At 40.9% G+C, this 72,089-nt stretch overlaps 1 protein-coding gene across 3 annotated transcripts; it reads left to right on the top strand.

The window, feature by feature from the left end:
* The first annotated feature begins 14,882 nt into the window (after window positions 1-14,882).
* Window positions 14,883-44,942, top strand: Hs3st1 (heparan sulfate-glucosamine 3-sulfotransferase 1). 3 transcript variants are annotated; one of them, XM_031341974.1, is made up of 2 exons: window positions 14,883-15,128; window positions 43,482-44,942. In XM_031341974.1, exon 2 carries the CDS (start codon window positions 43,588-43,590, stop codon window positions 44,521-44,523), a length of 936 nt encoding a protein of 311 aa, XP_031197834.1. In that variant the 5' UTR covers window positions 14,883-15,128; window positions 43,482-43,587; the 3' UTR covers window positions 44,524-44,942. The 3 variants fall into 3 exon arrangements, with proteins under 3 accessions (XP_031197834.1, XP_031197833.1, XP_031197835.1); XM_031341973.1 differs by having other exon boundaries at window positions 14,884-15,141; XM_031341975.1 differs by lacking the exon at window positions 14,883-15,128 and adding an exon at window positions 27,692-27,886.
* The last annotated feature ends 27,147 nt before the right edge of the window (window positions 44,943-72,089 follow it).

The raw sequence follows: 72,089 nt of genomic DNA, 5'->3' as shown, positions 1-72,089 counted from the left end.
TTTCTTTTACCCCTAGGTGAATTTCTCCCTCAGAAATCAAAGCCTTTCTTTTCCCAAGTAGATAGAAACCACAAACAAGATGAAACTCGGTGAGTAATCTAGCAGGGACAAGTGTAAGGATCAAGATTTTGGTGTCTAAATTGACTTCACAAGTTGAGGCAAGGCTAGGTAATAACGGCTTGTGAATAAGGCTTAAGGGATTTGGCTGAGTCAGTGAGTTAGCAGCATGAGGTGGTTGCCAAGAATAGCAAAGCAATTGTGGGCAGTGTTAGACAAGTATAACTCATTCATCCAGAGGGATGGACGAGATGCCCCTTCCTCACTATGCTACTGTGAAGACACATGGAGGATGGGTCACTTTGTAGGTTCTCCAATCTAAGAGCAACATGGGTCAATTAAATCACCTGCAAAGGATCAGGAAACTGAACAGACAGGGATAACGGCATGGCTACAGACTGATCATAGTCAGTCTGCAAACTAAAAATCCTTCAGAGGCTATTCCCTATTTTTGTCCAACCCTGGAGAGCTTTGTTCAAGGAGAACAATTAGATTGCATAGTAGCAATTTGTCTACTTGTTGTGGCCCAAATACCTAAGAAGCAATCGAAGAAAGGAGAGGGTTTGTTTTGGCTCGTGTTTTAAGAAGGAATAAAGGCTATCATGACACAAAAGACATAGCAGCAGGAGTGGAGGTGGTTGCATTCGTGCATTAGGCCCATAGTAGGGAAGGAGAGAGAGATGGATGTTGGTACTCAGCTTGCTTCTTTCCTTTTTATCCATTTAGGGCTTCATCTCATGGGATGCTGCAACCTTTAGGGTAATCCTTCCCTGCTGAGCTATGTCTTTCTGTAAATAACCCCATAAACAAATCCACAGGTATGTTTTCGTGGCAATTCCAGATCCTATGAAGTTGGCAATGAGGACGAACCATCACAGATAATTTTATCTAGGCAGTGATATTCAAAGGCATAGATCAAAATAAGTCCTGCAGGGTCAGCTTTTGCTCAGGGTGGAATCTGTTCCAGTAGACACTGGTGTCCTAACAAGAAATTTGTGCTTCTCATTGGAAGCTCTCCGTGACTTATGCCACTGACTGCCAAACATAAAGTATGTCTGACAAAGAGGACACATTCCCTGTCTCTAGGTGTGTCTCTTGACTAAGACAAGCAAATAAACACTGAATAAAAAAAAACTGAAAGAATAAAAAAAAATAGAATAAAAAAAAACTGAAAGTTTTAAGTGTTGAAGTAACAAGCACACCTCAAATCTTAGTTGCTTTATTTCATGTCCATGTCAAATTCAGGGGGCTAAGGATCAACAGCTGTTGCTTCATGAGCCTTCTTCTCATTTGTGGGACAGAGCTGAATAAACTGAAAACACAAGAGCAATGGAGCTGGTGGCAGTTTATTAAGCCTTTGGACTTTTCCTCGGGAATGTTGTTAATCAGATTGTTCCACTGGATGTAGAAGGTCACATGGCCAAGGGCAGCATGGAGGACAGAGAAGTATACTCTTGACATAGGTGGAAAGGATAGATCACACCAATTTCATAGATCACACATCAGTGGGCAAGTGAGTCCAACTCTCTACATAGAAGTGTGCTTGGTAGGACAAATTACTCCTCTCCCTCATAAGTCAGATGTTTCGGAGGGAGCAATAGCTCTTTCAAATAACTATCTAAGAATGCCATTCTTTCCAGTCTAGGGCTAATCATCCAGTTTTGGAAATCTCCATTCTTATACACAAAGAACAACAATATGCTTCCCTGTGAACATCTATAAACTGGTTAGCTCTGGTCTATGTGGAACAGTTTCCTTGCCTGGGTGAGCAATGGAAGATATAAACTACTTGGGAAGGGAAATCTACAGAAATTCAAATCTTGTAAATGAAATCCAACAGCTGAGAAAGCACCACTCTGAAGAGCTGAATTAATCTGGGAGTGGGGGGAGGGAGTGGATGAAAAGAAAAATAGGAGAAGCTGAATTTAATTAAGGGACCTTAAAAGAAAGTATTAGTAGCTAGTCTCCATAAAGAATAATAAATGAAAACAGCCGAGCTGGGCAGCACAAGCATAAATTGTGGTACCTCTTATGTTTCTTTCCACCAAATTGAACTTATTTATCTGTGAAAAATTCCATAGATGGGAGAAGACAAATCAGGCTGATTAAAGTTTATTTATCTGCTTTTAAGAAATTCTTATTGTCTGGCCACCAGAAGTAAAAGAGTCCCAGTGGTCTGGAGAAGAAGAACTACTTCTCTTTCTTCCCTGTACCCACCATGCCAGAAAAAGCCAGGAGAGACAAAAGAAACACTTGTATCAAAATACTCCACTGCTCTTCGGAACATCCTCTCATTTTTAAGAGATTTAATTTTGGTATTCAGAGTGTAGTCTTGTTTGATTGTTTGTTTTTCGGTTTGGTTTGGTTTTCTTCTGTTGTCCCTCTTTCTCATCTCCTGTAATAAAGGGTAAGGATATAACACAGCTGGTGGAGCATTTGCCTAACATACATGAAGATCTGGGTTCAGTTTCCAGAACCATATAAATCAAGGACTGTTCTGCACACTTGCAATCCCAACACACTTCACGCCAGAAGGGTCAGAAGTTCAAAGCCATCCTCAGCTACACAGTTTGAGCTACATGAGACCTTGTCTCAAGGAAAAGAAACCAAAAACTCTTGAAATGAACAAGTCCAAAGCTACCTACACTACACATTACAGACTAGCAAGAAGTTGTGTTTCAAAATCAACTTTCTATCCCACGAGAAAAATGTGTCTTAAAAATTGTCATCTGCTGGGCAGCTTAGCAGGATTCTCCTCTAAAACTAGCATTAAGGCCCAGTTTAACATGAAGGTGGTGAATGAACCCAACTGCTGAAGGTCAAGTCTTGATCAGGCCAATGGAAACTGGAAGGCCTGGATGAGTGCCCTGGTGGGAGCCCTCTAATCTTGGCTAATGCTAAAAGGCATTAAGTACTTATTTTATAATAATATGGCTTTCATATTTTGCCTGTATTGTTTCATAATGGTATCACATGCATACACATTATTTCTATGCCCAGCTGACAGATATGAGCACAGAGCCAGAATGGTAGTCTCACATGTACAAAAATTTATAGAAATTAATTATTAAAAAAAAAAAAGTCAGCATTGTCCGGGCTGTGATGGCGCACACTTTTAAACCCAGCACTTGGGAGGCAGAGACAGGCAGATTTCTGAGTTCGAGGCCAGCCTGGTCTACAAAGTGAGTTCTAGTATAGCCAGGGCTAAACAAAGAAACCTTGTCTCAAAAAACCAAATTAAAAAAAGAAAAAAAAATCAGCATGCCGGATATGCATGGACAGTTAACCCTAGCATTCAAGAAGCAGGGGTAAGCTCTAGGAATCCAAGGCCAACCTGGTCTAGAAAACACAGTCAACAGAGTATCCAAACCTGAAGGGATTGATGGTGCCAGTCCTGAAGAAGGAATGGGGCAACACAATTAATGAGGCATGAGTATATCCTGCTTGTTTTGAAGACTGATCAGTCTTATCCATCAGGCTGGGGTTTATCCTGGAAGAGAGAAGCCTCACTTGGAGGTCTCACCAACAAAAATGTTTGCCACTATGCACCAAAGATTACATAAGAGTGCTCTAAGAGGCGGACTTTGTCATCATGCTAGCTAACCAGAAATCACAGAAATGCCATCCACAGAAGGGCAGCTAAGAATACCACTCACATTCAGCCCACGGCATTCAGCATTCAAAAGGAACTATAGCCATGTGCGAGAACAGGTGAATTCTGTAAAAAGTGGTGAGCAGGACTGAGAGACAGAAAGTAAATATATGGTGGCATTTAAAGCAAGGAGCTGTTTGCAAAACTCAGGCTAACTGAAAACTTTAGGGGAACAAGGAGAGATATTGGTGAGGATGAGGCCTTCCAGGCCTCTTGGCATGACATCAGTGATCCACATTTCACCTGAGTGAGAACAGAAAAGCTGTATAAACCTCTAAACATGTTTCCTTCATTCTGCTTTAAAAACAGGAGTGAGTATAGGGATTTAGCTCAATGGTAGAGCATTAGCCAAGCATACATAACAGCCTGGGTTCAATTGCCAAAACCAAACTAAGTAACAATGATATACAAACAATAATGGCTGGAAGTTGATCAATTTCTTACACTTCATTAGATCTCCTTGTACAAGCGTGCAGGGTTTTGAATTTATTGTCTTCTATAGTAAGTGTTGAACTAATTGATTTTTAAATGAAAATTTCTACTCTAATTGTACCCCTGTCTAAGAAATCAGGAAACTAAATAAACAATCAACATTATGTATACTAAAGCTAGACATAAACCGCTTTAAGTGTTAAAGAATCAACAATGCCGAGGTATGACAGACAGACCAAAGGCTGAATTGCCCTCTCAGCTGAGCCTTGCTGCTTCCCCAGTCTTTGTCTATGAGTTGCCTTTGGATAGTAGAATTACTGCTGCCTTCTTTTTAATTATTTCTAATTTCCCAATCATCTTTAATGTTTTAACAGGAGTGCATTGTAATGAACCAAATACAAAAGCAAACCAACCATTGTGTTTAATTATGTCTCAGAAGCAAAGATTTTGGGTTAGAAGGAAGGCACAGTGCTGGGTATTACTCCAATGGCTCCTGCTTCTGTCTCCCTGTTAGCTTGCAGTATACTCAGTAGAGAATGGTGCCGTTTGAATATCCTCCCAGGACAGTAAGGCCATACTGCATGGGCACCTTTCTCTCATCTCTGTTGTGAGGAGTACATTCTCTGACCAGATGGGGAGAAGCAGTACCCTATAAGCCTTACTGGTAAAGGTAGAAGGATCAGGAGTTCATGGGTATTGTTACCTAAATGGAGAAATTTCAGGCAGCTTAGCTTGCATTCAACCCTGTTTAAAAAAAAGAAATCTTTTAATTTTTAAGCTATGACCGGCTTTTACAGTACTGATACACTTAGGATGCTTAGGATGTACTAATACTCATATCTTGACTGATTAGCTGATTTACTAGTACTCAATTTTTGATGCAGTATGTTACTTATTATTTTACATTCCATTATAATATTATTATCTATTATTCAATGTGAAAGTCTTGAGAAAAACATCTAAAATATGACTTCAAAGATTTTAAGAAATAATATATTGTAATTTATTGACCTTAAGGGTTTTGCTTTTTAACATTGTAATACTAGAGAAAATGGAAATGCCTAATGACTGATGGCAACTTACTCCTGATGCTGGCCAAGTGGTCACTTGGTGCTGGTACCACCATTGCTGCTGGTCCATAGCTGCTCTTCTGTGGAAGGATGCTGTCCCATAGAAGGATGCTTCCATGTAGAAAGATGCTCTCTTATGGACGAATGTTCCCCTATAGAAGGATACACCCTTGTGGGAGGATGCTACATCCCAGAAGGATTCTCCCTCATGGATAGATGCTTCTCCATAAAAGGATGCTCCCATGTGGATGGCTCCTACCTTGGGAAAGACAGCCTCTTCATTGCCTTACAGTATTTGTGGTGCTAAGTAACACCATCAGCATGGATTGGATCTGGTTATTTATTTCCTAAAACTGAAAATGGTAAATGCCAAAAGATGACACTCAACAGATTTCAGTTACAAAGACACTATGGCATCTACCTTCTATGTGCTTGCTCTTTAGTGTCACCTGCTCAGTCACAAGGAACTAACTACCTTCTATCTATTGCCCTATAAAGAGAACACATAGCAAGAAACTAAAGGGAGCCTCTGCAATAGCCATCAAAGAACTCAGCTCTCATACTAACAACCTGTCAAAACTCAACCAAGTGAATGAACTTGGGCATAAGTCCTCACCCGCAGAGCCTCTGTAGCCACAGTCATATCTCATCAAAAGACCCACCTGTGCCACCCAAGACTGTACCCACAGAAACCATGAGATAATAAACACTTCTAATTTTAGGATAAGAACATAGGAGGTAAGTTGTCATGAAGCAGTAACTAACCAGTATGGGTGTAATAACATTAACTCAATTGAGATACTGGCACAGTTTGAAGTATAATTGTGGAATATAATCACTAGAATATCTTTAAAAATACATGCTAAGAATTTACTTAAGAACACAAAAAGTTTCAGCCTGAATGCAGAAATAAAAAGAAAAGCAGAGATAAAAAATGAAGTACTTCATGTCTCATGTCCTCAGATATGAAAGTGACCATGAATTCTGTGTTACTTTGCCAAGCCAAAACCAAATGCTTTATGTGACTAGATTGCAAAGGTTGCCTGCCCTAACACAGGGACATAGACAAAATGACCTACACAAGAGACATTTGTTTTCTTACAATTCTAGACTATAGCAAGGGCTACTAAGATCAAGGTCTGAGCAGGTTGGCTCCTTCTGAAGGCCGAGGAGAAGGCTCCATGCCTCTGCCTCTGACTTGCTGACAGTTCAGATCTGCCTGTGTCATTAAAGTCTCTTCTACTTCTAACTCCTATTTGCTCTTTGCAAGGTTACCATTTTATATTGCATAGGGGCCATGACTGCATGAATGATGGAACTGCATGGTGCAGAAAATGGAACCTGGCATCTTTGGTGGGGCTCATGACATCTTCTTAAAATACATTTTGGGGAAGTTCACTTCCCACCCGTTTTTTAAATAAAAACAGATACTAAAATACATGGACTCTGAACACACTGGAATTATAATAACTTCAGCAAAGCCATGAGTGATGAAAACAATTAACCCGGTAGGGTTTAAGAGCTGAAAAATGTAGGTGGTAGAAAGTGGCATCAGGATCCAGAAATGAATTGGTTCAAGGAGTTGTGTAAGGGCTTTAGGAGAGCAGAAGAGGGTATAAACACCCTCAGCCATAGCACCACTCTCCTGTGCTGATGCAGCAAAAACTAAAACAGGTGAGAGCTAAGCACAATCCTTTCCATTGATGGAGATTAAGTTGGAGAGTACCACAGGGCAGGTGAGAAGCCTGCTAGGTGACCACATACCAGCCTTATTTTGCAGGAAGAAAGGGCTAGGCTACATTAGGCAGACCTTCTTCCTACAGGAAAATGTCCCTGAGAAGCAGCCAGGAGCTCTTGCTAGCTGGCCACTCCCTGAAGTCAGTTTGCTCCCTAAAGGAGGAAGGATTGAACCAATAGGAGGTCTGTAATGATTCATTCCACATCTGTCAATAAATGCATCCCTCCCTCCCCTCTGGCAGGCAGTACCCCTGCCAACTCCAAGTGGCTTCCAGGAAAAGGTGAACCCTGAGGCAGGCCCTATTTAAAGACTGAACAGGAGCTGGAGAAGGGGATTAAATCCTGCAAACAGTGGGCCAACACCTCTCTGTTATCTCCATGGGGACAGGGTACTGATGTTCATTCCCCTATGCTATGTACCTCATGGTCTATCAGTCTCCATTCCTAACTAAGAAAGAATGGCCTTGACACAGATGCTCACAGAGCATCACATGAAATCAAGAGCCTGGGAACTTTAAGACCATAACAGCTTTTCTGGTTAAAGGCTGATTATATGTGGGAAGAGGAGCCCAATTACACAGAGAACTGAGCTCTTAAGCCTAGCATTTTCTTTTGTCAATTAGTTTATGCAATGCAATTACAACAATATCATGAATATTGCATTTAAATACTTTATGGATAGTTACATTCCTGGAATGTAAGTACATTTTGAAGGCATGAAGAACTCAGGTCTCTTCATTTGAGGAAATAGGGTAGAATATAGTACAGTCCTCTCTGGGTCCATGAAGTACTCTCACAAGGGAGACAGAATGGTAGATTTGACTTGGACCAGCTTCTCTAGCCAACATGGTTGTTGCAGCTGGGACATTCAACATTAAACACTAACTTCTCAGTGTCTCCGTGTGAAATTGAGAAATGTACAAAATATATACAAATCCCCAACATGGAGTTACATAAATGATTTGTATTTTACTTACATGTTTTTTTTGCTTTGTTTTATATTGTCTAATTGATTGTTTAAATTTCATATGAAATATTTATTTTTAATTTAAAAACTTAGTTTATGATGTTATGACATATTTTGTAAGAAGTTTTTATTTTGAATGTAAAATGACATATATATATACATATTAATATAGTAACTAACTAAACTACAAAACATGATGTGAAGTATTTATTAATATCATGAAAGGATAGGTGATAGTCAAACAGATAAACATATATAGACAAGAAAATTTATTGATAATAGATAGAGAGCTAAATAAAGGGATGTACAAATGTTAGATCAATAGGTGGATGATAGAAAGATAATAGGTGGATGATAATAGGTGGTATCCCCTTCTGCACAGAGCCAATCTGGTCATTCGCTGTCATCAGTTCAGAGATAGATAGATGACAGATAAATAGATTGAAAATAGAAAGGTAGATAGATTTGTAGATGATGAGCAGGTAGATTGATGAAATGGAGATGATAAATAGGTATATAGGTGAGTGAGTAGTAGACAGATGTATAGATAGATGATAGGTAGACAGATGTATAGATAGATGACAGGTAGATGATAGACTGATGATAGATGATCGATATACAGGTGTATTGACTCTAGAGAGATGATTAACAGTAGTACTTTCAAGTGTCACTACAAATTATTGTGTAAGAAATTTGTTCCCAAAGAAGACAGATAGAAGCCTTATCAGTTTGAGGTAACTGACGACCATATGGAGAGAGAGAACTTTGACGTGAACCCCAGAGAGAAAGAGTTGTTGCGGTTTGGGGCTGAGAGTTGAAGGTGAGATGAGAGGGCAGAGGGTTCAGTGTTCCTTCTATTATTTGGGTACACAAAGTGTCAGGAGCTTGGGATGCTCATCTGATTAAACTATAGTTTTCTGTTCATACCATGCACATCTATGAGTTCCTTTAGAAATGGAATTGGATTTCATCTTCTCCATAAATCTCTGCCCACATGCCCAGCACAGAGCTGCTGCAGAGGAGGGAGCCTGTAAAAGTTGGTTTGGCTGAATGAATGGACTTATTGGGAGTGGGAAAGCTTTTTTATTTTTATTTTTATTTTTTTTTCCTTATTTTCTGAATGCAAGGAAGTTCCCAGTGCCTTTGAATAAAGTTCAAAGAAGAAACAGCATCGAGACCATTGGAAGGGCTGCTAACTTTGGTCCCAGAGAATTGAAAATCAAAAGAAGTAGCTTGCTTTTCTATTAGAATGAGAGTATTTCAGTGAAAGCAGAATCGAGCAGTGAGCAAGGAGACCACTTAGATCCTGCCATGTGGCAATTTCTGTGGCACTAATATGTGTGGTCTGGGGCAAAGATTGACAGGAGATGACAAATCAAAGCAGTATGTTGCTTATAGCTGTTTATCCAACCCAGCAAAGGGACTCTTAGTCACTTGTGTGAAATCCCCTTCAGCAGTGACCCTCATCTTCATCAGTTAAGCCCCCAGGCTCTGTGGTATCCCCTTCTGCACAGAGCCAATCTGGTCCTTCGCTGTCATCAGTTCAGTGTTTATAGCCCAGAGTGATTTCAGAGTCTCTAAGAAATTTTACAATTTAATTTAAAGTTAGAAGAAAAACACATGTAAAGTTTAAAAATACAATTAAATAAGCAAAAATAATATAGTTATCCTAATACAATATCATCTTACAAGGTCTCCCCGTAGACTATATACCACCAATGCTGGATGGCAAAGCAAGGGTAGGGCACTCTAGGCTAGTTTAAACTATCAAGGGATTGGAAAGACTTGCTGCTTTTTTGCCTTTTCTTTCTTTTTCTCTTCTTTCCTTTCTTTTTCTTCAGTGTGTGTGTGTGTGTGTGTGTGTGTGTGTGTGTGTGTGTGTATGCGTGTATGTGCTGCATGTGTGCGCCTATGTATGTGTGTGGTGTGTGCATGTGTGTGTGTGCAGATCTGTTCGCCTATACCTGTGTCTGTTTATTTGGAAGCCAGGAAAAGACATCAGGTATCCTATTCCATTGTCTCCACCTTATGATTTGGGACAAGGACTCTCACTGCACCTGGAGCTTGCCATTTCTGCTAGATTGGCTGATCTCTGTGTGAGTCTATCTCTGCCATTTTCCCTGAGTTCCTCAAGCTTGTGTGGGCTTACTGCCTTTATAACCACTCTCAGGGAGAATTACTGAGGTGTCTCCAGAGAACCACCTTAACCCCTTGGCTCAATCTCAGAGACTCAAAGACCTTCCCCTAGGCCTCCCTTATTAAAAACAACTTCCCCCTGCCCCACATGAAGCCCCCTTTGGGACTAAGCCTTTAACAATGGACCATTGGCACTGGTGGTGGTGGTGGTGGTGGTGGTGATGGTGGTAATTCCAGCCATTTTTAAAAATCCTAGCAGATGAGAATGAAGAAAATTATAAGAGTCTCAAGTCCAAACTTAGCCCTGTGATCAAACAAGACAAGAAGAAATCAGGTTATGTTTTCAGAGGAAAGAAAAACCATCAAAACTTCTTAATTACAGAAGGGTGGGTTGTTTGCACATGAGTGTCAAGTTTGGGATTTGGGATGGGCTACTGAGTAGGAATGTGATGGCCAGCTGAGTTGGAAGGACTCTCCGATTTCATGTTTGTGTACATGACCCTCACTTCTTTTTACCCAAGCAGACAACTCTGGCTAATTAGCAAATCAAAGGAAACAGAAACAGCCTTAGACCCCAGCACAATCAAATTAGTGGAGAAATTTGAGGATGCCATTTCACACAGTGTAATCATGCTCCCTTGTTTGTGGCCAAAGGGAAGGAAAATTATCTTACAACCCCAAAGCCTTCTTTGTAACCAACGAGCTCAAAGGATGGCTGCATTTCCTATCAGCTCACTTCAATTTTAGATAATCTTTTTTGATGAAGACAGGAATGCACAATGCACAATTAAGCGATATCCATCAAGCCTCCCATACAAGGAGAACCTTTTAAAAATACATTTGACTTTTAAGGTGATTCAGCACAGAGAGCCATTAGCACACCATCTAAATCAGGACCTGGAAAGTTTATTAAAATTGGATTTTTAACCTGATCCCAATTTCTACTGCTTGTAAAGAATCCCACCGGACTCCTTAAAATTCATGCTATTAACCTGAAAGACTCAAACATCCATTATGAGGAGAGAGGATATAGGGCAGCCCTTTAGGCAGGGATCTAGGTATGATTCCTCTGAGTCACGTTAGACAGTGAGTGTGAACCCTCAGAGTCCTCAGAAGTGGGCTCACTGGACTCACTCTGTTCCTCATTCCCTGCATCCTCTCCTCCTGACCTACTCCTTACTCATCATTCATCTGAAAGAAAGGACAAGCAAACCAACACAAGAAACATAAGCAAACCATTCAGTTATGGAGAGCACTACACTAGGAGCCCAGTTGTAACTGGAAGGGGAACTGTCTAAATGAACCATTTTGCCTAGTACACTAATGAACTCACTTAGTTTCTAAATAGAGAAGAGTTAATGATCTCTGGGAAGGGTTAAGAGAAACTTCTTATTAGTATGTCACCTTAAACAAGTTATCCTACTTGTAAACTGGTGTGTGTGTGTGTGTGTGTGTGTGTGTGTGTGTGTGTGTGTGTTTAATAAGGTTGCTATGAAAGCAGAAGAGGTATGCTGGGAAGATGACTTGGGAAGTAAAGGGCTTGCCTTCCTGAGCTTGGATCCCCAATGCATCTCTGACTCCAGTGCTGGCATAGGTAAAGAAAGGCAGATCTTTTGTGAATTGTGGGAGGGTAGACTCTGGCCAGTCAGTCTAGGGAAACAGTAATTTCCAGCTTTAGTGAAAGATCTTGTCTCAAAAAATAAGATGGCAAGATATGGAAGACATCCAATCAAATCAACCTTTGACCTCCACATATACTACAAGTATATATGCACATCACACACACACACACACACACACACACACACACACACAGCAGATACAGGGTATATAATTGGTTTTACCCAATGTCTGATTCAAGTCTTGCCTCTGTCTTAGATTATTGACCAAAGTCATAGGTTGCCAGCTTTTGTTTCCTTTGCATGGTTTCAGCTTTGACCTTCTGTGAACACAGTTTACAGACTAGCCAGAATGAATGAGTCTCCATAAAGGTGGCTAGTGCATGTAAGGCTTCCTGCTCCTTGAGGCAAGAGTGTCTGCTAGCAGCAGTGACATCTTAATGTTTCATTTATCTCTCATACCAAGTCTCCAGCAATGGCTCTAATAGCTTGCATACTAGTGGTGCAGAAGACATCTGTAACACACTCATTTTCTAGTTGATGCCACTGGCTTGGGTCATAGAACTGAGTGACAGCTGTTTTCTTCTTCATTGCTAGCACGTCTCTTATGAGCCTCAATTCTCACCCTGAACCAAATCAAACCATCCTTAAAATATCAAATGGGTAAACTTATTAAAACTATTTTACTTTAGGTGTAGGTGTATGAGCACAAGCACTCTCTCTTTCTCTCTCTCTCTCTCTCTCTTTCTCTCTCTCTCTCTCTTTCTCTCTTTCTCTCTCCCTGTCACACACACACACACACACACACACACACACACACACACACACACAGTCACATGTACACTTGTGTATAAGATAACTACTTGCCAAGATAGAGGAGGGTATTACATGCACAGGAGTTGAACTGACAGGTGATGTGAGCCTTTTCTTCTAGGAAGAGAACTTTGGTCCTCTGTTGGAGCAATGCTGGCACTTCACTGGTAAACTTTCTCTATAGCCCCTACAGATTGTTTTGATGTTTTTCTTTGTGTGTTTGTTGTGAGTTTTGTTGTTGTTATTTGGGTTTTATGTTTGTTAGTTTGGGATTTTTTTTCTTTCTTTCTTAAATTATGCTGTCCTACAAAAGGTTGTATGGTTGCTCAAACCCAAGGTTCTTCTAATGTACTGCCAAAGACAGATGCAAAAACAGCTCTGTTTAACATAGCATTAGGGCTGATACAGCAGACCAGGTGACCAGTGAGCAGAAGGAAGTTCCAGAAAACATCTAGGAGAGAGGTCAATGTCTAAGCAGACATATACAGCCAGAGAACAGCCAGAGAGCCCATGGGCATTTTTATTTACCTGAATCTAAGAACATTGATTATTGATCAATAAATATTTGATGATATTGGGGTGGGTAGGCAACTGTAAGGCCAGTGTTCCAATTCCTTTCATGTGCTGGACAAGCCTGGAGTAGCGTCTGCCAAAGAAGATGACTAACAGAGACTCTGAGCTGGGGCTGGGATTTTAGTTTCTTTTGAGGTTTGTAGCAGGTCATTAAGAAAGCTGGTTAATTGGCCTCTGACTTCCAGGGTATGAATAGAAGAATTCTTGCGAACCTCCTTTTGTATCTCAGGGATGGCTTGTGTTGTGGGATGTATTGGGCAGTGAAACACTTTGGACCCTTTATGAAGGAAAAATAACCTCAATCAACTTAGGGAATCAACACCCCTCCCTGGGTTGAAGGATTCCTGATCTGCACCAAGCTTGGCATCTGGTAGAAGTTTAAGGTGGCCATAACTGATAGTTGGCAGCTCTTTAATCTGAACTTTCCATTTGACCTCAATAGACGTTTGCAGGATTTTACTCAACTTCAGTGAATGAGAGAAAAAGTATATATCTAAATCTAAAGTAAATTTTAAATTTACTTTTCAAGATTCGGATTTAAAATGGCTTCTGTAAATGCACATTTTTTTCTTTTTCTTTTTTACTTGAAATGGGCATATCAACTTTACATTTATTCAAAGATTAAGAAGCCAGAGTCATTAAATTTTCTAATAACTTATCATTGAAAGCAAAGACTTGGTCTAAGCTATCTAAGATGTTGCTTGCTTTATAAGCCACAATATACCGTACTGGGCATCCATTTGCCTTCTCAGAGCACTGGGACTAATCTTTGCACCAGCTACAAGGTCAATTTCCCAGAGGAACTTTCCCCCTTAGATGGGAGAATATTGATTCTAGAAATGCAAATGATAAATATTTATATTCTGATTTTTAAGATATGGAAGCTATTAAAATAGCTTAAGTAAGTCCTTTTTATTTTTATTTGGCTACTTCTTTCTCCTTCATTTCACCCCCCTCCCTTGCCTCTTTTCTTTCGGTAACCTGCTTTGGAAGGCGATTGCTCTGGCTGAAGCAGTCCAGCATCTCCAAGGAGATTTCAGCTTCTCCGCCCTCCAAATCTTAAACTGAGTCACAATATGCAGGCTGACTCTCACACAAAACCTCTCAGCTTTAGAAAGCAGGAAAAACTTGATTAGTTTCAGAGGTGAAATTTGCTAACCTAGTTACTTTTGCTAAAGGGAAACTGACTTCTTAGGGCTCGTCTTAAGTCGATCTTTTTGAGGCGAAACCGAAGGAGGGAGGGTGTTTCATGGCGACACTGCACACTCTGAAACCACCTCTTCAAGTGGCTCCTGTCCCTTCTGCAGCGCAAGATGGAGCTACTGGCTCCAGAGACCTCCGGGGCTGCGCACCAAGCACGGGCGCCTAAAGCGAGTCACCTGCTGGTAAGGAACGCTGGGTACGAACACACGTAGGTACTGCGAAAGTCTTGGGGACCACGCGAAATTTAAGAAAGGGCTAATAGACATATGGGCCCAATGTTCGGACCCAGAAGGACCAGCGGACTAGGAGTCCAGGGTTTGCAAGGTAGATAAAGTCACCGAATCCACATTCCCCACCCTCTAGACTGAGCTGATCTCTCCCCTTAGATTAAAATCCGGGGACCCGAGGTTCTGGGTGAGCGGAGCCGGCTCCTTCCGGACCCAGAAGCGCTGAAATCGGGTGCGTGGCTGGTTTGCTGGAAGTCGGCGCTCAGGGACTCGCTGGGAGGCGGGACTCGGGGCAGCACCGGAGCCAACACGGCAGCAGTGGGCGCTCGAGATCCTCTTCTGCCCTCCGCGCTCTTCCCCAGCTCCGGCCTCCACTGTCCCCTCCTCCGGCTCCTGCTCCTCCTCCTGCTCCTCCCATCCTCGGAACCGGCATCAAAACGCCTGTCTGCAAGGTCCTCAGCGCTCTGCAGCCCGGAGCTGCGGCCACCGCCGGGTCTCTCTCGGTGAATTCCTGTGTCCCTTCACGGCTCGCCCGTCCCGGGGTGAGAGGGAATTTGCTCCAAGGGGCTCAGGTGCTTGGCGGTGTTGCAAGTCCATGGCCGGGCCAGAGAGAGGATTGAGGGCGCCGGACCGGCTAGACGGGTACGCGACTCAGGTGAGCGCTGCGCTTGAGGGGTGAGGGCTGCCTAGGCACCTTCTTCTGGTATTCTGACTTAGGGCAAGTGCAGAGCCCAAGGTGAAATGAGGCTAAAGCAGGTAGAATACATTGCACAGGAGAGAAGACTCCGGGTTATCTGATCCTCCTGTCTCTTGCCCCGGAACCTCACCTTTAGAATTTGCCAGATGGACTTATAAGATACCAGACTTTGTGACTCTTAAAAGACTGGACTTATGTTCCTAGCTGACTCGAGAGGGTCGTCGCTGCCCGTTGCTCGGCGCCACAGCTTCTCTCTAGGACCTTGGGCAACTGCAGCCAGAGCGGAGCGCTAGCCTAGCCCGGGTACCACCTGGGGCGGAGAACTGGGCTAGGGGACAGCTAACAGAAGTCACTCCGGAATGGGGCATCTGGGGTGCGAAAGTCTTGGTCTAGTTTGCCATTGCTTTCGGTAGCAATAGTGGGGAGACAGAGCATCGCCCGGGGTACTAGAAGAAGAAGGTGACAGGCAGGACCATAAGTATTAAGAAAGCCAGTTACATACGGCTGTTATTTTTTTTTTCATGTTACTTTTTACTTTTTTTCCTACCTCGGCTTCTATTTCGAGTACCACCGATAAAGGAGGCGAATGGGGGAGGGTGGTGGGTAAGGGATGTCCGTACACGAACCTGGAAAGCCTGTATTTAAAATGAGCACAGCTCACCCGGAGCCTGACCTCTTCAGGTGCGCCATACACACCCGCTTTTATAGCAGTGGACTCGGCTGCTTTCCTCTGGACCCTGCCTTGCCTGGAACTGGAGAGGCAGCTCTCCGAACGTGGGGTTCAAGCCAGTAGTAGGATGGAGAAGCCAGTGCTGGAGCCAGCCAGATGCCTACCAGGGATTGGTGGGCTGTGCCAGACTTAGCAATTATTTGTGGATGCCTCCGATTCTTTATGGCATAACCTAAGCTAAGGAGGCACCTTATTTTATTTGCATACATGGGGGTTCTCCTCTGGACCAGGAGTAGCACCCTTTCTCGCCAACCTCCACAACACAATGCAGAAACTGTGGTATTCTTGCTTTGCCTTGAGCGAGAGACTCACTCCTCCTCTTCCCTCCGCGCGTTATCCCGGGTTATTTTTATCCGTAACTATGCTAAGATGCTTTTGGAGGGATCCCGAGGAGACAACTCTGGATCCACAGTCTTGAAGCTGCTCTTCGAGAAGAGGTCTCTTGGTAGCCAGGAGCTGGAGTGAGTAGAGGAGAGCAGAGAGGAGAGTTCGCCCTTGCTTCAGTCTGAGCTCAGCATTCTCAGGAAAGTGCCTCCAGCACCCTGGCTACCCCACCTTCCATCCATTCCTCCCATCCTGATGGGAGCAGGTCTCCAGCACAGTCCTCAAGCGCCCAGCCCTGGGTATTTGACCAGCTGCTGGAGGGAAAACGAGGTCCTGTGGTTTCAGCTTTACTCCCAAATCTCACTGTATTTGTTGAAATTCAATTACCAGCTTCCACCCAGGAGTTTATTCCAGGAATTCTATATTTAACTTTAGCTTTTAATAAAAGGAGATAGAGATAGCTCAACTTCTGAACCCCCAACTCCCACATTTTTGAAGTGCTAATTCCTTTTGATACCAAGAAGTAGTCTTGCTTTCTACTTTCCCAGCAAGGGTGGGTGAGTAGTTAGAATGAACCCGACCTTCTAAAATTCCAAATGAATGCTTAAGCTACAATGCATTGGGCTGCCCTTCCTTATTTTCAACGTGGTTAGATTTTTACATTCATTGGACCGGGAATATTAACATTGATATGGACTGTTGTATTATGTAAGGTAACCCCCAACACACACACACACACACACACACACACACACACACACACACAACCCTCCACAGCCATGCCTGAGAAGGTGAACTTTAAAAAGAGCCTCTTTGGCATCCGTTACCCATCTAAGTCTTGTTCGACAGGGATGGACAAGTTCCTGACTAAGCACTCTTAAGTCTCTGCAGTTAATTAGCCAGAAGCCAGAGATGTCTTAGTGAGCAAGACTGAGCTATGCTCCTGGGCTTCACATCCTCCGCCAAGCTGCTGTGCATGTAATACACCACATCTTAAGACACAAAGTTTTGGACAGGGGATCTGGTGAGAAAGTAGCGCATTGATCTTACAAAGGGAATTTTGGACATGTGGAGGGCCCTTGCTGCTAGTAGGGGAGCATAAGCTTTATCCCTCCAGTAGATTATTGCCTTCCTACACCTTGTTAAGCAGAATGAGCTTTGCCTTACTCAAACTCCTTTATATAGCTGGGACTTGTGTTTTTATCCTCAAAAGAAGAAATTCTCAGTCTTGAAAAAATCCCAGGGATTCTCTGAAGAGAAAAGATTCATGGGAGCTTTTCTTGTCCTAAGTTAAAATTCAGTGGTGATTCCAAAGCAGCTGGGCTGGGGGCAGGGTGGGGAGTGGGGAGCTAAGCTGGCTGGTATGTGCTGCTCAACTTTGTGCTCTGCCTCTTTGAGCCCCAACACACAGGCTGGGTGGCACACAGCCACCAGCTGGACTGAGCCATGCTTTCTCCTGGGTGGTTAGATTTGGAGGCAAAGACAGACAAACATGTGGCTGCTTTAATGGGTCATAACCTATGTCTGTCATGACTATCTAGACCCCAGTTCCAGAGCCTGAGCCAAGAAATATAGCACTTTCTTGGGTGCTCTGTGGCAAATGTACTATCTTCCTAGATGTTACAGAAGGACAGACAGGACTTTACAGCTGAGGTTAGAAAATACGAACACTGCAGTTCCCCAGGCCCAACTTAGTCATGGCACCTCTGCTTTCTATCCAGGCTTCCCTTCAGGAATAAGGAAAACAAGAGACTGTAGGCTGGGATGGGGGCAACCTCTGGCCCCATGACCTTAGGCCCACTGTTTTCTCTCTCTATGTCTCAGTCTTTCCTGTAGATTAGTGACTGGAGAGTGATTAAGAGGAAATGATAAAATACACATAAAAGACATTTTGCTGACTATAAAACACTTGTGAAATTTTGACTATTTAATTTGCCTTTCTGGCATTTATGTTTTATATCTACTTAACGTTCATGTTAATTGTAATTGGGGTGGGCCTGCTTCTGAGTTCATCACAGTCACTAAACATAAAATGAGGGCAGATTTAAGTTTCATCTTATGTACACTCTACATGAATCACATCAGCACTGAGCCTCACTGTTTCTAAGAATTATAATTTTCAGGATCAACATTAAGTTTTAGAGTTGTTTTTCTTTGTCTGTTTTCAGACAGGGTCAAATATCCTGGGCTGACCTCCAAGTTGGTATGTAGCTAAAGATGACCTTGGACATCATCTGGCCCTCCTGCTCCTAATGTCAAGGGCTGGGGCTATAGACATAAACTATAGCACCCAGTTGTTTTAGTGCTATGGTTCAAACCAGTGTGCTAGGCAAGTACTCTACTAACTGACCTACATCCCTTGCCTTTTAAAGGTTTTTACTGTAGTTTTACTTTTAAGTTCAGTATGTACCTATGTCTTAACAAGATATATTTGGTAGGGAAGGACTTAATATTGCTTAATCAAAAAAGCAGAGAAAAGTTAAAAGACAATGACTCAGCAGAGGGAGAGCGAAGCATGACCAGCTTTGTGGATTCCTCTTGTCTAAGCTGGTCATCTACACAAAGTGTTTGCCTTTCTGTCTTTCTTGCTCTCTTTTTTTTCAGAATTTGTCCCCAGGGCCTAGTTCAGTATCAAACACTTAATGTGTTTTCCAAAACGGGTTTGGGAAAGTGAATGAATGATTGAACGGAATCTTCACAGCTATTCAAGAGAGCAGATGGCATCATTTCTATTTTAACAATTGAGAATCTGCAGATTAGGAAACGTTGTCAGTTTTCTGAAGGTACAGAGGATTCCAGATTGAAATTCAGATCTATGTGTTCTCATTGCAGACTTCAGTACTGCTTTGAGGGGGCCTCTCCATCACCCCTCCAAGTCCCACTAAGTGTCTGGAAGGTACCCAGCTTTCAAATATCATTCTTCTATATAGAATCTCCACTGTCTTGGTCAGAGAGATGCTCCTAGTTGGAGGTAGAGTTTCCTTTCCTAGTTTTGTATCTTGCAGCCCTGAACTCAGTTAAATTATCCCACCAGGGGATTGGAATCTGGAGGGAGCAGTGTAAGGACACAGAAACTGTATAGTGTTTATCACCAACTTGGGTCATGGATCAAGTGGCTGGCGTCAGCAGCAGCATCCAAGTCTCAAGATGTGCTCCCAGCGGAGCCATTCCTTGGGCACCATCTTGATATGATCCCTGGAGTGTGGTCCCCTTCATTCCTTCTCATTTTCCAAGTCTGGATTTCCGGCATCTCACGAGTTCCTAGAGGCATCACATAGTCTTCAGACAGATTCTTTTTTTGTGTCTGAGTTAGGCTGCATCTTAAGCAGCTGAAGCCTTCACAATTCATCTTCAGGACTGCCTCTGGCATGAAGCCTTCTCAGCTCCCTCCACCCACAGGGAATTAAGTCCATAGCTTTTTGCAGGCCGTTAGAATAATATTTACTGGGCCATAGTTTGTCAATAGTTATGTGCTACCAAGAGAGGACTAGAAAAATGAATACATTATTCTTCTAAGGAAAGGCTTAAACATAACAGAAATAGATCCCAAAGGACATCTTTCCTAATTTTTTTTTTCTCCCGCATAGCTGCCTGCTTTTTGGTAACTTTCCAGCAGGGGTCGCAAATGCCAATGCCTTCAGCTGCCAGACAAGCCTGCATAGGACAGAAACATAGGCCTAGAGCTCAGGTTCAACACTTTGTTGCCAGTGAAACCTATGGCCTAACCTTGCCAGGGTTTATTTACTGTTTAATATAAATTACAGGTTAGCAGTTTTATGTAAAATTTATGGACATCAGCTTCTAGCAGCCAGTACAACATGTCTAAAAAATACAAGTGAGTGTGCAGAGCATTTTTCTATAAAGGGGCCTCGGAGCTCTCCCATAGGCCTGCAGAGTATGTGGCTTCTGCATGCTTGGGATAGAAGAAGCTTTGGTTGGAATGTGACACTCACGGAAGATCTTACCTGTAAGGTCACAACAGGAATGTAGGGAAAAGAGTATAGACTGCTATAGTCACTTCCTTCCTCATGACCTGCTTCAGCCAGTTCTGGATGCTTATCTCAGTAAGCAGTTTTAGAATCCCATTTACACCTTTAACTCATTTGCTGAATTCCAACCCTGCTCTACTGACTGTTCTCCCTGCCAGTGACACAGCAGGGAATAAAACAGATGGAAGCCCTCACCACTGTGCACATCTTCTAGTGGAAGACACAAAGCAGGAGAATTAATGAAAATCCCTCCTACTTAGGCTGGTATATGCTAAGGATGGAAACAAAAAATCAGGGAAGTGTGCTATGAAAAGTCAGGGTAGCAGAGAAGCTGGAAAGTCTAAGGCACTTAGCCTAGGCTCGAGTTCAGTGTGACCAATGTAAAGTTTCATGATCTGACACAAAACAGTTTTCAGTGTGGGAGTACGAAGTCTTGATTGGATTCTGCAATTTCAAATTAATCTTCGATATTTCTGTGTGCCAAACTTAAATGATGACTGGGCACGTTGAGCACAAGCCTTGCACCAGACATTGTATTAAGTACAGTGATGGATCACCAAACCAAGCAATGATATTACAGACCAACATGGAAGGCGTCAATACAGTATCACAAGGGATTGGATCACCAGAGCTTTGGAGGGGCATAGGGAAGATGTCCTTGCAGAGAACCCCTGCACAGAACACTGGTAGTCAGTGCCTTTTTAACTGAACAGTGAATGTGCATATATATGTGCCAGAAATAGCTTACCTGTGTACTTTCCAACTTGCTTTCCATGCCTGGACTCCCTCCTTAGTGACAATTCCTTTGACTGATACTGACTTTTGAAAATTATTATTGCATTGTCTCTTGAGAGAAAAGTATTTAGTTTTTTTCTTTCAAAGTATGAAGGGTGATTATACTCTTAGAGGCCATCTTCCAAATCTACCCAGCTTTTCTTGATAGACAGTTGTCCAGGAGATGAGGAAATATTTCGCATTCCTCGTGAACTTCCAGTCAGTCAGATAAACTACCAAGGCTGTTTGTCAAAGGTGGGAAGTGTACCTCTGCTACCTTCAGTGGGCTTATCTCAGGGATGAGCCTCGTTCGTCACTGTTCCCTTTGATCAAATCTCTCCTTCTTTCTTAAGACAATTGTGTGGTCCCTGAATGTGCTTAGCTGTCGTCATCCTGCTACTTGACTGAGTCACTTGCTTACTATGCTGAACTCCCCCACAAAGAGATAGGTTCCATGAGAACAAAGACCTATATGTGTATGTTTGCTTCAGTTTCTAGAACACCGTGTCTGCTCCCAAGTACTAGCTCAAAAGAGAAACCTTGAGAGTCTTCATCAGGGGAAATGTGGAAGGGGGGGGGTTCTCCATGACGGGAAGAAATATTTAAAGAGAGAGGGAGGTATTAGAAAGAAAGAAAAGGATAAGAATAAAGCATAGTCAGAATTGGTGTGGGTCCAATTATTGAGACCCCAATAAATTATTTTGGGGTCTACAAAGTATACGTTCAGCTGAGTAACTGATTCTTTGGCAGGAACCCATTGCTGAGCTTATCTTAGCCACACAAACCATCTGACTCAGAAAGAATGTGGCAACGATAAGGTCTTGCATTGGCAGCTGGTGATAATACCAGTTGTCTCCCCCAACCCATCCACCCTCCTCAGTCCTACAAAGGTGGGAGAGCTTGGCTTCTTGGCTTTATATTTCAGGGAAACTGAGGCCTCGAAATAAATCACTTTTTTCCCTCCCATTCCCTGTGTGAAGCTGGTAGATCCTCTCTACCTGTGCTGAGCAGATAGCTTGAGATTATTCAATCCACCTGCAGGACTGAATGAGTAACCCACAGTCTGTTAAATGTTAGACTGGAAACTGTTCACGTCTTCTTTTATCCATCAAGAACTCCCACTTCAGCATTTTACGTCTTGTCGCCTTTCCCCAAGAATTCCTGCAGATTCAGGGCTTGTAAGCCCTGCAGTAGGTTGTTTTATGTAAATGGCTTCATTCTTTCATTTAGGAGAGTCAATCAAAGTCCTATATCAGCAGTTAGAATACAGTGAGAGAAAGGTGATTGCAGATGAAGCTGAAATGAAAAGGCATGCTTGCCTTGCTTAGAAAAATAACTGCACCAGAAACAGGGACCAGAACAAGCTGAAAGTCTCCTAGGGAAAACTAGTTTGCCCTTGACTCCCACCCCTTCTCCAAACAGACCCTTTCCAGCATAGAGAGGAAGGACAGACAGATATCTGAGATTCTATTTTCGAATTATTTTTTCTTTGCTGGTACTACGTGTTTGTGTTGGGTTTCGATGATCAGTGACTTTTCTGGGCCTTACTTTTCTCAACATTATTCTGAAACTATAAAGACATAAAAGTGCCTAGGTCCAGGCTTGCGACGTTGCCTTGGGTAAAGTTGATAGGTTTCACAGATGCAAATATAAGGCTGCCAATTACATTTAAATTTCAGGAAAACAATTGAATTTCAGAAAAACAATAAGCAACAGCTTAAGTGTATCCCAGATACATAAAAATTCATTTACTGTGGACTGAGAATATAGGTCAGTGGGCTGAGAATATAGGTCAGTGGGAGGGTGTATCCTTAATATCCCTGAGTACTGGGGTCCATCTGTGATGTTAGCCTGCTATCCTAGACTTACAAAGTCCCACTAGTTTCCTACATCTTGTGAGAAGTTACTTTTATGAAAACTCCCAACCATGTGAAGGTTAAGGAAAGGGTTACACTGTAATCTCAGAGGTGAAATGGTTTAGCCTGTGGGAATGGTCCAAGACGAAAAAGTAGTGTTGTTTTCCCCAGTGAGCTAAGCAAGGAGCAACCTAGCCTAAGAGTTCTTATTTGCTTGCTAAAAAGAGGGAAGCAGAACCTGATATGTATTTAGCAACAGAGACTCACATTATCTCTTTAAGACCATGATATCATGAGCCAGGTCTTTCTCAGCCATCTGTGGAAACAAGGAATTTTGACCTGTGAGGCTACCAGAGGAGTACTGGGCTTGCTAAGGCAGGGGCTTATTAAGTGCAAATATCGCTCCAAGCTCATCTCTATAGACCTAGTATTAGAATCTCTAATTCTGTGTGTTTAACTTGCAGTACCTGGAAAAGCTAGGAAACTAAGAAGAGGCCATTGGGAGGATTATGGCATAAAGAAGAGAAGGATCATAGTACATAGGCAGTGTGAAATTAGAGACGAGGATATAGGGCGGATAAGCAAAAAAGGGTTGGAGGATAGGAGAGAAAAGGCAGTAGGAGGGAGAGGTAACCAGATGTAGGGATATTTAAAAAAATGCATAATGGAACCCAATGAAAATATATCACTTATTCTTTAATAAACTGTTTGAAGGGAGATGCCCAGCATGGCTGGAGAAAGATGCCTCTAAAGGTCATGGGTTATTAAGACAACAACTCCATGGCAAGGATGGGCTGCGCTCTTATGAGTGGTTGGTCAGCGATCTCCAAAACAGTATAAGCTCCTATCATTTTCTTGGTTGCCAGTCAGATGGTAAGGCCATGTTGCTTGCTAAAGACACCATATCCCTTGAATGCAGAGCACAGACAAAGCAAGCTGGGATGGAAGAGGAAGCTTCCACTCTGCAGGCTAGCTTTCAGAGTCCTAGATGGTGCTTCTGGGGAAGCATGAAGAGACGGTGTCAATCCATGGTCTCATACAGCCATGAATCCTACTATGAAACTTGGCTGCCGGGCAAGCTATATCAGCTCATTGTGACGGTGGCCCTACTGTAAAGTAATCAGCTGTTTTCTGGTTGGATTTGAGACTTGACCCACAGATAAAATCCATGCCTGGTATGGCAAACCTGCAAAAACCCACAGCACAGGTGATAATGGGCTAGTGGGAACTGAACACTGTTGCTTAGCTTAACTGACACTGTCAAACCTCCTTTTAAATATGGATGTTTATAAACACAGATGTTAACCAGTGGATCCTGTCTAGTAAACAGCACTGAATGCAGAGGCTCATAGCTGCATCAGGTGCTGAGAATAAGTATTAGATGAATGCTCGGCTCTCAAACACAATTCCTATCAACCCCCCCCCCCCCAGAGGCAACAGGAACATCGTGGAAGAAAGGGAGGAATGAATCTAAAAGCCGTAGGGAATGGGGCCGTGAAATGTTATTTATTACCAAGACATAGCCATTGCAGTGATGCCCTAAAAGTGGCTGAAGATAAGAGCGCTGGGTCTACACAAGTCAAGCATGGCTAGAGGAGGGAAGTCAGATGGCCCTGTCCCTCACTGCTGAGATTTTTTTGATACTGATAGATTTAGGGAGTGGAGGGAATCATTGTATTTGCACTCCCACTGGTGACCCACCAGGTTCTACTGCATGGTTCCAATCCAGTGGCCACAGTGATGGCTCTGATTAAAACCACATAATGCACAACATCAACCCAATAGTCACAAGCCTGGGAAAGAGGCTGATAGGGATGGTGGATAATGTGCTATAGATACGAGCAAGAGATTAAGGATAGTGAGAAATTCCAATACTTTATATACATGTATGAAATCATCAAGTAGCAAAATTACTAATGAAAGAAAGGTTGGGTCTCCACACAGCTCCACTGGGATCTGATGTCAAATGCTTTGCAAGCTCCCCCCAACATAACTGCTCTTCCATCAGATGGCTGTCAGCCCATTAGAGAGCCTTTCACATGCACCATGCCTGGTTGGCTTGACTGGAACTAGGAACGTGAGTGGAGATCTCCCAAAGATTGTTAGAACGTGCTGTAAGGTTAGATGTGAGATGTCTGATCAGGCAGCCACTCGATAGGGCATCAAATTAGCAAGGAATTTGTTGCATGTATAGTTTCCAGGGCAGATTTTAATAGTTTCTCTATAAGATATTGTTTAAAATAAAATAATCCATTTCTGTTGCTATAGTATTAGTTCCTTGTATAACATGAACAGCATACTAGTAGTGGGTTTCTATAGACTATTGTCTAGAAAAATATGAGCAGAATTACTTTCAGTTATCCAGCCAGTTGGATCTGGTTGGAATTTACTATGTATGAACCATACCATAGAAGGTAAGTTGTTTCACATAGTTAAACGTCAGTCTTCACATCTGGGAAATGAGCATGCTTAAACTTGTAACACGTGGTTGTTTAATGTTCCGTTAACCAAATAAACTATGTCAAGAGATAGATGATGTCTGACAGATACTGCCACATGAAGCTGACAACTGAAAATGACAACTGCACTGGATAGGAAATTGAATAATATATCTCAGAGGCCAAGAACTACAGCTCATATGTTATATTAATAGGGTAATGTGTCAGTCATTAGTTTTAGCAGCCTTAATTTAGCTTACCTGTGAGAAATGCCAGTGAAGAAATTCTATAGGATGAGGACAGAAGACCAAGAGTGCATGTTGTGGGAGACAAGAATGGAGACAGGAAGGATGACATAAAAGAAAAACCAATAGGAGCAGACAAACTGAAGCCAAGGGCAGGGATTCCAGTAACATGTGTCAGGACGGTCCTCAGCAAGCCCTTAGGCCCTTGCATCCTCATGCAGGCACTTAGGATAATGATGCCTGCATCCTGTGTCCCACTGCTCAGCATCCCAAAGTAAGGCTCCTGATATGAACGGAAAAGGATGAAAACCTGTAACTGTCAAGCTAGAGAGAAGCTGGGAGATCCTGGTGCAGTGCAAAGTTGCAGATGAAAGACAGACAAGGACACCAAGTGCCACCTTGTACGACTGCCCACTGTGCTCTTGCTGGTTCTCTGATGAGGTTGGGCTTTGGATTTTCATTGTTTAAACTCACTCTTGGGGAATCCTTTCAGAGTGACATCCTGCTTGCTCTGTACTTCCTGGGAACAGGTACTCAGGGAGAATTCTCTCCCTCACCCCCACCCCCCGCCACTCTGAGCTCCATCTGAACACATTGTATGGAGGATCCCTTTAAGGGGATGCTAGATTCATCCTCTACCCATTCTCCAGGAATATGAGACCACACACAGGAACAGAGCACTGTTCTGAGAGTAGTTTGCAGTTCACAGTGACTGCAAACACAAGAAAATATCCCCTAACAGGAAAGAAGTGGTTTTCTGTTTTATTTCATATTTGGGAAATGATTTTAGTTTTGAAAACCTTCATTGTCTTATCTGTAAAATGTGTTTTACTAATTGATGGGCAATCTTATTTGTAATATACGTAGAACATCCATTAGGGAGCCTGGCACATTGATAGTATCAACATGGTGGCACCTAATACTCATTGTTAGTGTCTCTTGTTAGAAAAGCAGATTTTCATTGAAAACCAGATCAAGAATACCTTCGTGCATATAGCTCATTGCCCCTTTCATGTGTTGGTGCCCCACACTAGTGTAATGAAATCCCTTAGTGTCTCTCAAACAAGTGATCTCATTACATGGCTCTAAAGTAGGAGGACATTGACCTTTAAGCAGGAAGAGAAATCTCAAAACCCTTTAGATTTTCCCCAATAGTTCTTACCCATCAAAAATTAGCCCAAAAGTAAGTAGGTGTGTGTGTGTGTGCGCGTGCATGTGTGTGTATGTGCATGCATGTGTGTGTGTGTGTGTGTGTGTGTGTAAATATAATAGGGAACTGAGGCACAGAGGCATTCAAAACAATGAAAGCAGAAAATTAATTGACAGTGGGAAGTTCAAATCGATCTCTCTTATTTTGAGCAACTATTATAGCTGTGTTTGTACAGGGAAGGCAGTGATTGATCAGGCTGAACTTCATAACTTCTTTTTTATTGCTATCTTCAGCTAAAACACAGATCTTTTATCTGTCTGCTTTCTTCCCTTTTCCCTCAGCTGGCTCTATAACATTTGCAACCGTTTGCAGTCTGCGATATTTCTCCTTGTTAGTCTTTCCTGATGTCCTGGGCAATCTTTACAAAGCTCAGAGGTAAACAGAAACTCCCCTGTCCCCCAGTGCAATGAGGAATCCCAGGAATTGCAGTGTTATGCTCTTAGACATAGATGTGATCTCACACCACAACACAAGGTTTGGGTGCACATATCACCTTGGGAAAGTAAATCATTTCTCTCTTCCTTCAGTACTCACTCAGAGTTTTATACAATTCTCTTTGCTCATTTATTTAATATTAAATCTATTTCAGGAGCTGAAGTTATAGAGAGTGGGGAATTTGCCAAAAGACGCCCCTATAGCCCATCAGACTATTGTTGGCACAGAATAACTGTTGAATGAAAACACCAGAGACCCTGCCACCCTCCTTTTCAGTCTTCAAGATTAAGTGCAACGATGCATTTAATGATGATTTTAATGACAGTCCATTTAATTAGTTGGAGCATTTAATGCATATAGTAGGTGTGTAAATGCTCTCTCTTCTTGTTCTGTTTTGCCTTTAAAAAGTGAAAGTATTAATGAGCTTCCAAGTTGGGCAGCTGGTGTGTTCACTGAAATCCCTCCCCACTTTATTCTCTGTTATCTAATAAAGGGAGCCCTGTGATTTCCCCAACACAGATCAGAGGCATGACTATCCCCACATCTGGGGCACACTAGCTCTTGTTCTAGAGCTTCTTTGCCATTTTGTTTTCAGCTTCACACTGGGTTATTCTTACATTCTTTCTAGATGATCTCCTGATGCATCCTTATCCTGTGGCAAATCATGTCCTGGTTGGAGACCAACACAGATCTCTTTTCCAGGTACATGATGGTCCTATGCTTTGCTTCTCAGGCAAGGAAGGCCTGTGAATTTAGGAGCTATCTCCTGTTTGCCACATTGGAGTGTGTTTGCTTTCCCTTTAGGCTGGCAATCTGCTCTGCTTGAAACAGTAGTTGCTGCTCTCTTTCAGGATACTTGAAAGACTTGTGTGTGCAGGGGTTTGTCATCAGCCTCCATGAAATAAGCAACTCAAGGAGGACATTGTGAGAAGTAAGCCTTTACCTCATGCTTATGGAGCTTGAATAAGTAAGGCACATCTCCTGTACTGAGAGCACTAGTCTTCCAGGGGATGTGGTTATGACCACTGTTGACTTGACTCTGTCCCTGAGGACTTGGGTCCCAGACAACAGAACAACTAATTCTGCATGTCGCTTGATGCCTTGCCCTAAGTACAGGTGCAACAGTGCATCGAGGATGAAGTGTACTTAGATGTATTTGCTGAGCAAGGTTCAAGGGAAGGATGTGGTCCTTGTAGTTGGGAAGTGAAAGTACTATTATTATGAATTCAAAGTTTACTTATTATAAATAGGAACGTCAGCTTTGAGAGCAAGCTCATGTGTGAGTTCAGATGCACAGCTGCCCTTTGTTGCCTAAAGAAGTTAATGTAACCTGTGCAGGTGTTCCTTTTATAGTCAAGGTCGTTGGGCCCCATTCTCTCTCTTTGGCTGGGCTCCCTCACCAGAGCCTTTCTGAGAAAGAGCTCTCCCAGGGCTCAAGGATCCTGCTTCTAGCACGCCTTTATTTTTGAGTCTTGCAATTTGAGCCTGTTCACATTGATCTCCATTGTCAGTCTCAGCTTTATCACATACATCCCAAATGAAGCGGTGGAAGAATCTTGGGTTGACATCAGGCCACATGGTAGAAAGCTGATTGCATGGCTTAAACAAACCAGTTTGTGAGATTATTATCACCTGCCCTCTTTCCTTACCTGGATAGTTTTTAAGGTCCATCATAAAGACCAGGCCAGGAAACTCTGTGTCCTGTAGTCTGCCTTTCTGTTATTGTTTCCTCTGTAAGGAACAATATGCAACATTTTTATATTGAGGGAGGACCTTTTCCCTCAAGTGTTACTGTTTGGAATGTTACAATTTCCTATCATTCTTAGGACAGTTATTTAAGGAGACAAATACAGATCTTTTAAAACCCAAATTATTATTATCATTTTTGTCCAGGTTATGATAGAGTATGTGTCATCAAGTTCCTGTATACTGAAAGTCTTCCTTGTATCAGGAAAATTAGAGTGGATTTTATAATAGTGCACTTAATTCTTATGTTCACTCAAGTAGGACAGAGGAGTGCCCTTTCTCCCTTTCTAAGTGGAATTGATACCCTGAAGTATAGCCTCCAAGGAGACAGACCTGAGGCAGGATTTGTTCTCTTTACCCATTTCCCTATCCCTGTACTATATCCTGGACTTCACTCAAATGTGTTGATCTTTGTTCTTGTTCTCCTAGGCCTCCAAGTCGTCTTCAGTGTCTTCTGCAAGAAGCACACTTCAGACTTCTTTCAGTTGCTCAATTCATATCAACTCCACTCTTTTGCCTCTTGTGAAAGTGATTGCTTCTCTGTCCACAGTTCCCTTGCACAGTGGGCCCTTGGGGAGAGACGTTCAAGTGCAACATGTCCATAACAGCATACTGCAGTCTTATCTTATTTCATTCTTGTAATGATTAAACATCTTTTTATAGATGGTTCTTTAGTCTATTTCATATACTCCATAACAGATCATTAGTTCAATTAATATTCATTGAACAAGTGTTAGCTGTGATCTGAAGACAGTAGATTTCCCTATTAATTGTGATTTCCCTATTAAAAACAGTTCTATTCCTCCACTGCTCTTTATCAAGAATACCTTAGCAGCTTGGGAATTTGATATGTGTGTCTGCATTTAACATGTGTGTGTTAGACTGATAGTGAATTATAAGGGTTTATGGCTAAACCCTTGTCCTGTTTGGAATCTGAGGTAACTACTATAACACGAAAGGACATGTCTTAATTTTCTGAATGTTTCTCTTTTAAGATATGTATTAAATAGTTAGAATCTCTGTCCTAATTACTTCCCTGTTCAAGTGAGATCTAGAATATTCCCAAGTCTTGAACAAGGTCACAAAAAACTCAGAGCACAAAGGTGAACTGGGCCCCAGCTTCTTACAGTAGCTTGACATGGATCCATTTCTGTGCACCGGCCCTTTCAAGCAAGGGAGACTTTGTAGGGACCTGTTGTATGTGCCTGAGATTATCTAGGTTAGTTACTTAGACCACCTGAATAGAGCTTTTATCTGCTACAATGGGAAGCAGAAGTCAGAGAGTGACAATAGCTGACATTTCGTGAGGGTTTTCTCTATACCAGTTCGCCTCTTAAGCCCTTTCTATACTAACACTTCCTTTGGTTTTCAGACAATCCTACAAAGTCTGTACTGGTGCAATCTTCACATCTCAGATAAGACAACAAGGCACACAGATCACAGGATTTGATCTGGGCTACACAGAAGGTCTGTGGAGCTGGGGTTCAAAGCCAAACTCTTAACTCCTCAAACCTTCCCATTGTGAGTGCTGGGATTCATCTAGCGGATGCTAGAGAGCTTCCTGTTGATGCCAAGAGATTCAAATGCTTTATCTAAGTAAAAATAAATAGTACTTTAAAGGTACAAAGCACAAGTCAATCATTTTGTATTCACATTCTGAAAGGAGGCAAGATGAGAATCCTAATGATCTTTCTTGACAGGTGCCATCAGATTTGATCTGAAGATAGTGAAGTTATAGTAAGAAATAATAAAAGACCGCCAACACGGTTATATCAAGGGCAACCTATCCGGATAGATGACATAGCTTTTAGATGAGAAAGATAACAAAACAGGTGTCCCTTGTTTATAGTAGAATCATTATGGATAAATTGAAGTTCAAGTCAGAGAAAATTGAAGCACTAATTAATTTTGTAGCACCCAGGCTGATAATCATAACAAAGGCATGTTGAACTTAAATGGCATTTAAATGATGTTTCAGTTTGTTTGGTTTTTGTTTTTAAGTATAATTCCTCATAGTTTGTATGTGTTTATGGATATGTGTGTGTGTAGCAGCAGAGGGCAAAGAATGTTGTTCTGTTAAGTGTCATAGATTTATTCAGGAAAAGATATGGTCACTATGATATCAGTGCCTGCTGTGGTGCCAGGCCTTACTTGTTGTCATTCCAGCTTTGCTCCATGGGCATGGATGTGTCTTAAAACCCCTCCCTCTCCCTCTCCACCATTTTCTTCCTCTCCCTCTCTTTTTGTGTGTGTGTGTGTGTGTGTGTGTGTGTGTGTGTGTGCATGTGGTGTGTGTATGTTTGTGAAGTTTTACACATGCCACCACATGAATGTTGAGGTCAGGGTGGCGCCACCCAAGGTGCAAAACCTCACCTTCCACCTTGTTTGAGACAGGGTATCTCTGTTTTTTAGATCGTAGTTCTGCATGTCTGGTCAGCTGGCCTCTGAGCTTCTGGGAAGTCTCCTATCTCTTCTTCTTATCTCACAGTTGGAGGACGAGTATGCAGTCCACTCAAGTCCACTTGCATGCCAAGTGTTTCGTGCACAGAGCAATGTCTCCAGCCTGTGGTTGGGTTGTGGCTTTGGTGTTGTTCTTTCTGTAGTTTATTCACAGCGCTTGGCAGTACAGATAAATTGTGCTGTTAACATAGGACTTTTCAGTTTTACTATGTCAAGAAAACAGTGTGCATTCAACAGAAAATGTACTTTAAATTTAAATTTGGAGTAGCTCCTGATCCAACAATGTTTGGCATCATTTTCTCTTGGGGTGATGCTCTTGCTGCACCTCCAAGTCAGGTGAGGTCACCAGGGAAACCATCAACACACTGGTGACCTCACTGTTCAGTGGGGACGTTCCATAGGCTGTACATGTTAAATGCACTTTCGATTTGCAGGGATTTTGTCAGGACAGCTCCACTGTCAGTGATGAAACATGTTTCCAAAACCTGCTTTTAGTTTCTTTTATGATTTTTAGACAGGCTCTCACTATGTAGCCCAGTCCTTCTGCCTTTGTTTCCTAAGCATTTGGATTTAGGATGTATCACCATGCCTGTCCAAAAAAAAAAAATGTGTTTTTATAAGTCTGTGATAAATAAACAACCCATGTATACCAAATCTCTGAGCAGAAATTTCCAAAAATTTTCAGTAGTTTTCCCCACGTGGGGATCTATTTGGATGAAGTGGCCTTTCAGGAATTCAAACTCAGGACACTGCTGTGTTTGCTCTCCTATTGGGGACACCATGGAGTAACCATGCTCCTGAAAGTTCATTTCTGGCAACTCTCACCAACACCATGTGATCCCCACAGTGAATTCTACTGGGTTAGAGGTTATACATGCCTGCCCCAGTTTCTGCTACAAACAACCTAGAATGAATGCCCTGATGAGGGTTCTGTAGAGCAAGCCCTGTCTCCCCCATGACAGGTGCCCAGGTATCACTTGTCCCATGGTCTCCGAGGCACTCCCTGCTTCTTCTCAACTGTCTCCTATCTGAACCCTTATTTTCATGGCTGTCTTCACATTTACTAGGAAATTCTGTTATTAGCTCCTTTATGCGTGTCTTCTACTTTAGCAGGGGACTCTTTAAAGATGATGAGTGGATTGTTTACATATCTCTAGAATTCTAAACAGTTTTGAAACCTTACAGAAGCCACTGTGTAAAGGTGAATGCTCACCTCTAGGCAAAGTGCATATCTTAGGCATCAGAACTTACAGGTTTGATTTACTCTCCAACTCATTTTTTCTTACCTTGTCTTTTTCTGGCAACAAATATTCATGTACTAATTAACAAAATCTAATATTCCTGATGTAGATATTCATAGTGAGATCTGGAAAACCCTGAGTCTTAGATCATTCCAATCCCTGGACTTAAAGGCCATCTGCCACAGTTGTCAGCAGCTACCTTTTTAGGCGGACCATGCACACAGCTTGCTTGCCACAGCTCCTACCAGTCAACTGACTTCCTGTGTGATGTCATCTGCCTCGACCCAGCAGACAGTCCTGTGCTTATGCAGCGGAAGGGCTTCCAGCAAAAAAAAAAAAAAAAAAAAAAAAAAAAAAACTTAGCTCTGCTGCTGCTTCCCTGAGGACTGTGTGCTAGTGGGGCTGCTCTAAGCAACTGCCAGGGATAGGTGCTTACTTACTCATTGCTCACTATCCTGGAGGATGAGATCTCGAAATCCAGTGGTAAGGACTCAGTTCTTTATATGGTTTGTTTCCTGGTCTTTGGGCAGCTTCCTTCTTCCTTGTCTTTACACATGTTGGACACATTAAAAAAAAAAATTCTCTTTATTTCCTTTCCTTTCGAAGGACACCTGTCCTTTCAGATTAGGACCCGACTGCATCCCCTCACCTAAACCAAATGGCTTCTCAAAGATGCTGACCTTCAACTGCAATCATATTGGGTATCAGTGCTTAAAAGTATAAGTACTGACCAGACATTCCTTTAAAGCTGGCCTAAGAAATAAAACAAATCCTCTCTTGAGCTTTGTCTAAGTGGACAAAGAATTTGCTTTGCATTACACATATATTTTTACACCTGTAAACTCTTCTATTCTCCATTGCCTAACACAGATCCAAAGGGATTTGTGTTCATAGGCATTTGTGTTCATAGGGGTTTGTGTTTATAGGCATTGGTTTAAGGTGTCACGCTACCCTACTCTGTGTAACATCTCTGTGCGTGACTTTGAGGTTCTTGCTCTCTTTGTCTATCTCAGTTTCTCTTTCTGTGAGTAGGTACCATGACATGTCAGTAAGTGGATTTTGTCCCTATCATACCACTTGTATCTTGGCATCTCTGTGAAAATATACAGAACCCATGAGTGTTCGCCACATGCGGCATGAGGGATGACCCTCTGCCCTATGCAGGAACTTTCCCGCAGCTAAGAAAACACCTGCCAGAGGTTGAGTCCCAGCTGGAGCACTCTTGCTGCAGTACCCAGTCTCCAATCTGCTGACAGGTTCTATTTCCACTCAGCTACATGGTAATATGAGAGGCCCTGTCCGCTCTCCTGTCACACGGCTCTGCCGTGTGCTGCCTCTGCCGCTGTGTTTCTGTGTCTAATGAAGGATTTATTTAGGTCATTGCTGCCTTCTGTGCCCGAAATGAAGCACATTGAGAAGGAACTCTGTCTCCCTCCCTTCTCTGGAGCTGCAGCAACTAGCATCTGCTGTTCCACTTTTGTCGGGGGTTAGGGGGTGGGTGTCTTAGGAAGACCCTGTTCTGTGCTGTCCTTAAACAGAGAGCCTAATCCTGTCTGTTCCACTGTCCTTTCTTCCTTGAGCTTCTGTCTGCTTGAGTCACTGCAGCAGTTTGGCTCACGAACAAATGCATTTGACTAATTATCATCCCCTAGATCCTATTTATACCAGGAAGCATTTTTAGGGATAAAATTAGATACCATGATTTGAAGGCATGCCATATGAACAGTGTCCTAAACACCCCATACATACTATTTTATTTAATCTTTACAATAAAAAAAAATATGTAGGGCCAGTGCTCATGAGAGTTTCAGAGCTTCCCTGCCGGTTTTAAATTACAGAGCTGAGGGAGGAACCTAAGATTTGGCTGGAAATCCTCTTGTTAATTCCAACTTCTTGTTATCTATCATCTTCCTGGAATAACTCCACCTCTGTGGTCAGGCTGGTCTCTCTCTTTTTTGTATACCAGGATTGTTGTTAATCCTGGGTTTAAAAACCAGCTATGTCCACCCCAGTGAAAAAACAAACAGGGAAACAAAGGGCGGCCCCTCCTCACACCACAGCACTGAGAGTTGTAGCAGGCATCAAGATTCCAGAACTGTTCCATGGACTTCTGAGTGTCCCTGACAACTTACAGACACAGAAGTTCACACCTCTCCCTGAACTTTTAGAGTACCATTTTCCTCTTTAACTAGACCTTGGAAGATTGGCATGCCCTCTCCCACTTGGACAGCTTTAATACTTTTGATAGAATGTGATGGACGTCCTGAATTGCTGGAGGAAAAGTTGGAGTCACTTCCTTCTAACACCTCCTCAGGGTCCTTGGGTTCTAATCTTGTACCTGGAGGGGCAGATGCTGTTGTGTTGCTTAACCCCCAACTACCCTGTGGCTAGAGACAGTATTCTCTGATTCTGCAAGGACAGCATGATACCTTCCAATCCTTGCCAAATTATGCCCCCCACAACTACCACCCCACCCTCACCCCCACCTAGATCCTATCTAGCTGTGTGCATTATCCAGGTAACCTTTTTGTGGATCTGGAACATTCTCGCATGATGGAGGACTCCAGGGAACTCAGAGAGCTTGGAGGATCCGCATTCCAAGAGTATGAATCACTTCGAAGGGAACTTGGGCCCACTTTGACTCGTTTAGCTCAGATAGCAAATGTGCTCCAAGAACACTTATTAATGTTACAGGAGCTGTCCTTCGGTCCTTCCTACCCTGAACCCTTCCCACTTCATCCTACCTCTTAGCAATTAATTATCATACCTCCAAACAAAACTGAATGTCAGCATTGGCTGAGGAGTGTCATGTAGAGGCAATTTTAAGAAAATAAATATTTATGGAGGTCTTGAAATACCCATGTCCTTTCACAGACTGACAGGCACAGACTGAATCTCTCTCCTATTCCTTGCCTTCCAAGATGCCCTGCCAAGGATAGAAATTGACACCGTAGCAACAGACTCTTAAATCATTGTGCAAAGATGAAAGTGAAGACGTTTTTGACTTTTAAGGATGAACAAATAACCTGATGCTTTCAATTGCCCAGTTTAGTTGCATTAAAAAAAAAATGACAGTCAGTCCTATTGTTCAAACTGTGTCTCTACTCAGGTTTCAGTACATTCCAGAAAATTAAATCAGTCATCATCATGGGAGACTTGAAAGAAGCAGTTTTTGCACAGTAGTTTATTAGAGCTGGTGCCTTCTGCTATCTTCTCTGGCTTTTTTAGGAGTTTCTGCCTCTGCCCAGAGTACACTTGTACTGTCCACAGAGACGCTTCCCTCCCAAGATAGGAGACGGCAACCAAGAGCCTTGGAGAAGGACTCTGCAGTTTAGTTTTGATACTTCCTGGTTCTGTGACCGTGAGGTGGCTACTTAACCTTAATAACTTCCTTCTTTAACTGCCCTGGGCAAAAACAGCAAGACAGTGATATTTGCTGAGAACCTACAGTGTGCTAGATACTCACCGTGTTGCATACCTAGCAAAGGTAATAAATGACCTAATACTGATTGCCCACAGATGTGGTAGGCTTAGGCCCATTTTGTAGAATTTGTATAGGAATGGCTCCAAGGCTTAGGCCACTCCCTGATGCTTTCGAGGTCCCATGTTTTAAGGATAAAGAATTGAACATGGGACATGAGGACTGTGGCCTTTTCTCAGTTCTTCTACAATGTACCTGCCTCTGTTATGTGTGTGTGAATGTCTGGCTTCTCTTAGATGTTTTCTGCTTATTGCATCTGCCACTGGTCAAGGAGTGTTTCCAGCCCTTCCCTGCCAACAGCTTTCTTTCACATGTTAATCTTAATGCTGCTGTCACCAGTTCCCACTCTCTTGCCATAGCATCTACTCCTAACATCTGTGGTCCCATGTATCTTCCTGGAAAGAAGGGGTGGGGTGAAACACTGAATACCTAAGAGGTAATATACTTACCTGGGATGACTTCCTAGAAGAGTTCCCATTTGGATCTGTCTAATTACCAGAGCTTCCTTGCATCATCACTATTCTCTAACACCCTTTCAGTGCTTAGAAATGTGAAGTAAAATGAAAACAACATTCTTGCTGGTGGTGACGCTGGGGGTTCTAGAGGGGATATCTGCTCTCGTGGTTACTGTCTTCTGCACACAGTGACTGCCCAGCAAATAACCTCTTCCTTTCTACCTCTTCTGTTAAATCGCAAAGCCCTTTACCTAGAGGAGATGCATGCTTGAGCTAGCTGCGTGCTCATGTTAGGTGTCAGGACTGTGACAGCATCTTGAAGACAGATTAACATGGACCTCACTATCCCATGAAATATCTTGCATATATCCTCTGATAGTGAATATGTTCTACTGGTGAGACAAAAGGATATATTAGAGTTAATTACATTTGGAGACTGAGTCATAATGTGAATTATGTAACAAAAAGACTTAAGGAGAAAATTAAAATATTTTTGAAGGGCTATTTCATAGCTACCCTTCCTTTTTAATTAAGATGTTTTCTAGACTCCTGGGTGAGCTTGTTCAATCACTGAGCAATAGGAAGCCTCCTCCCCACCCCCACTTCAACATCTGGCTTCTTCTTGACTCTCTAGGAATAGGAGAGACATTGCAATTTGGCAGTCTTTCTAATGAATAGTCTGTTATGTTTCACCTTTGACTAAATTAAAATCTGTTCCCTGTAACTTATAGCCATTGGCCTTACTGGCACCTGCATTTGACAAGTTCATAGAGGAAATAAGTCTTTGCCCCCTACAGTGAGCCAGGAATAATACCATTCTCTGGAGTGAGTATCCAAGGAAAACTGGTCACTGCCAAGAGACTCAGTGGAGTCCAGGACTAGGTGGAAAGGTGGAGGGCAGGTGTGATTTGGTACAATGGATGAGTCCTTTAAAGATGGATAATGTAAAAACCATTGAGGGAAAGTTCATAATTGAAATAAAATCTGAATAGCAAGAAAGAGACAGCTTCACAAAGCCTGGCATACAGCATTCTGGAAATGAGGATCTATACATGCCAAGTCCAAAGCTGGGATGAACTTAGAAGTGTGAGGCATGGAGAAGCTAGTGTGCCCAGAGCTTGGCAAAGAAAGAAACTGAAGTCCAAGAGGCATGCAGGCCCCACATTAAGGATGTCCCTAGCCTGAACTATTAGGACTGAATTCCAAGGACAATGGAGGCCATCCTCTGGGAGAGCCTTCGGACATTTGGTTTTCCATACTTGCTATTCAGTATCGTCATGGGGAGGGGGAAAGGGGAGGGAAAGGATACGTGCTGGCTTCCAATTCTTAGTTTGTCACCCCAGCACACAGAAAAATAGTCTCTTTGATTAAAGCAGCAGAGAGGAGGACGGCTTCCCTCTTGGATTTCATAATCCATCTATAAAATATGAGGTTTAATTTTGTCAGCCAGTCTGAGGCTTCATAGTCCTCCATTTGGGGTTTGGCTACACAACAGTACTTCAACCCAAAAGGCCCATTACATACACACATTTTGATTAAGAATCCAACCAAGGATGTGGAGACGTGAATAGGTGACTAAGAGAACTTCCTTCCTGATCTTCCTGAGGACCCAGGATGGATTGCCACACTAATCCCAGGCACTGGGAAGAAGTGAGAGGCACAGCCAGACTCTGGGTCTACCTGCTCAGATTCCACTTGGGTGCTAGCTCTGCCCACTCTTTCTCGACAAACCTCTGATTCTTTTGAACCCTGCTTTCTCATACCAACGCTAGCTTTCCTGATGGCTCCTTGTCAAAACTGTGGGCATGCTATGTGTGAAGCTGCCAGCCCATAGCCTGGTGCCAACAGAAGCTGGAGCTGCTGTGTATGTTCTTGCCAGGGTGCCTGGCCTCAGCTCCAGGTGCTTGGAGTAATCTGTGTCTGTGCCCTTGACAGCTCCAAGCTTTCAGATAGCCCTCTGCATTCAAGGTCACCTGGTTTATTTCCTGTGAGAGAATAATGAAGTTATCAACAGAAAGAATATGAATGTATTTATGTCACCTGCAAGTTCAGGCTTGCCTTCCTTGTCCTTTTCCTGCACAGGGACTTCTCTGTGAGTTGGGAGGGGACCTCTCTATGAAGGTGTCAAGTGAAGAATTACAACTTCCCCAGCCTTCTGTCCTTACCCACCTCAGTTGCCCCAAGCTACACAGGAACAGGGAGTGGACTGCTATTGTCGGAAAGACACATCCAGGCTAATCAAGACTTACTGTAAAATGCTGAAAATTTTCTCATTAATTTTATATTATGATTTTATTCTGGAACAAGGATATTTTGTGTACATTGAATAATATAAAATTGGATTTCTCTCATATGGCTTCTAAGAAAATTTAAAGTACAAATGTGACTCATTTCTCTTAGGTAAATCTCTCTGGCACATACTTCTTCATTCAAGATCCGAAGGAATCATTTGGGGTAGACTCTTATTTCACAGATGATCAGACTTAGGCAAAGTGTCAAAGTCAGTTTGTCTAGACTGAAAACCAGAGGCAGGGTATATCGCCTGGCCTCACAGGCTGTGTAGATCTTCTTGCCCATTTACTGCCTAAAAGCAATTAATGGGTTTAATACCATGTCCAATATTCTCTGAGTATATTTGACTTCTAGAATGGGGAGCTGAGGAATTGTAGCTGAGTGTATTACATTGAGTCTTTTTTTGTGAACACCAACCCCTCATTATCATTGCTATATATCAAGATCACCTGCTTGGAAGAGTTATAATAGCCCTCAGGTCACTAGACTGGAATTCACTGGCCAAAAGTTGCAGGCCCAGAGTTTCAGTGTGGCTATAGCTAAGTCACCTGAGCATCTCCTCATGTGTGAAATGAAAGACAAAACCAAAAGGACTCTCTTCCTCATTGTTTGAAATCCCATTGTCAAGGTCAGAAAACTCAGAAACTGTTTTCAGGTTCATGTGAACTTGCAGATGTTTTTCTCTCCTGAGAATAAAAGACTAAATAATTCTGATTGTGTCAGTGAGAGCCTGAGTTATCAAAGCACAGGAAACATAAGATTATTGTTATGTATATATGTTCTATACATAAATGAGTTACTATGTTATCACATATATTCTATACATTTATACATGTAATACACACATATACATATGTATACATTTTAGATATGGATGACATTTGTACAGCATATCCAGCTATAAATATATGTACTCTATGTGTGCATATGTGTATGTGTACATATACATACAGGATTTTATGTGTGTATGTACATATAAGTGCATATATATACATGATTTAATGTGTATACATACATATAAGATATGTATATTTATATATGTGTGTGCATATATATACATATATATACATAAATGATAACCTCCATGCTATAATGTTATATTTTTCTTGCATAAAATAGTTTCCAAAAAGAAATGAGATAAAATTCCTATGCAGTATATCTGTAGCTTTCTAGGTTGAAATGTTTCTCATTCTTCTTATGTGTACTGTATAGTTTGTATTTTGTCATATATACACATATATAGTGTGTGTGTGTGTGTGTGTGTGTGTGTGTGTGTGTGTGTGTGTAGGGCTAGCCAGCTTTACCTGTATAACATCAATATCTTTTTAATGAAAAAGATCTAGACATAAATAAATGTGTTAAAAAGCATAAATAAGGAGTTTTTGAATGCCCAACTGTCTGATTTGAAATTGTTATTTTATTTTTGATATTATTATATAATTACATCATTTTTCCTTTGCATTTTTCTCCCTCTAAAACACTCCATATACCCCACTGTTCTACCTTTCAATTTCATGGTCTCTTTTTCCATTAATTGTTGTTGCATGCATATTTGTGTATGTATATAACATATATAATCATACTTAATATATATATACATATACATACTTGTTTATATTTATATATCCATAAATATAATCTGTTCAGTCTGTACATCACTTGTATGTTTTCAGGGATGACCATTTGGTACTGAATAAACAATTGGACTATTTTTCTCTCTCTCAGCCTGCCAGGTGAACAATATTTAGTATCTCTTCTGCTGTTTGCTGGCAATTCTCTGTTAGGAAGAAGAGTCTCAGGTGTATTCTGTGGTGACCAATTTGCTTCAGAATAAAGCAAAGAAAGCATGAGAAGCCAGATAATACAGACTTCAGTTGTGCCTGTATGTTGGTCATATGAGTGTTGAATCTTGTAAACTGTCAGTTATTCCCTGGTCCTGAGTCCAAAGGCAGAACTCTAAGAAAGTGACAGTTGTGGCCACCACACATGGTGAGGCACTCTAGCATGTCAGAGTTAGTGGCACACATGTCTCCCCTATAGTTCATTCCTTCCCCTTGATCTTTCTGGGGATATTCCCTAAACATGGAACAAGCTTGAACAAATGGCTCACTGGCTCCACCCACTTGAACAGTGCAGAAGAAAATGAAATTTCTGGTAAAGCTTCTTGAATCCTTTCATTGAGGAAAGCAATCTTATCACACTGAGTTCACGCCCTTTGCCAAATCAACCCAACCCACACTGCTTAGCCACACCCTCCAGGAACACCTTCCCCAAGGGTGTCCTCATTGATCTCAAGTCCCTCTTGCGGTGTTCCATAGCTCATATGTCCATTTTTCTTTGTGCTTGCCACTCTCTAAACGCTTCTGTCTGGTTCAGTGCTCAAGATTTTTCTTTCTTTTCATTTTATTTTACTTGTTCATTTTGTATGCATGTGATTATTTTGCCTTCATGTATGTGTGTAGACCACATGTGTATCTGGCGACAGCTGAGGTCAAAACAGGCTTCAGGTCCCTGGAAAGTGGAGTTACAGCCAATTGTGAGCCACCAGGTTGAACTAGAATTGAAACTGGGCCCTCTGGAAGAGCATCGAATATTTTTAACAGCTGAGACACTCTCTGCCCAGTGCTCATGTTTTTAACATACACTTTTTAAATGATACAACCTTGTGTCTGAGGACCACGAATTTGGGAGCCCTGAATTTACTCTTTGTCCATGCATTATGGTCAAGTAAATGATAAGCTTGATAGGCAAAGTAATCACATGCATCCAAAATGAACAAGTAAAATAAAATGAAAAGAAGCAAACATTTCCCTGACTGGAGAAACCCTACAATTCTATTGCTGGGATTTTTCCAACCCTTTGCAAATGACCAAAGCAAGCCTGTGCCTCTTCTTTGTGCAAGAATGACAAACATGGTTCCTGTGTGTCCATTCTTCAGAGCAGCACCCACAGCTTGTTATCTGTGTGAGTCCCTAGATCTAGACCAACAGTTGATGTCCTGCAAAGGACTTTATCACAACAGGTGATGCAGTTCAAAAAAGTGGAGAGATGAAGGGAGGAAGTTTGCAAGCATACAAGTTCTCCATTTAGAACTTTTAAACTGGGCCCTGAGTTTTAAAATGAATTATGACATTTTTGTGTCCTTGTATTTTAGGACCATAAGCTATAAACTGGTGATGATCTTAACCTTGATTTCCTGTGTCACATTGTGTGGCTGTGATGACAATGAACTCTGCCAGTTGTGAGCCATTTTATAAATAGTAAAGCTTTGTGCTCAAGGAAGCTTTGTGCTCTTCTGATAATGTTGCCTCTTTAATCCCATAAGGCACACTTCAATGTCTTCTTCTGTTATGAGGACTTTTCAATGGCTTTAGGCATATGAGTAAACATCTCTCCATATAATATCAACCTAACATACAACTCCAGCCTGTGTCAATCATCCTGCTGTCTGTTTTCTGCACTCAGTGTACACACATTTCCCTCTGCCAAATTCAACAAACCATCCCCAAACCTAGTGACTGAATCATAGCCCTCAGTTCTTGTTCATGAGCCAGGGTCATTGTCTTTCCTCCCACCCAGACCTGTGGCTGATCAGACCTGCTCTTATTGCAAGGGTATGGCTGCAGGTGTAATGCATTTGTGGCCTAGATGAGTTCTGCCTATCTTCACACATGTCTGTATACATTGGCCAGACCCAAAACTGAGAAACACAGTGTTCTCGACAAAGCAGCAACCAGACTCTCATGCTGGGGATCACTGGACTTTTCATTCATTCCTCCTCATGGGCTTATCCATCCCATTGGAACTGAAACCCCTGGTGGGAGACTTGGTGTGCAGAAACCAGTCTGCTTCCATATCAGCTGAGCCGCCATATCACCAGAGGCTGACTGGAGGGAGAGATTTCTTAGATGCTTTCTGGAGTTGAAAAGGCTGTTTCTAGTCCTTTTCTTTATACCATGGTTTGGCAAACTATGGTTAATTGGGAAAGCCCCATTTTGTACAACTGTGAAGTTAAACGCATAGATTATTTCAAACATAGCAATTAATATGGAAGAGGCTTAGGAAGATAGCCTAGCAGTTAAGAACACATAATGTTCTTGCAGAGGACCAGAATTCACTTCTAAACACCCACTAGAGGAGGGCTCACAAATGCCTTTAATTCCAACTTGGAGGGAATCATAGACTTTTTGCCTCTGATGCCATCTGCACTCGTGAGCAAATATTTGCAAACACACACACGTGCACACATATATATATATACATACAATCGAACTAAATCTTAAAATTGAGTGTAATATTTAATACCACATGAGAATTATTTGACATTCAAATTGTAGTGTCCACAAACAAAGTTTTATTGAAACACAGCCACACCCCTGCCTCTGTCTATTGTCTGTGGCTGCCTCAGATCCAGAAAAGCACAGTTGGAATTGGCATTGCCATGGATACTGTATGTCTTAAAAGCCAAAATATTTATTATCTAGTCCTTTACAGAAAATGTCTGTTATCCCTCTTTTATAGAATAGAGGGTTTGAGGGAGATGAGGACAGCACTCACGACTATAAATGTTGGATTACTTCCATGTCTGCTTGGAGCTAAAAGTTTCTTCATTTCCTCCCTAGTAATTGGAAACTGGAGATACTCATGTTCCAGTAATCAAGAGGGATCCTTACTACTGCTTCATGATCCAGGGGCGTGTGGCCCAGTGAAGTTCCTGAGCTGTACAGCATGACCTTGCTGCTCCTGGGTGCGGTGCTGCTGGTGGCCCAGCCCCAGCTCGTGCATTCCCACCCGGCTGCTCCTGGCCCGGGACTCAAACAGCAGGAGCTTCTGAGGAAGGTGATTATTCTCCCGGAGGACACCGAAGAAGGCGCAGCATCCAATGGTTCCGTACAGCAGCTGCCACAGACCATCATCATTGGGGTGCGCAAGGGTGGTACCCGAGCCCTGCTAGAGATGCTCAGCCTGCACCCTGATGTTGCCGCAGCTGAAAATGAGGTCCATTTCTTTGACTGGGAGGAACATTACAGCCAAGGCCTGGGCTGGTACCTCACCCAGATGCCCTTCTCCTCCCCGCACCAGCTCACGGTGGAGAAGACACCTGCCTATTTCACTTCGCCCAAAGTGCCTGAGAGAATCCACAGCATGAACCCCACCATCCGCCTGCTGCTTATCCTGAGGGACCCATCCGAGCGTGTGCTGTCCGACTACACTCAGGTGTTGTACAACCACCTTCAAAAGCACAAGCCGTACCCACCCATTGAGGACCTCCTAATGCGGGACGGACGGCTGAACGTGGACTACAAGGCTCTCAATCGCAGCCTGTACCATGCACACATGCTGAACTGGCTGCGTTTTTTCCCGCTGGGCCACATCCACATTGTGGATGGCGACCGCCTCATCAGAGACCCTTTCCCTGAGATCCAGAAGGTCGAAAGGTTCCTGAAGCTGTCTCCACAGATCAACGCCTCGAACTTCTACTTTAACAAAACCAAGGGCTTCTACTGCCTGCGGGACAGTGGCAAGGACCGCTGCTTACATGAGTCCAAAGGCCGGGCGCATCCCCAAGTGGATCCCAAACTACTTGACAAACTGCATGAATATTTTCATGAGCCAAATAAGAAATTTTTCAAGCTCGTGGGCAGAACATTCGACTGGCACTAATTTGCCGTCTGTTAGGCTCGGGACTTTTCCTGTTGTAACTTCTGGTGTACATCTAAAGGGGGGAGAAAAAAATTTTAAAAAGGCATTTAAGCTATAATTTATTTGTAAAACCCACAAATGACTTCTGTACAGTATTAGATTCACAGTTGCCATATATAGTAGTTATATTTTTCTACTTGTTAAATGGAGGGCGTTTTGTATTGTTTTTCATGGTTGTTAACATTGTGTATATGTCTCTATAATATGAAGGAACTTAACTATTGCACTGAAAAAAAATAAGAGATTTTTTTTCTGGAGATGTCTTTTTTTTTTTTTTTAAATATAATTAACCTGCCTCCAATTCAAAATAGTTCTTTGTTTTCACCCTCCTTGTCAACTCTATAATCTTTTCCTGTTTAAAAAAAAATATTGGTATTATGGACCTTTCTCCTCTTTTCTGAATTTGTTCTTTTAAGTTTTAAAGCCGTGTTGTGGTCATCAGATTTAGTTTTTACTTGCACTTTGAATTTCCTTCTCACTGAGAGAGTGTTATTTTTGTAATTGGCAGTTTTACCCATGTTCAAGTCAGCTACATGTGGGTTTAACCCCTGTAGCCTGCATATGGATTTAACCCCTGCCAGCCTTCATGTGGGTTCAACTTCTGCCAGCTTGTGTGTAGATTTAACTCAAAGGAGTTCTACATGAAGAAAATGGTACTGAGAATTAAAAACAGATGATAATTGGCAGGAGGTTCGTTAAGATCCAAATTAGTCTCAGAGGATATGGGCAAACCCCATAATAAACAAGCTTACACCCTTGGATTTCAGAATGATCTTAGGGCTGTAAACTTTGTCTGGTGGGGCAACTGGCCTCTGCACAGCTACTTCAGAGAGAGCAAGAAACAGACAAGTTCTCTTTTTGTGAGTCTGTCTAGCCTGAATCTCGCCTGAGGAGCAGAGTAAGGAGTAAGTAGTCTTTGCTCACTCTAGAATTTTGCTTCCTGGAAGATCAACATGCACTTATGATCTTCTTTTTCATACTCACAGAGATATAACTTCAAAATCTGCTCCAACTTTACAGTCTTGAATAGGAAAGAAAATTAAAACTCCCAAGACTGAAGTTAAGATGTGAAAAAAAAACCCACAACACAACCCCATGCACCTGCACACGTAAATGGGAGTTTCACTTCTCCCCAGAACAGCCACAAAGCAGAGGCTGGTCACGTGGTCACAAAAGCCAGTTCTAAGTCTCTGGATTGTATCGCATACCTGACAATCAATCCTTTATGATTAAATAGACTAGATCTTTTCTATAATAACAAGGATGGATAATAAGATAAAAAAAAAAGTGTGATCATTACAGTGGGAGAGAATGCAAGGCAGCAGAGTAAAACCATTTCCTGAGAGTTTGTTCTGAGGAAATGAAACACAAGCAGGCATCCTTGGTTATTTTCTCCATCTTAGAACACTCTGAAACTTCCCTCAAGCAAACTTAAGATGAAGGTGGTACTCCAACAAGTTCAAAGAATAGAGAATAGGCCCTGAAACACAAGGCCCTTGTTGAAGGTCACACTATCAGGCTTAGAGCACAGTTGCATCCAAAGCACGAGTTTTATTTATTTATTTATTTATTTATTTATTTATTTATTTATTCATTCATTCATTCATTCATTCATTCTTAGCTTTATATTAACTCTAAAGAAAAACTTAAAATCAGAGGTAGCGTTTTTATTTATTTCTTCTTAGCTCCATTTGAACTCTAAAGGAAAGCTCAAGCTCAGAGGTAGCAATTTTATTTATTTCTTCTTAGCTCCATGTGAACTCGAAAGGAAAGCTCAGACTCAGAGGTGGTGTTTTTCTAACAACCTGACATGTCTTTCCTGGTGCCAAAAGTTTTCCACCCGAAGAGCTGCACTTGAGCCAGAGGAAGGGCTGTCTTCTGAGGGAAATGAGTCACCTTTGTTGTATTTTAGCAGTCTCAGCCTGATCTGACCTTCACCTGGCCTACACACCATTCCTGGCTAGGACTAAGAGTAGAGAGGATACTGGCCTCTTCAGAACTCATTAAGGCTATCCATCAACCACTGTCTCCTCAGAAAGAGAAGCAGATATATTTATAACAGATTCCCATAAACTTCATGAGATGCAAAGTGCTTCCCTCTGCAGCATATCCTTTGGTCTTTTCTGAGACGTTGCCTGAAGAATGAGGGGCTCCAGAAAGATTAAATCAAGTTTCCAAAGCTAGTCAGGGATATTGAGATGGAAAGAAAGCTCCAGTGAGGATCTCTGGTGCCCAGGAAGATGCTTGTCTGGAGATGATACGGTTGGAGCCTAGTCTGTCGCACCAACAGTCTGCTGCAACTACTAGGCTGATAACTAGCAATGAGGAGAGTCAGAACTGGCATCAGTAAGCCTGTGCTTCTAGAACTGGCATAGCTGATAGCATGGAGTACCACAGTGCGAGTGATCAGTGGATGTAAATAATTCATTTCTTTATTGGAGGCATAGAGTACTGATTCATGGATTCATAGTCCTGCACATACCACTCATTAGAGAAGATGCCAGGAGTCCCAGGGATAGCATATATTCATTCATTCATTCATTCATTCGTTCCTCATTCTTCATTCTTATTTTCTTTTTCCTTCCTTCCTTTCTCTCTTTCTCTTCTCTCTCTCTCTCTCTCTCTCTCTCTCTCTCTCTCTCTCTCTCTCTTTCCTCCTTTCTTTCTTCCTTTCTTTTTGGATAAAACTCCAGTGAGTCATCAGTACATTCTAACAAACACAATTCCCATCACTTCCTACTTTAATCCAGGTATTTAGACCTCATCCTAGCCTGGTCCAGAGGATACTGCAACAGACCCACGGCCATTCCCGTTAGAACAAAACACAGTGAGGCAGGAGTCAAATGGTATTTGATCTCTCCTGATCTTGTTGACTGCCAGTCCTATTAACAAAGACAGTTTCCTTCTGGAGGTGTAAGTTACTGGACTCCAGGCTACAGCCACCTGAGAGCTCTGGAGAAAAGGCTAAGATTTGCTGAGCAAAGAATCAGGTTCAGGGTTGGGCTCATGCCTCATTTGCTGTTCCAAAGGAAAAATAGCGTTACTTTCTCCTTCCTTTAGGAATGGGACAGTGTTGAAATCTGGTTAGTAAGTACTACATAACTGTAAGCTAACAGCCTGGAAATTGGGTAGTTTATGAAAAAAAAAAAAAAAACATGCTATACCTCTGAGCTCAGGCTGCCTTTCTCTTTCTATCCTCCACAGAGAAGACATGGAGGGTTGAACAAGCCAATGCCCATCCTGTCTGTTCCTTACACATGTGGAGACAAAGTCCACTGTATTCATTAAAATGATCTTTTTTTCTTTAGATCCTATGATGTAGCAAATGTAGCATTAATTCTTCAAGAATATAAAGAAAAAGTCACTGGAGTTAAGGGTTTTGGGCTTTAAGAAGAAGCCAATTTCTTTTAAAAGAAATACCAAGAAAGCAAGAGAAATGGCCTTGAGTTGTGTACATTAGATAGGACAATATGTCCCATAATTTAGCATCAATTCAGACATATCCCTAGAAGGAGTTAACCAGCCCATAGAAAGAGGATGAATGAAGAATGATGTTTGCAATTTTTCTGATTGCCAATCATTTTTTATAAGAAAGAAAAGAATATTACCTAAAAGTTGCAATGGAACTATGACCAAAGCCACTTAATTCTAGGGTCACAGAGGCCCTGTCCTTTTGCACCAAGGCATTGTAAAGGAATTGCCCTGGAGACAGAAAATGAAAGTCATTGCTGTTACCAAAGGAAGACATCCTGCGTAAAGGCATGTCTTGAATGAGAAAAGTGGTGATGGGGGAGGGAATGGATATAGGAGAAGTACAGGAAAAACTCTTGTCTAGCAAGTGTGTAGTTTGGATTAAACACACTCAGAAGCCAAGATGTAGCCTTGTAGTCACTTATAGTCTTGGCAGGAAGTTTTCAAGATGGAGGTGCTGAAAGCCTCATAGTCCACCATGTGTCTTTGAATCCTGTGCAGGTTTGTCAATTGCACAAAAATAACCATCATTATTACACACCTTTTATGGGCTTCATATCTTATATTCACTACTTCTAACATAACTAAAAAAAAAAAAACCCTGAGAGTTAAAAAATAGAGCCCCAGTTTCACAGTCAAGAGGAAACTTACAAACAGAGATTAAAACGTTGACCTCTGATGACAGAGAAAGTTATTTATTTCATTTGCAAATGTTTTAGCGTCCCATCCATCTCATGGTGGGTCAAGGGAAGAAGAAAAGCATAGGCCTCATCAAAAGGGCAGCATCTACCAAGAAAGTTATATGGTGTGCGGTTGGACAAAAGAGGACTGAGAAGTCATTGTTTATAGGACCACACATGAAGGATGTCCTAAAGGGGGTTGCAACAGGCAGAAGTTAAAAGAAAAATACCAAACATGAGATAAATACCAGAGCAAGGATTCCACTGTAGCAGAATAAGCAGGGCATCCATAGCTCATCCAGTTGCTTGACTGAATTATACTCATGTAAGGAGGAGCCCTGGATCTTCAGCTCACACTGATGCCAAGGTTACTCCACTTTTCTCAAATTCCACAGTTAGATAAAGAGAAAGAAAACAGAATTATAATCAGGACATTTGAGTATTAACCCAATTTGGCCATGCAACTTTTAATACAAATTCTCAGACCTTTAATTTCCTTTTTGGTAAAAATGGGCTGATAGTCAACTCAGTTAGGAAGGAAAGTCAACGAGATGAATGGGAAAGGCCATCAAACTGGTGCACACATAGGGCTTAGCTGTGAATGGGTTTAGGGTTTTAAGAGACAAATAGGAACTGATTGTAAAGTGGTCAGCAAAATCTCACTGTCTTTGTTTTGTCCTCCCACTGCCCAGCTATAATCATTGCTGTTACTGGCCCAGACAGATCCTAATTCTCCTTCTTTTATCTTCCACAAAGGCAGAGTGCTAACAGCTCCACAGAAATACGTTCTTGAAATTTTATCTTAGCAAAAGCCACATTACCTAGAGATAGCTGCAAAATTATGCCCCCTCTTGTGGGTGGGGGGAGAACAAATAACTAATGTTTGACTTTCAACTGCCTTGCTTTTGCACAGGCTACTTCATAGTACGATTTCTGCTCAGAGATCCTCGTGACATCAGACTGGGTTAGGACTTCTAAAATATATGCCTGTTTGTTTTATTGCCATACTTCTTTTGTCCTCCACTCATTTTAGCTTTTTTGTTTTTGTTGTTGTTTTTATTGTTGTTTGCTTGTTTGTTTTGTTTTGTGTTGAAACTCCATTCTCAGTAAATGAATCAGCTCAGCTTTTGCTTCTAGGATACCAACTGTCAGCTAATAAGCCTGCATTCATGTCTTGTTCTATGGAAATAATATAGATAGCATTACCAAACTATAGATATCACTTTTCAATAAAATAATGAGTATAAAACAAGTGTATGTTATTGGCTTATACATAGAAGGCTTAAATATGATAGTAGATGAAATTGTTATTGAGTAAACTCTTTTCCTTGGATTACTAAACTATCATCAAAACCCTACCCATGAAGCCAGGAATGTTGGTGCACACCTATAATCCCAGAATTTGTGAATTGAGACGAGTACTAAGTCCAAAGTCAGCATGAGCTGCGTAGGGAGAACCCACCTCAGGAAAAAAAAATAATTTCAAGGCATTAATGTAAAACTAGAGATTCTAGTTTGTGAAATATTTGTGGCCCACAGATAAAATTGCATTGCTCCAATTCATTTCTGCTCCACAGTACAGGATTTCTATTCATCTGCAATGTTCCTTTCGGGGTCAGGACAAGGGGGAGTCTTCCTCTGAACTGCAGCCTTGCAGTACTTTGCACTGTGCCTGCCTGGGTAGGAGGTAGACAGAAAGGACTTGTTTATGGATGATAAAGCTTGTCTAGTTGTCAATCTAATGTGAAAATTCTCTCCATCACATTCCAGCCTCACACTGTGGCCTCCCCCTGGGAGTCCTTTCTTTGGTTCAGGAACTACTAGGCACTTAACAATGTGGTGTTTTATTCAGTCCTCAAAAGCCCCTAGGGAAATAACCGCACCAAGTTTCATGTGTTTCCTTATTAACGAAGAGCCAGAAAATAGTACAATACTTGACATTGGAATCACAAATGTGTATTAACTAAACAAACCTTCCCGCTGCCCAGCTTCCTTCCACTCCACTAAACTCTGCAGCCTCTTCTGGAATATTCAAATCTTCTAGAATTCTCCTAGGCACCCCATTGTATCTTCAAACTGACAACTGAGATTCATACTTCTTGGACCTCTGTTCTCTAGGTTGTGCCCACGAATCCAAGAAAGAATATTCCTTGTGCAGCCTTGTTCATAGCTATGTAAACTTGGACAAATATCTTAATTTTTCTGACTTTCTAGTAGGGGATGTAATGCCTTTCCCCACAGTTGTTATGAGCGATACACGAATAGAGAACAATTGAACACTTTTAGAGTGATAATTCCATAAGCAGTAGGTGAGTTACATTTTAGTCTTCACAGTAACTGATGGGCTTTTTCCCCCCATTAATCTTGTTTATGCATGAGGAAACTAAAGGACAATGATAGTATTTGCCCAGAGTCTGGTCTCCCCTGGGTGGTCACTAGCACTATTGGCCTCCATAATTATCTCCTGGATATTTTCTACCACACCAGGCCTCCAGAATTCTCCTGAGGGTAGTCTCTAACACACTTGGCTGCCAGAACTCTCTCTTGAGTGGTCTCTAGCATACTTGACCTCCTGGCTTCTCTCCATTTCAAAGAGAAAGAGAGATCTTTTCCAATGGCAAGGATGAGTGCAAAGAAGCCAAAGATAAATCATGCAGGAGCTCAGGACCAACAACATTCCCTAAAAGTCTCTGGCAGAAAAAAAATTCTAGAGTGGTCCCAAGATACCCACTCTTTGGTGTATGTATCTTATTTAGTGACCTCTGCGTAGCATTTGAAAATAATAGGGGTCATTCATTATGTTAATTAGGTTAATCTGTATGGCAAGAAATTAGTTTGTAATTTAGTAGATTACTTCAGAAATAGATGGAAATGAAGATAAAAAGATGGGGAGACATGTCCTCCTGGTTTTGCTTGCTATGCATAACAGGACTCTGAGAAGATTACATACCAAAGAACTGTTGCAGCTAGTAGAAGCTAAGGGTATTTTTAGAAACATTCAGCAGGGATGTTTGCAAATATCTCATTTTTCCCCCTAACATTAGTGAGCAAAGAAGAAGATACTGATTAGAAAATGTTCTGTCTGAAACTTTGTTTTTATCTTAGGAAACTATCCCATGGCAGGCTTGGTCTCTGGAGTCCAACACTGAGTTAATAGATGTATATTCGCTTAACCTGCTGTAATCTAGTAATGTGCTTGCCTTTATGTTAATACGAAGGCTTGAGTCAATTTTTCTAGTCCATTCAAATGGCTTGTGCTTACTTTTCTATGTCTGCTTTCAAAACAAACAAAATCTGTGGGGTTTTGTTGTTGTTGTTGTTGTTACCAAATAAACACAAGTACGTAATATAATACCCAGAGCCTGCATTTTGAGCACCAAGAAACAATTGCCAATGTTTGTGTTCATATCCTTCTACTTCTTTTCAGCTTGGAAGCCATACTATCATGCTATGTATCTATATTTTTTATTTTATCACTCACCAACTAGAAAAGGCCCATGGCTCCCTATACTGCCTAAGGAAGCCAGTATCTTATCTATGTTTCTACATAAAGGAGAAGTTCAACTAGAAGTTTGTAGTTAAAGATATGCTGTTTGGTTAGTAGTGTTTTGGAAGTGAAGAGACAATCACTTAGCCCTGGATCACTTGTTATACACATCCTTGTAACAAAATATAGCAGCATTGCTGGTTCCCTCACAAATCTATAATTTCATAGACCCGGAGGCTGATGAGCATAGTTAGGCAAGTCTGAATTGGCAGAGTCTCATGTGTAATCAATCATATGTGGACTATAAAAGAAAACACTTGGAGGGTCGAACTGAATGAATACCCAATATGATGTCTTGAATCACATGTTTGAATCCTAAGTTGAAAGGAATGCACCACCATCCTCTCCCTCACTCTCTTTCCCTCCCTTCTCCCTTTTCCCACATTGCCAAATTGAGTTGTTCATAGCATGACAGAGCTAGGAGAGTAGATAAACATTTTATACAATTGGCTTGCTCTGAGACTTCCAAAGAGAAATCAAAAGTTATCAGGTAATAAAAAGAGTAGCCTCATTCTATTGTTCCAAAAATACCAGCTGGGATTCCTTATGGAAAGGACAACATAAGGGGCTAAATAATAGGAGGTATGATTCATGGGGGTCCATTTGTAGAAAGTAGCTATTTATCAGCCCACTATATATTCTCTTACAAAAGAATGGACAGCACACCTGCGTAATGGATCATTGGCCATACTTTAAGGGGGAGATTAATATAGGTTTAAGCTTTCATGATATCAAAGTCCATTATACTAATGCATGTTATTATAAGTCCTTGTGCCTCCTATGTAATTTCAGCTGTTTTTCCCTCAGTCGTTTGACTCTTTTCAAAATAATTCTTTGATGATATCGATGGTGATTAAGTGATTTTTACATAAATCCATTCATGCCATAAGTAAAATGCAGGCTTGTTTGTTGTGGTGTTTCTTCTGAACATTGTTGTGTGATTCATTCCATCAAACCTTTTGCAGAAATGCTTTAAGACACACTTAAAGCAAATTGCAAACTGAGATCTACGTGGGAAACTGTGCTATATGGAAGCACATAGGCTGCCAGACCTACCACACCTCTTAGACAATTTGTCAAACACTAAAGAGTTGCTGAGACTTTTAACACTGGGTATTAAAAGCTGTCTATGGCATTCAAAAGAGAATACTCGGCAGGTTCTATTTCCAGCTTCCCAATTTGAAAGTTCTATTTTTGTAGCAATTTACATTTCCACACAATTAAAGACTACCTAATTCTGATTTGCACTTCAAGTATCCAATTTACCTGTAATTTACATCTTTTCTTTTATTTTTTGTTAATCTCTTCAACCACAAACAACCACAAAAAAAAAAAAAAAACCTAGGTTTTAAATGTTGGCATCAGGACAAGATCTGTATGATACTAGAAAAGTTGGACTAAGCATTTCAGAGGGTCAGTCTGCTGGTCTGTAAAATGGGAATTAGGAATAGCTAAAGCCCTTTAAGCTTATGAACCTATTCACCCACACAGGGACATACAACATTTATACATTTATTTTTATATTAATGTACTTTCCATGGTAATGTTCAAATTGTTTTTAAGTAGGAATTTACCACTAATAAGGCAACATTCTTTTAGCTATCATTTTAACCCCTAAACACCAACACCACCTGTCTTAAATTCTTATTTTTTAAAATGCTCTGTGCCTTTAAATATGAATATTCATGGAAAGGGAATCAAGGTCTTAGTAAAGTCAGAAACTAATACTGTGTTTGGTCTCACCTCATTCTTGACCAATGGCTTCTAAACTCTTGGTTTTCCTAAGTATTAAGAAAAATAAAGAAGTCTTTGGTGGTTCATAACAAGTCATACTTTATTCTTAGTTAATGAAGACACTTTGCATTAAACAATGACAGGATGGAAGACAGGAGCCAGAAGAGCCAGCCTTGCTGTTTTAAATTTCTTCCTTCTACCATTCCCTTGATCTTCTAGGGTGTAGACCGCAGGGGATGAATGTTGAATTATAACCCAAATTCTGCTATTTAGGTAACTGAGCCTCCTGAGCAGAAATTCTATAACGCAAATAACCCAAACAGAAATGTTATATGTGGAAGCTCTGGGAAAGACTGGATGGAAATACATGAACATTTCCTGGCCTATATACTACTTCTTTCTTTGTCTGTTCCCTAATTGTATCCTTTAAAGAAAAATAAAACCAAACAGTTAATCAAATCAGGAAATTAATTTTTTTCAAGTTTCACTGGCTGTTCCAAAAAATTACAGAACCCAAAGAGAGCATTAAGAACATTTAATTTGCATCCAATGAGTCAGAAATGCAATGGGCAACATGAATGTTCATGTACAGCTCAAATAAGAATGGATTTATGGAACTCAGTACCTCTGAGATTAGTAGGTATCTCAGGAGATTGTCAGAATGAAAATCAATATGAAGATATCCATGTGGTATCTTCTAACCACTGGAGAATTGCTTATTCTGAGAAAAAAAAAATATATTTAATGACTAGCAGAAAAGAAACAGTGAGGGAGTCAGAGTGTATGACAAATATATTTTATTTTAACATTCCATCAACAAATGCAATTTTTGAGCCAACACTCTGAAAACTAAAGGTCATTTTGTTTCCATGTAATATTCAAATAGAGAACAACTCAAGGTAAAATGTGCTGTTTCTTCTCTAGCTGATGAACATAAGAGATAATTTAAAAGAAAAGTACTTCAACTAAGCCATTTGGAAATTTATTTTTACCCCTTTGGGAAGAAGTTGTTAACTATATTCTACAAACATAAAATGGCATTTTTTTTCTTTTAACAGTTTACTTATTATCTTGCCACAGCTATTCCTTGAAAATTAAGCTATTCTCCTCTACAAATGTACAGTGACCTACTTAATATTCTTTTCCTTCCCTTGGGAGAGAGGATGACAATGTGAAAAGTACCCTTAAAGAAGTTTAAAGTGTGGCAGATATCTTAGCTTAATCATCTCCATATACAGTTAAATGTCATTTTATTTACAGACAAGAAGATGAAACAGCCACCTGGAGTAGTTCCTTTTTTACAGCAGTATTAAAACACCAAAATGAAGGCAACTTCTAGAAGGAGGGGTTCTAGAGGCAAATGTATAGAAACAGAAAATAGACTAATGTTCTTGGAGAGTAGGAGGAAGGGCAAGTAAGATGTATGATTTTAGAGCTATGGAGTTTGTCCTTGGGGTATGAAATGCAGTGGAAACAATAGCTACAAATGCACAATGCTTTAACTAATCAATGTCTATAAATTATATGTGGAAAATGACCAAAAAGACAAATGCTCAATAATATATTTCCCTGTAATTATATATGTATACACACACTTTAATAAACACATATATTTTGCTTATATGTATTTACATCTTTCAATGGAGGATGATGTCTAATCTTAGTTTATACATGAATTTTGTTAATGTATAACATTCATGATTCATTTCTAGCATATATGAAAGATTTCCATAAAAACACTTAATCCACATCTTTTCCATGGGGCATCTTCATTCTATTTGATATGTTATTTATCAGTTATAATGATTAGAAATTACCATGATGCCTAATGTGAAACAAATCTATACCCACTTCTGTTATGCATATCTTATGACTTAGCTTAAAGAGAAACAAAACCATTTACATTCATAATTAAACTATTGCTTGACTTTTCTGTTCCACCATATCAAGAACTGAAATGTCTTTGTAAATTATTTTTTGAGCTACCTATGAAAATGTTCAATGTAACAACTTTAATATGTTTCATCTGTCATCTCTTTCAAAGTTAACCTTCTGCCATGATAATTGTGTTTGATAAGGATTCCTGATCTTGGATTGAGCACCACTAACTGAAATGTTTAAAATGATTACTAAATTCTGAATTGGCAAACACAGATGAATACTGAGTCCTTTTGAAAAATTAACAAAAGAATAAGTTAATAAGGGAAGTGATGAACAACTCGATAGATTAGAGTCACTTAGAAGACACAGCCTCTGGGTAATTCCATTAACATGGAAAGACCTGCTGTAAATATGTGTGGTATTGCTGTATGAATGGGAAGCCCAGACTCAATACAAAAAGAAAGTGGACTGAGCAAAATGTTCATCTCTCTCTGTTTCCTGACTGTGGTTGTAATATAATCAGCTGCCTCACCTGAGGCTCTGCCTCCATAACTTTCATATCACGATGGACTGTCCCTTCAAACTGGGAGCCACAATAAACCCTTCCTTCCTCGAGTTGCCTTGTCAGATTTTTTTTTTATCAGAACAGAGAGAAACATAACTAACAGAAAGAGGAAACAAGATCTTTTGGTTTTGTTTGTTTGTTTGTTTACATATAATGGACACATAAATTGGATCACATCGCATAGTATCATTCTTGCTCATCCCTCTAGACAGCAAGTAAAAGCTGTGACATCCTTAGAAGCCTCTATATTTAACATTTTAAAATGTGTATGGTCATATGGACAGATGCTGATTCTTTGTTTCGACATTTTTGATTTCTTTGTTTTGACATTTTTTTATGTCGTTGGAAGGAGGACATCAGTTAGGTAACTAGGAGAACATGAGGCATTTATTGTGGGCCACTGTCCTCTGAGCCAAGCAGCTGCCATTTTGAGGGGTTCAGCTCTACCCATTGTAAAAGGATTAGTCTAGATCGGCTTGAGGGGTTGGAAGAATCACCAGACTGTCATATTTTATAAGACTGTCTTAACTGCATATGGCCCTGGTGGAGGGTGGTTGTAGAATATGTATATTGTGGAGGAAGAGCACCCACACCCCTCTAAGAAACCCCTCACTTATACTCTGTAAGAAAGAAAGCCCAATTAACTCACTGGTTCTCTAGAGTGAGTTTGGTGGAGTCCTGCCTGTCCTGTAATTGAGTGCTTAGAAGAAGGATGCATGTTGCTTATGTCTTGTCCTGGGAAGGAATTTTAATAATATGAAGTCATGAGGTTCATCCCTCTCTAGTGAAGTCTCAGGAGATTTAGGATCGTGTGTGTGTTTGTGTGTGTGTGTGTGTGTGTGTGTGTGTGTGTGTGTGTGTGTGTATGTATGTGTATATTAGAATGCATGGCATAGATTAAGGGGACCAGCATCCAAAAAAGTAGATGTAGTCCACAGGAAGGGAATGAAATAGGGACTGGTGTTTCCAGATATACCACTCATCAGAAGGACAGAGAGTGTTCCCAGATGAACTTCTTACCATGGAATTGTGAGGTCCTGCCCAGTTATTTAGTTGTTGTATTCAAATTCCTGGGAAATATAAAGCAGACAAGCTTGAAGTGGATTCCTTGAGATATTTTAGAAACATTTAAGTAGTTAAACTTTTGAGATTGGAGATGGTGGGTTTCTTTTTCTTTCTTTCTATTTTTTAACAAATTTACTTTTCACATCTAATTTTTGGTGGCATTAATTCAATCTTAGTCTTTTGCTGTGAAATTTTTTAAAATTTATTTTATTTATTTTATGTGTTTGAGTACACTGTAGCTGTACAGACAGCTGTGAGCCATCATGTGTGTGGCTGCTGGGAACTGAACTCAGGACCTCTGCCGGCCCCTCTCGCTCAGGCCCTGCTCACTCTAATTCACCATAATTCACTGTAGCTGTCTTCAGACACACCAGAAGAGGGCATCAGGTCTCATTACAGGTGGATGTGAGCCACCATGTGGTTGCTGGGATCCGAACTCAGGACCTTCGGAAGAGCAATTAATGCTCTTACTCACTGAGCCATCTCACCAGCCTCCTCTTTTTTTCTTTCACTCTTTCTGCTTCTCTCTCTCTCTTTCTTCCTTTCCTTCTTTCTTTCTTCTGTCCTTTACTACCAAGTCTTCATAATGTACAAATTTAACATATCTTCTTATATAATTAAAATTTCAATGATGGAAAATTAAACTCAGCTTAAAAATGTTATTTAAATGATCCCTAAATGTTAATGTATAGTGATTACTTTTATTTTTTCAAAACTCAACCAAGCATTATGATTTCATCAATATGAAAATTCTAAGCAGATTTAGGAAGTGAGGGAAGTTTGAGAAGATGGCAAGTGAGGACACATGCAGGGTCAGCTTGTAGAGGCTGTACAGCTTGGTCGAGAAGCTCATGGCTGCCTCTTATGGAAACAGCCCTCCTTCTTCTAGGGAGGACCCATACAGGGAGGTCAAAACAGACCTTCATTGGTTTGTTTTAACAACTGTACCAGGTGACCACACACATCACATCCTACAAAGTACAAATATATTTCACTACTCTGGAATTTAATCAAATTTCTATAAGCTAGAAACACACTGTTGTCAGGGATCTGTTTTTCCTGGTACCTCCTGGGAACATGCTTTTCTTGGAATCCCAAGTCAGTGTATCACAGAATATTTGCATCTTTATGTTTATTGTGGACAACAACAGAGGAATGAACAAAGAAGATGCAGTGCGTGTACGAGCATGTGTGCGTGTGCATGTGTGTGTGTAGTGTATACATATACAACTACATACAAAGAGCCACACTAATGCAGTTTTATAAAGGAAACTGTCAGATCTCCTTCATTTAGTGTCTGTCTCGATCTGCTTCCATAGGGTCCTGCAGACAAGTCAGAACAGTTCAAGATTCTTGATGTGATACCCAAATCCCTCTCCATATAAAGTAACTTAGTCACAGAATAGTGCAGACTAGGATGTGGACATCTCCTAGTTCTTCATCCAGTCTCTCAGCAATCTCTACCCCAGAGTTCTGAAGTGCCTCAAGATATAGACTAGGTGAGAAGCCTCAGGTTGAAGACACAAAAGAAGAGAAAGATCATCAGGCTCCCTGCAAGGAATGGCCTTCTACTTACCTAAGGAGCTGTTTTACAAGGGAGCTCAGCTATTTCAGAAATGGAGGGGAGATTTGGGTTATAGTTTTGAAAACTGACTCTCATAGCCCAGGGCTGCTTTCTGACTCTAGGCCTAGTCCATGTTGAAAAGTGAAGCCAATAAGGCCTATCTTGGCTTGTTTCTGGTTCTGCTGACCTCAGGCCATATTTAGTGCATTTCTGTCTGTGTTCCAAAATCCAAGTTAAGGGCCAGTGTCTCACATACAGCCCAGTGACAGGGATGGAAAAGCATCCCACCCCCTGTCTCTCTCTCTATGTGTGTGTGTGTGTGTGTGTGTGTGTGTGTGTGATTTCAATGATGGGAAATTAGGTTCAGCTTTAAACAGTATTTAGGGAAATTACAAAGAGGTTGTGTTTCCCAGACCTTTGATAAGTAGGTGTTGTCTGCATCAGGTATTTTCTGATGACCAACGCCCAGTTAAACCTTTGCTCTTGCTTATATGTTGGTTATAACTATGATCTGGGCAACTTCCATCAAAGTGGAAAATGGGATGACTACCCTAAGTTCTTCTCTTTGAGGTAACTGCCCATTTTGACTGAATTCCAGGAATGCTCTAGAAGGGGGTTACACAAACCTTCAGCCTCATACTCTTTACAACTGTTTATTAATGAGCCCCAAGTTTTCCATTCTACCAGATGGTTAGAAGGTAATCCTCTTGAGGCCACAGGTATAGCTAAGAGAATGAAGGGAGTGGAAGGCCTTTGTAATTAACTTACAAGTGCTTTTAGTATCTGCCATCTTAATGATTCTGATAATTGCAATATGCACTGGATTATGACAGAGCTAAGTGGTCTTAATATATTGAAAAATTAAAGGAAGTGCTTTTGTGATCAGTGGCAGTTCCCTGAGATTGCTACTTCACTTGTGTATACCCTGCTCTTCAGATGACACCTACATATCAAAGGTCTGGGAAATGCAATCTCTCTTGGTAATTTCCCTAACACTTTTTCAAGCTGAACTTAATTTTCCATCATTGAAAGTTTACACACACACACACACACACACACACACACACACACACTACACACACATATATATAACATATAATTATATTCATACAATATACTATGTGTTATGTATTATGTTCTAACTGAATATAATTATATTTATTCTACCTTATATGAATTGCTGTTACAAAAAGCATTCAACTCTCAATGTATTAACTGAGTGTTCATCAAGCACTGAATAATTAATCAGGCTTTCCAAACAGGAGTCTGTCTTTGTATTTGCTTTTCCTGGTCATCTGTGACCTCTCGGAACCTAGAAAAGTCAGTAAGTCATGAAATTGTAAAGTTGCAAATTAATGAACGAATATGAACGAATGGTCTTTTTACCTGGCCTAGTAGTCTCCAGGAGAAAAAAAGGACAGGTATTGAAAATCTATAGAAGGAGCGCTTTGTGATAGGCTCTCGTGGGCGCTTTGTGATAGGCTCTCGTGGGCGCTTTGTGATAGGCTCTCGTGGGCGCTTTGTGATAGGCTCTCGTGGGTCTTGGTTGTTTGTACGCTCTCTCTCATCAGTGATAAAAGTGAGATGCAGAAATAACAAACACATATGCAGGAACAGAGTCAGAATTCTAACCCAGGCCTATTAGACCACCTTTCTCTGCTATCCACCACACTTATCTTAGTCAGGGTTGGTATTCCTGCACAAAACATCAAGACCAAGAAGCAAGTTGGGGAGGAAAGTGTTTATTCAGCTTATATTTCCACATTGCCGTTCATCACCAAAGGAAGTCAGAACAGGAACTCACACAGGGCAGGAACTTGGAGACAAGAGCTGATGCAGAGGCCATGGAAGGGTGATGCTTACTGGCTTGTTTCCCTTGGCTTGTTCAGCTTGCTTTCTTATAGAACCCAGGACTACCAGCCCAGGGATGACACCACTTACAATGGGCTGGGCCCTCCCCCTTTGATCACTAATTTAGAAAATGCCTTACAGCTGGATCTCATGGTGGCATTTCCTCAAGGGAGGCTCCTTTCTCTGTGATAGCCCTAGCTTGTGTTAAGTTGACACACAAAACCAGCCAGTACAACATTCATGCAACACAGACAAACTGGTTAGTGATGTGGATCTGTAAAGGGTCCACAAAGGCCTCAGTAACATGAGGCACTCCTTACATCTTAGATGGATGTTTAAAGGGTTCACAGTAACTCCAGTTACAGGAGATATTTCTTTATACATTGGATAGTGCCATAAAGTGTCAGACACATAACATGCAGCCACCCTTACGTATCACGAGATGCTAAAGTGTTTTGAATATGCAAGGTGAAGATATCTGAAAACCCAAATCACTTTTATGGGTAGTGAACAAGAAAAAGGAGAAGACAGGAGCAGGACAACAAAACACAGAGGAGAATGAGGGAATAGCCAGGTGGACTGTTTTGTTGGCTTTTTATTCACATCTTCACATCATCATCCTTGGCCAGGACTTGAGCACTTGAAGTTGTTTCCTTCCCCAGAATGACTTCTTTAGTTTCTTGGGAAGATGTTCTCTGCACTTGGCAAGGGAGAGTCCAGGGGCCCTTGTCTGTCTGGAGGGAGACTCCCTCCACTAACTTCAGTCTGCTGAGCTAAGTCCAAGGCTCCCCTTCCAGGAACAGACAGGGCTCAAAGAGCAATGAGCTCTCATTATCAGGGCAAATTCCCTTTGCACCTTTGCACACATAGTTTCAGACTGTATTCCTTAGGCAGGTGTGGGGAAAAAGAATCATAGTTAGTGACCTTCCTCTCTTTGGAGCTCTTGTTTATCTTCGGGTCTAGACCTGAACACAGCCATGGAAAGTGACATATCTAGCCTCAACTGAGTTAGTGACTCTGGGGTTTTAGACAAGGATCTTGCCTTTCTGAGCAGCAAGTCTCCCCTAAAAATTGTCATAGGAGAGGAGTGAGTGGTCTGCAGCTGTGAGAGGGTGGGAAATCATAGGATGACAAGAGTTTCAAGCATGGAAGTGGTGAAGTGGTCCTAATGCCTTGTCTGATGATCCTCTATTTCAAACAGCTTTACACGCTTAAATGTCTCCTTTCATGTTCAAAGATGTTATGAACTGTCCTAGGAAAGAAAAAGAAAAGATAGGTTAGAGGGCTGGCTTAGTGCTGCACTGATGTTGGACAAGTCACAACTTCCTGTAACTCCTGCTTTAGAAGATCTGATGACACAGGAATCCCTGGGAGCCTGCACTCATGTACATATAACAATCCCCAGCAGGTACACACACAATGATAATGAAATCTATTTTTTTTTTCTAAAGAGCATTCTGCACACTGTCATACCATTGGACAGATAGACTTGGGTTTTGACATTTGTCTTTGTACACCTACAAAGAGTTGAGAAGACAGTAGGAATGGGTATTTATGGGAGAGACTGTGCAACTCCTGGAAGAAGTGACATTTCCTTGGAGTTCAGCTAAAGTTTAACTCTGAGTAGAGAAAGGGCCTGATATCCACATTCCAATATCTTTGATCCCTAACTATGTAGAAATGATGCACTAGTTGCATAGTAGGGGACCATAGTGCTGACACCACCTGTTCAGGAAGTAGATCCAGTGACAGCTTGAAGAACTTTTGTGTGTAACGCATGTGATATTTGGAGATGTTTCTGTCATTAGACAGTCATAGCTTATTCAGACTGAACAACCTGCAGAACAAAGACAATGTGTTGACCAATGATAAGCAATTAGACTCTTTTGTTGTGGGGGACAAATGGTGCCAGGACATGGATAGGGTACTGAGACCCTGAAATCAAATTCAGAACACTCAGCAGCACAGGGACTTGCAATGGACTATGGGTATAAACTTACTTGGGAACAGAGCTTACATCTTTGAGGTGCTCCAGGTCCTTAAAGCAGAGCAGTAGTTCCTTAGAAATGAGGAACCAGATTAAGCTTGACTGTCTTGAACAAAAGTCAATGCTCCTCCAGCCAACAGCACCAACTCTCATATTCATGTGCTCTGCTTCCGGAGCCTGCATTGCTTTAATGCACATGAAATCATATCAAGCTATGCATTATTACAACTACCCTAGAGACAGCTTTTCCTATGGAAGACATTGACACAGTCAGCTCCGGAACAGCATCAAGGGCTGTTTCTAGTACTCTGAAACTGGTTCCTCTCCCTATGAAAACTATTTTGCACCTTGAAAACCTGTGAGCTCTTGCTCTGCATCTGTGGGAGTGTGGGAAAACATGATATGACAAGACTTTCAAGCATGGAAGAGGTCCTATTTCCTTGACTGATGATCCTCTATTTCAAACAGCTTTACATGTTTAAATGTCACATTTGAAATGTGCAATAGATAGTCATTAATAAACATCAGTGGGTGTTTGAGGTTCAGCAAAGTGGCAATAATGAAGAGATAACAGCCCCTATGTAAAGAGCAGGTGCAAGAGATGGAACACCCTGCGTTCTCTGACTGGCTTTTACTCAGACTGAAGGTGGCTCCTTTGGCAATGACCATCATAGTGAGCAGGAGAGTTTTAAGTTTTTTGAAATCAAGGGGATTAAATCCAAAGCCATAGCTAATGGCATTGAGAGGGTGAAAAATGAATCTATGAGTGGAGTGGCCTTTGGAAAGCAAATAGAATTTGGTAAGCTTGTATGAGAGCACTCTTGATTAAATCCTGCTGGCTTTAGAAGCCACACGAACACCAATGTGCATGCATGAGTGTGTGCATGCGCAGTCACGCACATGTGCACACACTGCAGACTTGCCAAGATATCGCAGATAACATCATTGTACTCTGACAGCAATAGGCTATCATTATCCCTAAGCTGATACCAGAATTGAACCCTTGAAAGTCCCAAACAGTGAGCTAAAGAAACTTCTATTCTTTTTTTTATGAGACCTTATTTTAACTAGCAACAAAAATCTGACTAGAAAATGCTTCATTTTATCTACTTTGTCAACTTACTAGGTTATGCAACTAAATCTTGGAGAGGCTTAACTACTAAGGTGGAGTCACACAGCTACCCAGTGACCATGTATGAGCTAAAAATATGTCCTATCCTTTCCTGAATAGCCAGAGTATGCTGAACAAGGTAAAAGTACTTTTTAGAGATATGCCCTTTCTCAGTAGCTCTGGATGTTAGTGAAAGGAGAATGAAATGGAAGGGCTTAGTTAAGCTTTCCAAGAGATGTCCTAGAGAAAAAGCTTGCTCCATTATGTTCCTTATATTGTCTGGAGATACACATTTTTCAAAATATACAGGTCTATTTCTACAAAGGACTTTTGGGAACTCTTATAGATGCAGGTTAGATTTGTCTTGTGTCTTTTAAATACCTTAAAGGTCAGCAGCAAGTGGACTCTACTCACAGTCACGACATAGTCCAACATCCAGGCCAAGAGTCACATGTGAAGCCAATTCAACAAGAGCCAAATGTTGCTGGAACTGTGTATGTGACATAGGTTGAGAACTACCCACTGGTAGCCGTTTCTCCTCTGTTCCTCCTGTGCTGTCTTTATGCTTGGGTTTGGAGAGTAGAAAACCAAGGAGTTATGTAGGCTCTCTTTGGTAAAAATGAGCCAAAATAGAGATAAGCGCTCAGTTGTTCCAGCAATATTATGAAGGCAGTTGTAACAAAACTAAATGACTTCTACATATCAACTTGTCAAACACATAGGAAGTGTATAAATACGAAATGTCCAGCACTGGTAAGGATCTGTTAACTGGGACATTCTCTTACAACATTCTCAAGTTGAAATGTTACAAATACTCCCAATAGCCACTAAGAAGTATGTACCAAGGTCCATGTGGCTAGATGCATTCTTTTGCAAATCAACCTTGTTTCCTGAAAACCCTGATAAACAAATAACAGCTCAGCAAGGACTTCGGTGCAAAGACTGCAGAACTGTTCCTTCAGCAGTGGCAATGCAAAAGTAATATGGAACACAATTGGAATATGTATTGAGAATGTGTGTTGAACTAGAGAGATGGCTCAGAAGTTATAAGCAACTGCTGTTCTTGCAAAGGAGCAGGCTTGGCTCCCAGCCCCCACAAAGCTGCTTACAAAACTCTGCCACAGTATTTCCAGGGCCACTGACGTCTTCTGACCCCTGTGTGCACTTCATGTATGTGGTACACTTTTACATATGCAAGTTACATACTCATATACATAAAATTAAAAAAAATAAATAACATATTATGTGATCAAACACACAGTCTGAATAATTTACAAGAATCATGATCACTTGGCATAATGTCAAGAGCAAATATCTATAGAAGAAACTTCATTGCAATGGTTAATATTTTGTGACTCTGGGTGAGAATATCAAGAATCATTTGTGTTAGTGATAGGACATCAGTCAAAAGCTCAAACAATGGCAGCAGTCCTAGAAGTGTGATTAAAGAAGTTTTCACTAATGACAATATCTTACCAGCCAAGACATGGTTACATAAAAATTCTTACACGTTTCATGGTGCTGGAGCTAACAGTTTATTTCAGTGCTTGGATCTGCAGAGGTGATTCTGTGAGTAAAATGTAGGGGAGAAAACAAAAACAAAGAATAATAACAGAAAATCTTGCTTCAAACATGTCCATTGCATTTATAAGAGTCTAGATTTAATAATTAAAACAATAATAATTAAAACAATCATCAAACAAAACACATGTTTAATGATCCAAAAGGTTCAGAAACTTGTAACACAGAAACATGGCATGCCATGTGGACTTTCAGGCTTTGTGTTAAGAAAGCTACAAGAACATGTGTTTATCATGTTAGTTGAAAATAAAGAATGAGCATGAACATAGGAACATAGTATATAACAGTATTTTACACATGGAAAAGAAAAAACATTCAGAGAGTGATTCTATGGGCAGGTTAAAGTGGATCTGTGCAGCAGCATTAGTTTCCCTGTCTATTTTTATTATTCATTTATTCATTTATTTCAGAGGTGCTGAGGATGAAACCCAGGGCATCACACATACTAAGCAAGTGTTCTATTCCTGAGTTTCATAAACAAACACATATGCATATATATGTATGTACATATATATTCTCAGTATCCAGATGTATATATGCATATATACATGCACACATACACATATACATATATAGTATACATATATGTATATATAGTGAATATATACATTTTATAATATGGAGAGAGAGAGGGAGAGAGAAAAAAGAGAGAGAGACAGAGAGAGAAAGAGAGAGAGAGAGAGAGAGAGATTGAGTCTCATTCAGTTTCTCAGACTAGCTTGAACTTGTGATCCTCATGCTTCTAACCTCCAAAGTAGGTGAGGACTGCATTTCCTGGCCTAGCTTTCCTGTTCTTTCTGCTCTTTCTTGTTCTTGCTAGATTACTTATTTTCTCTACACATATTTCTATCAATCTCGCCCTTTCACCTCTCCCTACTCTTTCTTTCATTTATCTCTTCGAACTCCTAACATCACCTTTACTTAAAACAAACATAAAATATTTAAGATGAAATTGTAATAATATTAAGGATGTTTTTACATCTCCACTGGAGATAAATAGGGTCAGCTGGAGAAAATCTAAAGGTTATCAATGCTTCTTTGGCATGTTAGTAGGAAACTTGTAGAGAACTCCAGTCATGTCAAAAGTATGTGCAAAGGGTGCATACTTTCCTAAAAGATGGTAATGGAAACCATTTAAGAATGTTTAAAAGACTTTGAAAGTTTTAGAATGGAAGGTATATGTAAGATTGTTAAATTTAGGTAGGCTATTTGAAGCAAAGCCTTTTCAGAGGAACACATTTGTAACTTAAGTTTTCTAAATCACTTTTCAAAATCTTTCATACAGAAGCTTCATATTGATGGTGGCAGCGTTGTGTTGAGTTGTTCAATCCTGTGGTCCAACTTGAAGGTCTATCATTTGGAAACATGCCTGAGATTCTTTGTGTATGACTCACAAGGATCAACACCTCTCCTATTAATTTGAAACAGTCTGTGTTAGTGAGAATGGTGAGAAGAAAAATGGGGCAAGCACAGAATAGGATTGTTTAAAATGAGCTTATCACTGAAACTAACTCAAAAGACATAGGTGGGCTACTGCAGAGCTGCAGATGGTGTAAATATCGGGGTTAATTAAAACAGTGAAGGAAGGAGAGAGAGAGAGAGAGAGAGAGAGAGAGAGAGAGAGAGAGAGAGAGGAAAAGAAAGAGAGAGAGACAGACAGAGACAGAGAGACAGAGACAGAGAGACAGAGACAGAGAGAGGTTGGGGCTGTCTCAGCATCCACTAGCTTGGTAAGATTAGTGCTGTTAATTGCACAGGATGTTCCAGTGCACAGGAAAATGAACAGCCACAGAACTTTCTTACTATACACATTCCTTGTTAGGGAAATCCACTAGCCAACACAATAAAAAACAAAAACAAAGCCCTAGAGTGTCTATCCCTTGGAGACATTACAGGCCAGTAAAACCATGAGTTGGGAGTCTCAGATAGCCTGAGCACAGCACAAGGCCAACCCGCTCAAGGACCAACCTCATAAGACTGTGACTAGCGGAGTTCACTGTGAAGGACATGCAGAACATAGCATTGGAACTGAGGACTTCAATCTCCCAGTCTGATTCAGATTCTTTGTAAGTCTAATGCTCTTAACCTCTGCTAAATGCAATAAATAAATAACTAGAAAACTATAGTTGCACATGATGGTCAGCAACTTCAAGTGAGGAAAATTGAGCTCTTTATCCCTTTTATGGAGTAATAACCTTTCCCAGCACTAACACTGATTATCTTTAGAGGAATTTTACGAAGCAGTAAAACCAATGGTATATTTAATTGAAGTATGACTATTGACAATGAATGGAAATACATGGTATGAATGTGGAATGAGAACATTATGCCCATGTCATTGAAGATCAGGATGTATGGTCAGTACATTTTAATAAGTGCTAATATAGTAAATGTCTCCTGTGTGTCAGGCACTGAGCCCTGTACTGTGACTTAACTAACGGACACTTGCTAAGAACACTTTGAACTATGCCCTTTGGTTGCCATGTCCTGTTGAGTACAGGAGAACATCCAGAGAAATGTGCTACTCTGATCTCTGCTGTAAACTTGCAATTTGCTTCTGCTGCAGACTAGTGATTTGCTTCTAACCCAGAACATATTACCATGTTTACTGAAATTTCACTTCATACTCATACTACATGGCTAAGCCCTGCAGGGTGTTCCATTCCCATTCCAGGGAACTGAGACTCTTCTCAATGAATGACTTATACAAGAACACCCATTCACCTCAGAAACATCCTTCCTTTCCAAACCCTCTTTGTCTCTCCAACTCACATTAATTTCTCCTCCCTCTTTGTAATGCATTAAATTATTAAATGCCATTACTCTGAATTGATACCATTACAGCTAATCTGTATGGCACTAGAATTTGAATGTCCCCCAAAGTTTGTAGTTGGAATATAATCCCTAAAATTATATGCTAAGTGCACTTAAATGGGGTGTGATTAGGATTATATCAGGGTTATCAAAACTATTATATAAAGTCCTGAGACTATTAGTGACCTTATTAAAAAGGCAAGTACTGGTCTTGCACACTGTCTTACAATGTTGTATTCTTCAGAAACACAAGCTAAACCTCCACTCCATTCTTCTTTAAGTTACCAGGTCTCAAGTTCTGTTGGAACAACAAAAGCACTAATCTGAGGAGGTAATTAAGTCTAAATTGGACCATAAGGATCAGAGGATCAGATCCTAATTCTATATTACTGTGTCCTTGTGGAGAGGGAGTTAAAGAAAGAGGAGAGAGAGAGAGAGAGAGAGAGAGAGAGAGAGAGAGAGAGAGAGAGAGAGAGAGAGAGAGAACAAAGGAGGAAGAGAAGGAGGAGGAGGAGGAAGAAGAGGAGAAGGAGAAGGAGGAGGAGGAGGAGGAGGAGGAGGAGGAGGAGGGTTTGTATGTTTCTTCACTAAGACATGATGAGAAGGAAATTCAAGCCAGTATAAAGGCCTTCACCGCCAAATGCATTTAATATGTTGGACTTCTTAGACTCCAATACTATGAAATGAAAGTCATTTTATTCAAACTGTTCTGTTTAAGGTACTTTATTAAGACAGCCTTCATGCACTACCATACCCCATCAATGAAAGTTTAACTTTAATTTGCCACTGGCTTTCAATGGATACTTTAGCTACTGCATATGCCATGTGCCTGAGATCACAGACATGGATAGTGGTCGAGCTGAGAAGCACAGTAGGCAGTTGGGCGCATGTTTTCCAATTGCAGGATCAGTATGCTGTACATCTTTTGAATCACAGAGCAGTTTAGCCCGCCTAGAAACAGTATTAGAAACAACTAACAGGTTCTAGCCTACTACAAACAAAAATTGATGGGTTTACTTTTGGTTGACTTGAGGCTCCAGTACTGTTGGGTCTGAAATCTTCTCATTCCAAGAAAATATCTCTGGTCCTTTCCCTCACTCTTCCTAGTGCTTCAATGCTAGGTGTTTTCTTTCTGTCACTCTCCTGGATAGGCAAGTTGGTCAGATTTAAGTGTAAACACATTGACCTGCTGTGATTATTCAAGTACATTTACTGCCATAAGCCTTTGATGAATGGGGTCAAAGTAATAATATCCAATTCTGACCTACAAGTCACTGCATTGAGTTAATATTCAGAGCCCAAAGAGAACAGCTGGTATGGGAGATATGTAGTAAAACATACCACCACTGGTTGGGTGTGCCTTTTGATTTGTTTCACTTTCCTGCTGATAAATATGATATCCAAAAGTGAACCCAGTCCCCTCATAGTGATACATACTTTTTTAATCCTGTCTTGAATAAGATATTCAATGTCCTCTTTTGTAACTCTCTCCAGAAACTGTCTTAATATATAGTATTTTTTCGTATGTTTTTGAGGACCAAGAAAAAAAATATTTTGTTTTGTCAACTTCTTTGATCTCACTCCCAAAATTGTTCTTGAGCTTAACCTTCAGATCCCAACCAGCAAGAGTTACTTACTGTGGTAGCTTTTGCCACATTGTTTGTTTGTTTTCCTTTTTGTTTTTTGTTTTGCTTTGTTTTTTTTTTCCAGAAGAGGATAAAATAGTCAAGCTCATTCTTACATGAATTTTTGCTTTGATTTATTTGTTTTATGTATATGAATATTTGGTTCACATCTACGTTTCTGCAAAATCTGCATGTAGTAGCCATGGAAGCTAGAAAAGGACATGGCATACCCTGTAACTGAAACCACAGATGGCTACTAGCTGACTTGTGGGTGTTGTGAACCAATCGTTTGCAAGAACATCCAGGGCTGATTCACTCCAGGCCTTCATGTTCTCTCTTGTTTGGTACAATATTTGATCTCCAATGGCATGAGATCTATGTTCAAGTATTTCCTGTGCTTTTATCCTGACTTAGAAAGTTAAAAGTAAAATGTTTTATCCTCTTTGTTCGTGTTAAGTATCTTTAAAATTAGGACTCTATGCAGGCGTTCTTCCATTCTCCATGTATACTGACCTTTTGAGTAGGACAGATAATGCTTGGCCCTGAAGTTGAAGAACTATGCTATGTTGTATACCTTCCTCAAGTTATCTGAGTTAGAATTTTACAACTAGATAATGGCAGCTGATTCATTTTTTTTTCTTAGAATTTCATGAGAGTATTAAGTGAAACCATTAAGTTCTGCTTATCCGGTGTCCACTAATAGCAAAATAAGCACCAGCTGGTACTGTACACTGCCAGCTGACATCATCACTATCTTAGTGCCTGCACAACCTCTTCTTTGTTCCAAACTATCGGTCTTAAAAGCTTTTCAGTTTTTTTTCAAAATTTCGCATAAAGAATGTCCATCATTTACTTCCAAGAAAGTGTAGGATGGCTTGTACAAACCTGGCATCCTTACACATGATTAACTGTAATGTTTTGAAGATTTTATAATGAGTGTATTTGTTTTATCTTCGGTCTTCACTTAAGTAAAGAATTTTGATTCTTACCATCAAACGTAGCTTTTGTGGACAAATCAATTTTAGTCCAAAAATAATATTCCTTAGGATGTGTTTAGTTTTATACCAGTGTGGTTTTTGAATGGATCCTTTGAAATACATTAAACAACCGGAAACTCTCATTGATTGTCCCTTGAGATTGCCAGCATTTAGAAACGCATTCAGTGGGCACCACTTTCTCTTGCTCTTAAGTTCTGGAAGAATTCTTCCATTCTATTAAGAAAAATATGTTCTACTGAATTATTTTCTTGAAAGTAGCTTTTTTTTTTTGAGATGTCAGACATTTCTAAGAATCTTTATGTCTTATTTTCAATCTTTAGCTCATTTCTTGATGTGTCTCAAGACATGACAGATCTGATGATGATGAATGCAGAGATATGAGGTACCACCTGAGGAGCTCTTCTCTCTGAATGAAAACACTTCCTCCTAGGGATGGGTCAAGACTCACAAAGCTTACAATACATGTAAGATTTACCAAGACCTTTTCTAAGGTGGTATAAGCAACAAGCGATTATTGGGAGAGAGGAGAGGAGATGTCTTGGTGAATCTGCTTGCTTGCTCTTCAGGCAATTTGAGTGATGGATGTAGTTCTGATGAGTCTTTACTCATAGAGGGCTAGGTTGTTGGATGACCCATCTGCCAGTGTCTAGATGCTACTTTAAGTAAACCAAATACACTTATTGATTTGGTTCACTAAACTGCATTGGGTAGGACATTGAAATAAAGACATATTTTTACTTCTTTCTCTCTAAAAAATGAAACACCATGATTTCATAATATTAAGTTTAATGGGTTTCTGGGTCCCTGGGCTAGATAATTAAGTTACATAATAAGGTGGTACCCAGGCTGTGATGGAGTAATGTGTTGTTATTGCCAATGGTACATTTCCTGAACCATAAGCTTATAGTAGTGGCTTGTTGTCATGGCAGAGTATAACATTGCATAATTCCTTTTTAAAATGTGCCTCTTACTGAAACACCAAGTAAAATGGAAATTTAAGATTGACTTTTAGCTTCCTGAGGATATGAGGGAAAAGCTGTCTCTTCCTCTTTC

Source organism: Mastomys coucha, unplaced genomic scaffold (assembly GCF_008632895.1).
Source record: "Mastomys coucha isolate ucsf_1 unplaced genomic scaffold, UCSF_Mcou_1 pScaffold22, whole genome shotgun sequence".
Classification (NCBI taxonomy): Eukaryota; Metazoa; Chordata; class Mammalia; order Rodentia; family Muridae; genus Mastomys; species Mastomys coucha.
Note: the sequence above shows the minus strand (reverse complement) of the source record. Positions and strands in the feature narration are given on the sequence as shown.

Coding starts and splice junctions, on each gene's coding strand:
- Hs3st1 (XM_031341974.1), top strand. CDS start 43,588: ATGACCTTGCTGCTCCTGGGTGCGGTGCTGCTGGTGGCCCAGCCCCAG.